This window comes from Fringilla coelebs, assembly GCF_963513975.1.
Source record: "Fringilla coelebs genome assembly, chromosome: 2".
Classification (NCBI taxonomy): Eukaryota; Metazoa; Chordata; class Aves; order Passeriformes; family Fringillidae; genus Fringilla; species Fringilla coelebs.
Window position 1 is genome coordinate 114,837,878 of NC_140029.1, and position 71,205 is coordinate 114,909,082.

The following is a 71,205-nucleotide window of genomic DNA, read 5'->3' on the forward strand; positions in this document are numbered from 1 at the left end:
AGTTTTAGGGCACTCCAAGTGAATTAGACACAAGGAACTGTCCCAGGTAACTCCATGCAATTGAAACACGGCATAGTTACTAATTAAACTTACACAGTTGTAAAATACTTATGGCTCCCAGGATATGAGAAACCATAGCTGACATCATGCAAGCAAGAGGCAGGACACTTGTGCTCAGCAGCTTCCCACATGTGGAGTCTCAAGTTCCAGAAACACATTTTAGGATAAGCAGACACTTTTACCTCTTCCCAGGTCCTGAGGAGGACAGGGTGGGTGGTCTTTTCCAAAGGGCTGCAGAGCTGTCTCCTTGTGTCACAGGACCACTGGAAGGGCTCATCCACACACCAGCTTCTCCCCAAGGAGCCCACAGTCAGATATTTTCCATGGCAGGGTTTAAAAAAAATCCTATCCATCATGCTTAGCAGTGTCAGCCTGCTGCCAAAGTTTGTCAGCTATAGCCTGGAAGCATCCAACTTTTTTAGGTTGGAATCCAACCCCTCTGTTCCATATGTAAAAGCTTTAGGGCAAACACAGAGTTCACACCCACAGCACAAAATGTCTTGTGGGTGGTTTTCTCCCAGATACAAAAACGATTAACAGTGTTTGAATTAGAATGTTTTTAACATGTTCATTTATGATCTAGTGGTTTTATTGTCACCACTGACACTGCTCATGCTTCCCAGCCAGCTGTAAAGGGGTGGCATCCTGGGCTGAAGCAGGAGCTGCCTTGGCAGTGACAAACTAGTCCTCCTGGGCTCCCACAAACCCTGGCAGATCCACAACACAATCCCAGTCTGGGTCAATAACATGGAAAACCAACCAGCACTGAAATCTGCCCTTCTGATGCTCTGAAAGCCTTTATCCTTGCTGTTAACCCCTCACTGAGCTCAAAGTAAATTGTGTGATGTCCTCCTGCCTCCAGCAGAGTCCTTGCCTGTTATATCTGGGGAAAGCAGCTGCTGGAGACAGCTGGAAGGAGACTTTTATGATTATTACAGTAGCTGCAAAGTCATCTGTGCCGTGGTTAGCACTCAGATGTTTAGAAGTTTCTGTCACCAACACAAATTTTAATGTAGAATTGAGTCTGCAGGCAGCCAGGGGAACCCACAGCACCACAGCACCCCAGCCCAGCCATGTTTCGAGAGAGGGGCAGCTGCAAGGGGCTGGCAACCCCCTGGAAGACGCAGGAGACATTGCTGGGAGCTCATGGTTTGGTCACTGTCAAGATGGCACAGATATGACAGAATGGAAAATTGAATTGCAAACTGAAAATACTGAGATACTTTTACTGTCATGAGATGTATTTCTAATGGCAGCATTTAAAGAGTTTGTGTCTCATAAGATGATGTTTCTAATTTCAGAGAAAAAAAATGACTGCTCATCTGAGCCTTTCAGATGCACATCAGCCAGCAAGTAATTGAAGACAAAGTGTTTTTCCGTAATAAACCTTCATAATGAAGCACCAGAGGAAAATCCTAAAGTTCAACTCAATAAATCACACTAATCTGCAGAATGGGATTTTCCTGCCACTAATCTTGTTAGAGCTGGGACACTGTGCAAATACATCCAAACACATAATTACTGAAGAGATATTAAACGGATCGATTTATTTCAATAAAAAATGCAAACTTTGAGGAGAATTCATTAATACTCAAAATCCAGCCAGGCAATAAATAACACTAATGAACTGAGAAAAAGGAATAGATGAACAAGTACTGACATGATGTCTTATGCTTATTGCTGTTAAAGAGGAGCTGACAACTACTCCATTTGAAATATAAATCCTGCAAGGGAAATGCTAGAAAGTGAGTGAAAGACTTGTTAAAAATATGTATGTACATATATATACACACATTTTAAGAAAGCATTAGGATGAAAACTAATTTAATTTCATCCTAAGGAGGCCACATTACCATTTTCATCACCCTTAAGCTGTGTTTACATTAGCAAACAGTGCTGTGCAACAGGAGCATGAAACAGCTGTTGCTGAGATGCTGCCAGCACAGCATCTTGACATGTGTTGGTGGTTTGTTGCCAGCCAGCTCCAGGGTGGTCCTGCAGCCTGAGTGCCTCACAGAGAGCGGGGTACCATGGCCACAGGGCTGCAGGAGCTCCCTGGTCCATTTTGTCCCAAGGGAACTCCAGGGCGAATGCTCTGAAATGTGAATCAGATGACGGGGATTGTGGGTGTGGCAGCAAACACAGCATTTTCCTCAAAAGCAGCCTCCTGACTGGCACTGAAATGTTTCCTGCAGCAGAAGCACTCAGGGCACTGTAAAGGGCTCACAGTAGGACAGCAGAATGCAACACTCACCCACACAACCCAAATGACCCAGTGACAACCAGGGGTATCTAAAAGAGCCTTTTCAGTAAGGGCTGAGAGAGCTTGTCAAGACAGAACCCAACAACATGTTTTTCCTTGTGCTTGGGAGGTTCCACATTTTGCCAAGAGGAAGAATCAAAACATTTGGTTTGGTATTTTGGAATTATAACATGGTATTCAAACAGCACACTTGGAGTTACGCAGGCTGCTTCAGAGAACACTTGCAAGTGATTTTCTAGAGGCTCCTGAAAAAGAAGGAAGACATTGAAGGGTTGAGGTGTGTCCAGAGAAGGGAACAGAGCTGGGTAAGGGTCTGGGACGCAAGTCTGATGTGGACCAGCTGAGGGAGCTGGGGTTTTTTAGCCAGAAGAAGGCTCAGGGGACATTATCATTCTTTACAGCTACCTTAAAGGAGGGTGTTGTGAGGTTCTCTTTTCCCAGGGAACAAAAGAGAAAGAGAGGAAATGGTCTCAAGTTGTGCCAGGGGAGGCTTAGACTAGATATTATTGAGAATTTCCTCACTGCAAGGGTGGTCAGGCTTTAGAACAGGCTGCTCAGTGAAGTGATGGAATTGCCAGCCCTAGAAGTGTGAAACAAGGAGTGGATGTGGCACCTGCAAGTTTTACTCAATCCCACGGTTCTTACGGCAAAGGAGATGCTGCCACCTCTCCTGGTGGAAGATCCCCAGATTATTCACTCATTTCTTACCTGAAAGCTGCTCCTGTTCATTATTTGGGACAACAGACTTCAGCAGCTGACGAGGAAGAAAGCTCAGATATCAAAGATAAGCCTGTTTCATTAAATCACAGTCAAGTTATTAAAAATCACCATTTCCTTTCAATAGCCTTAAGTGGGAAAATGCTGGCAAGGCACCCAAACCTCATTGAGATGAGCAGCTCAGGCTTTTACTGGTTATAAAACAAGTGATTTATGGTAGCATGTACAACATTATGTTATTTCCCTTGCAATTTATGCTCTCAAGAGGGCAGAGAAGGGGTGGCTGTGCAGGAATTACACATCCCCTGCTCCTTCCAGCAGATGCCTCTTTACACAAATACCACTTCCACAAAAATCTCTGCTTTGTTCTAACCCACTAACTCTTTCCTAACCCTAAAGAGTTTCTGTAAGGACAACTACTATTGGCAACAAGCCCAATAAATGTTGTATTTTTGTCATTTCTTTAGGTTTATCCCAGAAATATAAGAGGTTTCTTAGCTGTCATTCTGCTGAGGGATTCCCTTCAAGATTTCCTTTGGATCAAGGCAAGGGGGAACCTGGCAATTTCAGGGCATTTTGTTGCCAGCAAGGAGTGGGATAAAGCAGCCTGTCCTGCACAGTCTCCCCGGGACTGCAGCTCTGGGCAAGTGATCAATCTGCCACCAGATGTCACCCAGAGGCCACTCCTCTCCCCTGCTGAGACTCCAGCAAGCTTCTCGATTTCCTGCAGGCAGCAGGGATGGTCACAGCACTCATCACTCCTGCACTTACACCCACATTTAACTTCGGATTTCTACTTCGTGCCCTTAAAAAAGAAAAGAAACTAAACTTTCAAGCTGCAAGCATCTTCAAAATGCTTTGAAAGCTGAAGTACACTACAAGACCTAAAAGCAAAATGCTATGGCTTTTGGTATCTTTACTGGAGGCCTGTTTTTCTCCTTTTACAGAATTTTATCACCCTGCAGAGTTTACCCTTATCCAACTCTTAGGGGAAAAACAAAAGCTACTGAGACAGATAATGGATTGCAAGAAAACAGCAAGCAAGAAGCATCTTGTGACAAGGGAACATAAAAAATGTCCTGTCCAAATGAAGACAATTGCAACAGAAAAAAACAGCAAAATAAAAAAATTATGAAGTCTAAACAGATGAAGACTATTAGACACCTTTTACAAATTCCTGAATACACTTAAAACCTTCATTTCATGGGGAGCATTCAAAGGAAGCACAGAGGGACACAATTTCTCTGCTTAACATTCAGAAAGTTCCACATGCTTTGCTATAAATCAGAATTTTGCTTTTTATCAGATTATTTATCAGAGAAAGACCTAGAAAGCACAAATTTAGCATCTCAGCTTCAGTGGTAGTGATAAGAAACTGTTATTGAAAATATTTGTCGTGGTAAGAAACACAGGAAAATGGATGATAACAGTTTTGAAGAAGTTTTACTTCATTTTTTCAATCTCCTAAATACAACGAAAATGTCCAGTGCTTCCAATAGTAAATCAGCAATTAATTCCTTTAGCTCTGAACAGCAGCATCTAAAAAGAGGGATGAAATCACTCCTGTAAATATTTCAGCTTCTTGAAACTTGTCCAGCTCCATTTAAACAAGTCCAGAAACAATTTCAGCTCCATTCAAGCAAGTCCTAACTTTTCCCTTAAAGTCAAGGTTAAGCTAAAAGTACTTTCTCACATCTGCCACACAGTCAATGTTTTTCTACTCTTAAAACATTCTGTGTCAATGATTTGAAAATTGAATTTAGAACTCTAAGTAAGGATATTTATTCTACACAATAGAAAAATTAGAAGCCACAACTCAGCTGTTTATTGAGAAAGAACATTCCAACACAGTATCTGAACTTTTGCTTAAAAAAGAAATTACTTTAAGGAGAAGGCAAGATTCAGACTGTTCACAAAGATCAGTTCTGTCCATACCTGAACTTCCTTGTTTCCTCTCACCCAGCCATAGTTCACCAACACAAATCTGGGAACAGTTCTTCTGGTTCTGCTAAGTTATGGGGAATGTTTATGTTTTCAAAACTTTGACAACAGTGAAGCCAGAAAACTAAAACAAAATTCCCAAACAATCAAACAAGATGTGGAAAAAGAAGTTTTCACCTCACTTCATCTCTAATCCCCTATAAATAAATGCAGTAAAAAAAATCAAGTTTTACACTGGCAATTATTTCAATAATTTCCTATTATTAAGTAGTAATTGGATATTTTTCTTAGCATGACCTATCAATGTAACCACCCAGTGGTAACAAATGGACTTTGAGTACCTGTAATAAAACAGCTCAGAGTAAAAAAAATACTTATTTTGAGAAAGCAAACAAAAATCCCAACTATTATATTAAAAACGCTGTTGCAATTCTATTCAAAATAACTATCAGAGCATTTGGTTCTTACAGTGTTGCTACAAGTTTTGAAATCAAGTTCTTGATCCAAAACAGTCAGTGCTAGAAATGGGCATCCATCTCAAGCCTGTCTGCCTGGGGACACAGACAGAAAAGTTTGTTTGCATTCATGACAAAACTGGAACCATAAGGTAAAAGGACAGGAAGCAACCAGTGCAAAGAAGCTAAAAAAAAAGACTTCACCAATGCCAAGTTCCCTGCACTGTCCCATTAAAACACATTTAGAACATCCACAGCAGCTGCCTCCATTCACAGTGTTTTGTTTTGGATTTTCTATTGCTTTTCTCGGGACTCAGATGTCCATTTAAACACTTAGCCCTCCCAAATTTCCAAAGCCAGATGCAATGACTTCCTGCTACAGCTCAGGTGAGAGTTTCAAATGGTGTCTTGAAGAGAATTTGCAGTTTGTGAACCTCTCATTACACATGGCTGCCAATCCATATTTAAATGCAACCATGAATAACCAAACTCCACTCTAATGAAAGTGCAAACCTGAAGGAATACCAATGAAATATTTGTTAGCTCTTGGAAAGTGCCCGCATGCATCACTTGTGTTAGTACCCTGTATCTCAGCCTGCAGGAAATCTTATTCAGAGAAGAGAAACTGCATGGCAGCAACAACCCAGCCCCTCACCCAACTGTGACAAAATGCTCAGAATTTCTGAGGTTCAAACACAGTCAGTTCATTCCCATCATAGAACTCTCTCAGTTGGTTTGACTCATATTTTATGGAAGGTTCTTCCATTTGCATCCCAGGCTCCAGAGTGTTCTGCCCTACTATTTTAAGGTTCACCAGTTTTATTTTCCAGGTGTTATTCCTCATGGGGCAGCTGATGAGCCCGAAGATTTGCTCAAAGACACCCAAACAAGTGTTGTCTCTGTGAACTGTGCCAGCCACTGCCACCAGCACCAATCCATGTGGGGACATGGCACATTTCAGGCCACTGGAATGCAAATTTGGGTTGAAGAGGAGACATTCTTCTTTAACCAAGGACAGCAGGCGCAGGCTCACCATGTCTGCACCCACATATTCTTCCACATTTTTTTCCAAAGTGTTGTAACAGAATTTCAGTTTGGCATCCTCCCAAAAATGCTGTGGTCCCCATGTTGCTTCAGATTTTACTCCCAAAGGGTGCTGAGAGTTCAGGAGTTCAAAGTACCACTGGCAGAATTCTCCTCCTAGACCACCAATGTCATCTTCTGGTGACTTCTGTCCATTTCCATGACTCTGCAGTGGAGCAAATTTTTTCCTTAGAACTGTTCAGCAAGATTATCACTTAGAAAAACACCAAATCATGCACATACTTATATTAAATCTTTTAAGTGCTCTGAGCCAGAGTGCCTGAAGAGAAACACCAAAGTAAAATATCACTTATTTTTACTAACATGATTATCTAATGTAAAGAACCAGGACAGGTTCTTTGAATTACACCTAGAAAGTGCTTCACTGTCTTGGGCTCTTTACAAACAAAGAGGAAAATCCTGTTTCTACTAAAAAAGGGCAGGGGAAGAATGTAAAGTAACATTTTTTGTGCAATTACTTTGAAGGACTTCTCAGTATTTCTGACTTAACAGCAAGACATTTTTAGATGTAAACAAAATATCAAGTTTGCTAACAGCAAAATCTAGTAAGTATCAAATTGTGTTATAAGCATTAATAAGTAATTAAGCACGAAAAGTCTGGAGAATTCTGTACAGAAATGCTGTATTTGCTACACCACAAGCTGAAATCATCTCCAATTCTGTTACATAGGTTCAAGTTTCCCATTTCTTCGAAGCGGTGAAGAAAGAAGGGACGAGAATTCAGAGAAAACAAATGCAAAGAAAGATGTATGTGATAAATAAATGAACTGACTTTCTTTTAAATTTATGAATGTGTTTTAAGTATTTCATTGATGTACCATCAACCAAAGAATTTTGTTAAGAGAAACCTTTCTTTTTTCTCTAATATGCACGCAGAAAATTGTTTTGAAAACAATTCTCAGCTAAATGCTAACTGTCATCAGTTAAACCCTGAGTGAAAGCTCAGTGCAAGAGGTACTCAACAGGGACAGAGCTCTCACAGCCCAGGAGGTGGGGCTGCTGCCCACGAGGGCTCTGAACTACAGCAAGGGGGCCAACTAGAACCACAAATAAACCCTTTCAAGTTCATTACACCACGAGGATTCGCTAAATAGCAAAGATTTTTAACTTCAAAATAACCTATTATTGCCAAAACACATTTCCTTATGCTGTATTAAGTGTTACAAATTCATGGGCAAATTTTGTTCAGCTGTTGCTGGCTCATATGGAATTCATTGCTGCAACTCAAGAGAACAGCTCTTACTCAGCTGAAGGTGTGTTGCTTTTCCTTCTGATCAACCTGGGACATCTGCATGGACATTTTTTAGATCTCAAAGAGGCAACAATCATCTCAAACACAGGTATAAGGAATGTGTCCTCTGTTCCCACCAGTGTTCTGTTGTAGGTTTACCAGATCTTGGGGGCAGGCATTCCTCACTACAGCTCTGAAGAGAGCCCACCACAATGATGAGTTCAGTTGTTTGGAAAAAAGGGAAAACAAATGGCACTGACCTGTCACTGTTGGGAACTGCACATTTTATCAATATATAAAGTCACTAAAATCACAAGGGCCTCTGCAGAATTTCTGTGCCATTCTTACTGTTTTCAGTTGTCCCTGAACCCACAAAACTATTTGTGAATATCTTCTATTTTAGCCTATAGGACAATCTAAAAATTCAAAGCATGGAGAAGACCCTGCACATTAGAGCTCAAATACTGTGAAAAACAGAGCAGACACCTTCAGATGTTGTAATTTAAAAACCAACCAAACCAAACCCAACTAACACCAAACCAAGAGTTAAAAAGGTTTGGGACCTTCCTACAGGTGCACAGCCACATCTATACTGTGGAAACAGCGCGGAGCAGCTTGGGGATTTCCAGCAGCAGCAGCAGCACTCACCTGCGCAGGTTTTCTGTGCCCAGGCTCCGGGGCTCGAGCCGTGGGCTGCCCGCTCCAGAGCTGCCTCGCACGCTCGATCAGGACGTGTTTCTCCGAGGAAGGAGGCGCCGTGACTCCCTGCGCTGCCAAATACTTGAAGATGATTTCTCTGTAGACTTTCCTGCGCCTCAGAAGTTCCTCCACATTTTGGCTGTACACCAGAATGGCATGAATGGCCTCTGCAAAGAAAGAAATTGAAGTTAGAGTTATCTTCTTTCACAACAAAACCCCAAACCTAAACCATTTCTTACACTCCTGAGCTCCAAACACAGTACAAGACAAGGTGGCAGGACATGAAGAGACCAAAAGTTTGTCTGTAAACTGAAATCTGGCCTCATCATATCAGACACAGAATACACCACCCAAAGGCTTGCAAATGTGCTTCTTGGACAGGAATTCTAGTGAAGTGTTTCAGCAATGCACAGTAGTTTGAGAAAGTGAGGTCCCATCTCCTTCCTCCTTCCTGAAGCCTGCTGGAAACGGAACTAAATCTGTTTCATTTCTACACGAATGTGATTACAACTCTCGTGTCCATAAGAATATGCATGCTAGCACTGTGCATTGAATGGTAACAATAAACAAAATTCAGCTACAAGGCTCTGTGGCAGAAGGAAGAAACATAACAAATTTAAATTCTCTTTTAAAGCAGTGGTAGCAGACAGTTCCCATCTGAACTGAGTCTAGCACTTAAAAACCCTAAATCTAACCAGAAAGAAATAGCTAAAGTAAAACACAAAAATATTTTCATGCAACCTACAACCACTGCAAAAAGTAGGGGAAAACACGTAAGCAAAAAAAAAACCTACAGGCAAAAGACCTTTTAAAGAAATGTGTTGGCCAAATCTTACAGGTTTTAGTTACATCACATGAAATATACTCAAGGCTGAGTAGGGGCACATAAATATATACATATAGATACTCATCATGTGTGTGCATAGATATACATGAGTGATATGAGTGTGTATATATATCTGTGCATGTATTTACCCCCTCATACATACATATATATATATAAGTGTGTATGTGTGTATATACATGTATATATACACAAACACACACATATATATAACTCACAAAAAAAATGAATTCTTAGGAAACAAATCTCAATAAAGTGATGGGGAATGGTCACAACTGGAAGTGTCCTGCAAAAAAAGTAAGTTCCATGCAGATTCGTATTTTACTCTTCCAAAACCCAAAAACAAATGTGACTGACGCCAACAGCGAAAGACTCTTGAGCTTGCAGCACTTTTAACCACTAAGGGCACAGCCGTGCTCGCAGCTCACTGCAGGGGTCGGAGCCCGCGGAGCTGAAGGTTCGCTAGGAGCGCGTCCTCGGCCTGAACACCCCAAGGTCCGAGCAGCCAACCCCCGGAGCTGCCGGGCCGTGCAGGACAAGGCTCCCGGCAGCGACCCTGAGCCCTGCGAGCCCCGGCCCCCCGGGGAGCCGCAGCCGCCGGGCCCGGGGATGCGAAGGCAGGGCCCGGCCCCGCTCGGCAGGCTCCGGCGCTGCCCGCGCACCTTGGCGGCTCTCCGGGTGCACCTGGCGATTGGTGACGGTGTCGGTGAGCGCCAGCAGCTCCTCGGTGTGCAGGAGCTCCAGCAGGTCCCGGCACCCCGCCCGCTCCCGCTCGCTCAGCCCCGGGCCCGCCATGGCCGCGCCTGGTGCAGCGCCGAGCGCCGGCCGGAAAGAGCGGCCGGCACCGAGGTTCCGCTCGGAGAAACGGCCCGGGGGGGAGCCAAGCGGCAGGGAGGCGGGCTGAAATGTACAGATTGTGTGTTACACGTATGGAGAGTTTATTTCTGACTCTGTCCTTCCCTCCCGGCCCGCCCTGAAGTCGTGCTGAGCTCCGGGGAGATGCTGGAGGGCAGCAGCATGGAAAGGGATGTCTGGGCGCTGGTCCATGGCCAGGAGATGGGAGCCAGCCCTGGAGCCAGGGGCGACATCCCGGTCCTGGGGACATCAGGAACAGCATGGCAGCCAGGGGATTGTCCCGCTCTGCTCTGGGCTGGGACAGCCTTACCTCCAGTCCTGGGACACCTCTGGGCACCACACTGTCAGAAGGTTATAAAGCCATTAAAGAGTGTCCATGGTGAAGGGCCTTGAGGAAAATCTGTATGAGGAGGGCTTGGTCTCTACAGCTGGACAAGAGGAAGACTTGCTACAGTCACAACATCCGGGAAGACGAGGGACAAACTGAGCTCTCTGTGGTGATAGTGACAGGGCGCGAGGGAATGACCTGAAGTGTCAGGGAAGGTTTAGGCTGGATATTAGAAAAAGGTTCTTTTCCCCAGCACCAGCCTGGCAGAGCCCAAAAGAGTCTTGCTGGTACTCTTAGCACAGGGAGTGACTCTTGGGGTCCTGTGCAGGGCCAGGAGTTGGACGCGGTGGTCCTTGGGGTCCCATCCAGATTAGGATATTCTCTGATGCCATCCTATGATTCCTACCACTGGCACCTCATCTGGACCAAGCCAGAGTCATCCACTTGTGTCTGAGGCAAGAACTGCATGTGCCCAAATGATGCATGGCCCCAGAACTGGGAAATCCAACAGCACAGCACCTGTTTAAGGAAACAAAGTCCTACAAGCTAAAGATGCTTTTTCTTACTAAATGCAAGCTCTCAACCTCGTATTTCTCTTCCACTTAGCATTATTTTCTCTGTCAGGGGCAGACAACCAGTGATGGACACTTCATAAAAGAGGAAAGATGGACAAAAAAAAGGAATAGAAAATAGCAGAAGCTTCCGCTGAGCTAAACATCATCAGCTACATGCTTATGAAGAAAAATAGAAGTGCAAAGAGTGCTTGACCTCTCTGTGGCAGAAAAAGCAAACACTCTCCTCCACCCCATGCTTTAATAGGGATGTGTAAGGCGACCACCTTTTTGTGCTAAAGCTGCCTGCGATTTCAAACCCAGGAACACCCAGATCCTGTAAAGACATGAAAGAACCACGTTTGAATTACTGATGAGGCTTTTGCACAAACAACTGAACTCATCATTATGGTGGGCTCTTTTCAGAGCTGTGGTAAAGAATGCCTGCCCCCAAGATCAGTGTTCCATAACAGAACATGGATGAGAACAAAAAACACATTCCTTATGCCTGTATTTGAGATGATGGTTTCCTCTTTGAGATCTAAAAAATGTCCATGCAGATGTCCCAGGTTGATCAGAAGGAAAAGCAACACACATTCAGCTGAGTAAGAGCTGTTCTCTTGAGCTGCAGCAATGAATTCCATATGAGCCAGAAACAGCTGAACAAAATTTGCCCATGAATTTTAAATTCAACATTCAGATAAAAATTCAATCTGGAAGCATCTGGAAAGCTTTAACATAATAATGCTTATTGTCTGCTGTTCCAAACTTCCCCTCATGTGCACAATGATTTAATATTCTTGATTAGTATCAATCCTGGAAACTACAAATTAGACAACGCATCTGAGAAATATAAATTACCTTTGCTTCATTTTGCTTATGTTTCAATAAACCTTTATTTGGATTTGCAGCCTTCAAGGAGTAATACCTATCCAATTCTTCTGGAATTCGGGGGGAAAAAAAACAACCATCAAGATACCGTTTTAAAAATTAGATTGAGATGTTTGCTGTGTTTTGAGTAAGAAATCAGGGGGTGGGAGAAGGGAGGGAGAAGGTCCTCAGAACAGTCACATTCCCATTAATCCTTAGAGAGGAAAAGTGCACTGGCATCAGAGAGATTGGAGAGACTTTTAAATATTCAGGATTGATGTCTCCCCACAGCCCCTTTCCTGTTCTAAACTAAGACCATCCCTTTGAGAAGGATTATTTATAATATATTTACATATTATCTTACTTTGTAAATCTTTCCCCTTTGGAGGCAATGGGGTGGAAAAGGGATAATCTCAGAAGTAGGGCTTTAGGTTTTTTTCTCTTGCATAACTCAAAATTCCCTTTAGAGTTTTTATTCAAACTTTTAATTGACTTGAGCATTGAGCAGGAACTGGCATTCCCAAAGGGAAAGAAACACGAAAATTATTATCCTATATAAACCAAAAGGTGAACAGTACTCTTGTAACAATAAATTCCTGTCGTTATTCAAGGAGTTACTATAAGGACTGTCATTGTATTTTCTCCCTCCTGTCCATCTGAGGAGAGGCAAAGTTTATATTTGGAGTTAACATATTTAACAATTTATTTATTAAATGGCTTATGTACAGATTGCCATTTTGAAAAATATCTTTGCTGGCAAAATGTACCTGAGGTCCCTTACCTTTATACTCAGACTTAACTTCCTCAGGCAAGGACCTTGTCAGAATTATCCACAGTAGAAAAAAAAGGTAAGTTTGAAGTTACACACACACAAAGTCACCATCCAAAATTTTCCAGAAGACAGTCAAAAATCTGCAGTCAAATAAACCTAGGAATTTACAGGGCTGTGAATAATAAATCTAAATTATCCAGTAATTTCAGGGGGCAGTATTGAACTTTCTGAAACAAAAGAAAAAAGCAGTTACACTGTCTGTCTGAACTTGGCAACCAACCAGAAGCAGAGCTACCTTAAAACAGCTGCACCCTGACTTGTCTGTAGCCCCAAATTTGGATTTTGAGCCCTAGGAATTAACTGCTGCCCCCATTTTGAAGCTTGGTCTGTTCAAATCCAAATATCCACGCACCTGGAACATCAAGACCTGGCATCTTCACACAGGTGCCACGCAACCATCACGTACCAAACATAACACAGTAGCTCTGAACATCACAGCAGCATTTCCAGAGTGATTCTCCAAAAGACAAGATCACTTTCTATCAACAACAAAGACAATGTTTTATTGAACAAATCTATGTACAGTACAAAAGGTCTTTAAAATGAAACACTACTGTAGATTTATTGCAGTTTGATGGCTCAGTTTTAATTTGTACTCTTATATAAAATGCAAAGTAAAATAATTTAACATTCAACAAGGAAGCACAAATTTCCTTTCTTGCTGAACCTGTAACAGCTTTTACAAATTAAGAGTCCCAAAATGCATACACTGCATTTAATCAGAAAGGTGTTATACAGTACCAAATAAATTAAGAAAATAGTAACACTACCACCCCCTTTGGGTCTTTTGTCCATAGCACTGGTGTTAAACAATAAAAGAAATGAGTACAGCTGAACCTTCCATGTGATATTAAAATCACAAAATTTAATGTTATAAATTATCCAAACTATACAATTCATATAATTTTTATGAATATGGCTAAATAACCAAAGTACCAGTGACCTTGTCCCACAGATATGACCACTTGCAACCTACTTTCAGTATTCCTTCTTTTTTTTGTGAAAGGTGCCTACACCAAGCGGCAGCTTTTTGAAATTAGAATTTCCATGACCTTTACAGTGAAACATGATTGGGTTAGAGGAAACACTCTTAAAAGGAAAGTCCAAATCCAACTGAAGGAATGTTATTAATTGAACCAACTTTGATCCAACAAGGCCCCTAAGCTCATGGACAACTTCAGGAAGCTTTAGGGTAGCTGGAGGCTTACATTACACATGTACTTCAGGATCTATTGAATCAAAGTGATACATCTTCAAGGACTTCCAATGACATCACACAATGCTTAATGTCTGGGGAAAAAAAATCAGTCAAAAACCTCCAATTTTTAAGACCTGTAACCTGTTTTCAGCCTTAGAAGTTGCAGGCTTGGTATGGGGTAATACTCAAAATAAAAGAATCCTTAAAAAGCATGGAGAATTATTCCACACATGATCCAAGTATCTTTTTGCCTCTGATTAAAGTTGCTTAATTCTGCGACTATCTGAGAATACCAACAGGTATCAGAGAGTAGCTTAAAGAAACTGCAATGTCTTTTGAAGTGAAAATAATTATTTTAAAACATTACCACCCACTTGCTACTTTAAGTCAATTTAACAGATTCCTGATAATTGTTAGATGATGCTCATCTTCACCTATGTAAGAATTCATATTTCCTATTCTCCAGAGTGTACACACTGAATACATGAGAGAAACACATGGTGGTGTCTCAGAAAAGCATCTTGGAACAAAAATTACTTAAATGCAGGTACAAAAAATTATGGTCACAGTTTATGCATGTACACAGATGCATTTATCTACACACTTAAACCAAAGGTAATACAAGTCTCAGTCATGTTTTTAAAGCATCTTCAAACATAGGGAACTTCAGGGAAAAGGCAAAAAAGCACCAAAGATTAAAAGGTACATTAAAAATATTTTACACAAACATCTTTGTTGTATCTTTGTTGACTCACTTTTTAGATTTTCAGAACTGTAAACTTTAAAATGAACAATTTTTTTTTCCTCCCAAATATATTTAAGCAATGTCAAGCAAAGAAGGGGGAGCCTGGGAACATTCAACACAGTACCAGAGTCCTTAAAAATTAGTCGGTATCTTAAAGTAAAAAATGTCAAAGTGCATTTGTCTGATAAGGACCCCATTAACTTTATGTTAAAAAATTGTAATGCATTTATACATGTAAATATATAGTGTGTATATATGTATATATAATGAATGATGCATTTAAATCAGGTTTTTTGCAACTGCAAAAAAAATTCTTTGGTGCTTCAAACATCATACAAATCTCTGGAAGTGGGCCATAACTGGGATTCATGTAATGCACACATACCTGTGATCATAATTTTAGAACCTTTTATGTTAATCCAACTCAAAGTTAAGGCAAAACTCTTCTAGAACTCAAGAGCATGATTTTGAATTTGCATTCTTTTTACCTTGCAGGAAGGGGAAAGAAAGCAAGAATTAATGCAAATATCTGTTTAGTTCCACAGAGGATTATCAGCAGAGGCATTACTGAACTACTGAGTTTATGTTAAAGAACTACATCACAGCCAATCTTACAGAGAAACCCTTGGGTTTGCAAGAGTGAGCCATTGCTGACATGATCAAGGGGTTATATGCACCCCCTGATTTTTTACTCATTAATTTTCACCCACCTGTTGTTTTAAGCCCTGCACACACTGTGATGAACTCTTCAGTGACAGCTGAGCAGGAACAGATGCTCTGTGCTGTCCTGCATTTCTGGAATGACTCTAAACATTAGTTTTCACCCCTGTGTCTCCTCTGCCTGCAATCCCACTACAACTTCCATAGAACAGGATCCCAAATAAAAAAAGTATTATGTGGCAAGACAGTGTGAGATAAATTAGAGGATAAATTTGAACAGTAACTGGACAATGTACATGTTTGCCACACCTCTGCCTTAGGGTAGGAAGACCAAAAATTACAACGGCATCTTTTTGGTTTCAAAATCTTCTGTATTTCAGTTTTCCATATAAAATTTAAGAACTCCTATTTCCTGTCTTCACATTGTGATTTTTTCTATGAACAGTGAATTGTGAATAAAGTGCTTAACATTTAAGTAACTCCTTCACCAGCCTCTGGGAAAGGCTCTCCTTTCAAGGGATGCTACTAAATAGGATTGCAATGTGTCTCGAGGATTGAGAGGATGCCTGTTTTCTCCCTTCTAGACAATGAATAATTAGTGACAGTACTGAGTTGTGGCCCACCACCATTAAGCAACATAACAGATGTGAAACAGGTTTTTCCTGACCTTTTTGTTCACCCCAACCCGATGTGCTCCACTTCTGTTTGCCTTCTCAAGTTCTTGTCTGTCCTACCAACAGCTGAGGGACCTCTGCACTTGCAGAATATTACTTTAACTCTGCAAGCTTAGCCCTCCCAACATTCCAGATTTGCTTCCATCAGCTGCTGTTGATACCCACACAATCTATCACTTGTGTTGGTCTTCCCACACCTACAGCAGATGATTTACAGGAGTCACTTTTACCTCAGCTTTGCAAAGGGCTTCTCTTGCACGCATCTGATTTCCACTGTGTGCAAGTCTTACAAAATAGCACATCAACTCATTTTTTCCTGCTTGTTCTGTACTTCACGTTTTTGGCTATTCCAGCATCCCATCTACCTCAAGATTTCCTTCCACATGCCTCTTTGGATTCTGAGTAGAAGTTTATGAAACAAGCTCCATCCTTTTGAGCAGATAATGGACTCACATATTCAGATTTTAAAAAAAAAAAAAAAAAATGCATGGTTTCTTTACGCATTTATCCACAAGGTAAGAATGTAACACCTCCTTGGATGATTCCTTCTCAGCTGTGTGGACAGATACCCATTAACCACACAAACTAAAGCAGCTTTCAGAATTGGCTGGTTGGATTTCAATAAGGCAATGAACACACCTCTGCTTCCTCTGCCTGCTCACCTCTATGCCTCATTGTCCTTCAACCTTCATGCTAGAAAAGCTGTGCCATTAAGCTTCAACCATACATTTGGAATGAACATGGCTTTTTTGGATAACTGGTACTTTGGGGGTTTTGTAGCAACTTTTCTGGACTCGAGACCTGCAGAGCTCCTATTACTCCTTTGTGAGTTTTGTCTAGAAAATGTGCTTTGTCTTTATCAAGGTCATGTTTTTCTATAGGAATTTGAGACTGCTTCATGATTAAGGCCAACTGGGAAACAAACTGATGCTTCTTCACGTAGTGTTTCCTTACACCACTCCTCATCTGATACTTTTCTCCACAACATTGAATCAGGCACCTGCGAAACACAAAAGACCAGAATGTAAATCATTCCTTAATCTAGAACACTGCTGATGTTTTTCACCATATTGAGTTTCAAACATGCAAGGAAAGACAGATTGATTAAATTACCCCATTCTGTTTTATCAGAAGTCTTTTCCATTAGTTTGCCTACAAATCTACAAATTGTCACCACCTCTTTCTTATTCTGAACAGCATGTCCAATTTCAACTTCCAATTTAGCAGGGTACTGTGATTTAGTTCGTGTGTGTCTTATCTATTCCTGTTTGCAAAGACCATTTTCTGATTGCTATTGACTGCCAAAGAAACCAGCATGGAAGGACTGCAGGACTTACTTTCATCATCTGAATCGAATCCAAAGAGCGTCTGACACTTCTTTTGTGCAAGGTGAGCCTCAAGTGCTTCTGAATTACAGTAGATGGTCAAGCAGTTGCCACATCTAAATCTTTCTGTTGATTTGCTACAAATTTTGTCTTGTTCAGAGTAAGCATCTACCTCATCAGCCAAAATTTTTCTCCGTTTTGGCATGCTAATGTAACGTTCATCAAGGTAACTAGGAGGCAGTGGTCTGACATAGGGTTTTGTTAAGATGACACCATATGAAGTAGTCTCTGTTGTCTGATTTGGTTTAGAAGGTACTTGTGAGGCTGCAGGAGCATTATTTTGTGGTGCATCGTGACAATTCTGTAAAACTGGTAACACTGACCCATTTTCTGTCCTTGTTTCATCTGCTACTCTGTCCAAAGGTACCTGGGCTGCCTTGGATGATGTCTGATCTGGGTCACTGTGCCCATTGACCAGTTGGTCACTAACAACATTACAGTTTTCAGGATTTAGCTGTAACACAGGTGTCTTTTGGTCTATCAAACTTAAAAGTGGAGCACTACCCTCAGATGAGCTCTCATTTCCATTTTGAATTACATTATTTGCTTTCTTCTCCACACTTTGAATATATGTCTTTGGTTCTGCAGAATCTTTCCTTGACTTCCAGGTTGGAATTGGTAAATCTACAGTTTCTTTTTCATTAATGGATTCATCATCATCTTGGTAACTACAAAGTTCTGAAGGATCATCTGAAGAATCTTTTTCACTTGCATCTTCTGAACATTCTGGGGTTTTATTTAAATAATGCTGAGCTTCATGTTCATACAGCAATGGGAGCTCCTCAAATAGCTCACAGCAGTTTGAGAAATTGCACTGAGCTTTAAACACACTGTGACTTTTTGTATGTTCTGCAAGCTCAGTTGACAGCTTAAATCTCTGATTACAATTAAAGTGTAAACAAAAGTAAACATTTGGATACACATGTCTCTTCAGGTGATCTATAAAATGTTGGGAATCGGCGAATTTCCTCTGGCAGAAGCGGCATTTTCCTTTATTCCATTTCATTATATGCTGCTGCACCTTCAGATCAGTTGGGTGAGTTTTTCTGGCATGTTTGTTGAGGAATCTTATTTTTTTAAACACTCTAGCACAACCATTAGCAGGGCACTTAAAGGTTCCTTCCTCATCCAAAGCATCAATATCTTTTTGAGGGCAAAACACTCCATTCACTTTATGCAGAATGGGTGACTCTTTACTGGAGCTCTCATCATCCTCAGGCAAGCTCTCTGTACTTAGAGCATCAGGAACATTATTAAAACAGCTGTCACTACTGTTTTCAGTAGCATCATCTTGATCACTTAGATGGTTTTCCACTGCCTCAAAAACCTGTTCGGCATTCTCAGCCTCCTCCTGGACCTGATCAGAACTCTGAGCTACTGGAGCTACTGTAGCCTCTGGTTCAGTATCTTTGGAACCCTCAGAATTCCCATTTTCAAGAGACACAGAAGCACCAGAACATTGCACTTCATGAGGAGCAGGAACCTCCTGACCAGCCTCAAGAGCAGCAGCAAGATGTTGCCTTTCTATCTTCCTGACGTGATTCCTTAAGTGCTTCAGCATGAGTCCTTTCTGCCTGAACTTCCTGGTGCAAAGCACACAGGAGAAGCTGCCCTTTTTTTGGTGAGCTTGTGCGTGTTTCACTATGTGATCCCCAAGGAACTCCTTGTTGCAGATCACACAGCGGTGCCTTGGTTCAGTCTGATCCAACATTCTGGATGCCTCAAGAGCTTGGTGGTTCTTCCTGGCATTCCCTTTGGAGCGGGCTCCGGAGCAGTTTCCAGGGTCAAGCTCCCCATTGCTGACATCTGTTAAACAGCCACGTTCCTCACCCAGAGCCCTGTACTCTGCTGTTTTCTCTGTGTTTGTAGGAGAGTTTTCCAGTGTACTTTCACTCAAGCCATCCAAGGCTTTATCCCCCAACAAGGCTAAACAATTCTGCTTGATCATCAAGAAATTCCAGAACTCGGGATCGAAAAACAATCCTTTCTTCAAGATGGGCAGCAGCTCGAACCGCACACGGTTCTGAACAGAACTAGTGCACTCATTGTATTCTTCATCTGCACATTTGTACAAGTGCTCAACAGTGTAGTAAGATTCCAAGGTGCGCTCCAGGAAAAAGATGGAGAGAGCACAAATTCTGAGGATCTCCAAGTCATTTGGCAGAAAATGAGCAATTGCTTTATAAATAAGACTTTTCATGTTGGGATCTTCACGAAGGTCCAGCTGTAGGGCACATCCACATATCTCAACACAGATCTGAAGACCATCTTCACCAACCTGCAGGAAGGAAATCATAGTCTGCATAAACAATTCCCAAATATCCCACCTATTTATATTCATCTATTGCAGAACAGGAGTTCAGAAAGCATTCCGCTACTTAACTTCCCCCAAGGGCATGAACACTTTTAAATATTGCTCAAACAAAGCTATAAATACAGATACAAAAATGGTTTGCACTGAAAGCTGTATAGCTACAAAGCTTCAGCTCTGCCCCATGCAGCTCTGTAGGTAAAGACTATTATTTGGGGATATAAACCAGAACTGCAAGAGATCATATCTGATCTATCAGTATCTTCTACCAGCCTTTTCATTACCTAGGCTGCTTCACACTATAATTGGACAGTTCCTCTATATCTTGGCTGTTGTAACTTTTTTTGCTTGAATTAGATTAAAACCATGGTAATATTGCTCACAGTTTTGAACAACCCATGGCCAAGAAGTCTAAAATGCTTCATTTTCCAAAACTGATGACCCATCTTTCTGACGAGCAGAATTCCTATTCCACACTTGAAGCTGGGGGCCCTGTCATGAACATGGAACTTAGAGGAATGATCAGAAATACTCTGCCCAACAGGCAGCAGATTAAAGGCAAAAGAGGTACAGAAAATTTAGAAATAATTAATACCTCCTGTATTTGGGCTTTATCAAATACAGACAATGCTCCATTAGTAGGTGATTACAAAAATAAGAGTATTCAGATGCAAATAGAATTATTAATATCACCACAAGCATTTTAGAATACATACTCTTGAACAGCAACAAATTATTGCATTTAGCTCTGACAAAGTAATTTAGAATTCATTTAGGGCATAAAATATGAAGGAGGTCTGTTAGGTCAATGATAAATAACGTTTGTTGAGAAAAAACTCTCAGGCCTGTGTGCAAAGCACTGCACGTGACATATTTTGCAGACGGGGCAGAACAAGACTGAGATCTGAAGCATAAAATACAGCACAATTTTCTGAAGCAAAATAATGTCTTCTCCTATTTTGTCCTGCCTTTTCCTTTATGTTATATTAAGCCATTTTTTCCAGTTTTGAGTAGCATTGGTAAAAGGATTTAGAATTTAACAAGGATGAAGGGTATGTATAATTACACAGGTCCTATTTCCTTAAGACATAAGGCTGAAAAAAAAACCCCAACCCAAATCATCCACATTTATTCCATGGACTTATTCCTCAAACTTGGTGCAGAAACAGAAAAACTCAGAATTCAGTAAAAACAAACAAAAAAAATTTTAAAACCACACAAGCAATCATAATATTGAAGCCCATTCTGGAACTTGACAAAAATTTCAAGATATTATTGTGTCCTTCCCTAACCCCTCTTTTTTAACTTTCCACCAAAAATGGTCATTACACAATATAAACATCACTTCAACTGGTTACCAAAAGAGTGGTGGATGAGGTAAAAATAAACATAACTTACTTCATCCTTAATGACTTTCATGAAAGGGAAAATTACTCTGACATTTGTAGCAATTCTTAAAAGCTGGTAGCACTGGTCCACAAATACTTGTTTGGATGGGTTAGATTTGAGCTGCAGTTTACTCCAAATGAAGATCAGGTCCCTATTAGGTAGAGAATAAAATATTCCAATTACATTGAGTTTTAGAACTCTCTCATTACACACAAGGCATTACTAAAGACAATTATTTGCATATTCTGTGATTAAAACCATATTTGAGGGCATAATACTGACCTAATTAACACCAAGATGTGCACAACGGAAAATGCAACTTAATTATTTTGTTAAAGCATTCAGGGCATCGCCTATCACCAAGCAATTAAATATTCAACAAAACATTCATGTATTCAGCTCAGTTTCAGAGAAGTGCAAAATAAAATCAGATAGAACAGCACCTAGCCCTCAACACCACAGGCAATAAACATCTGTGTGCTCTTGGGATTAAGGCACTTCCAGTACAAGGATGAAGAGTCCTTCAGGAAAAGAAGCTTTTGAATGTGAAAAGTGAAAGCAGCATAGGAAGCTCCTGATGTGGCAGGAAATAGTGATGTTCTCCAGTTATTACAGCACGATTTTCTGCCTAGAGCAGTTAGACCAAACTTTCAGGCTCTATAGCTATGCTACATCTCTATGATCTGCAGTTAAATAACATTCCTGCCTGAGAAAAGGAAATGTAAGAACAGATTAATGCTAAACTCTGCACAAGTGATGTATTAGCCTATAAAATAGAGCTAATTGAAGTTTACGGAATTAAAGTTCTGTGCACTTTAATTCAGAAATCTAGGAAGGCAACTGGGCTAACTTTTAGTCACGAGAAGATTTTCCAGCACTAAGATCTCACACAGGGGTAGCTCTAGTTAGGACTCAGGAGAAATCCCACCACAGTGTTACAATGAAAGCAGGACCTACAAACTTTTATTTTCTGAAGGAAGACACTTTTCTACTCCAGCAATCTCCTCCCTCAGAAAACAAACCTGGCTACTAACAAAATATTTGGTTGATTTCCAGAGTCAGACAAACCTTTTGAGGTTAAGCAGAGCTTGAAAGAAGGGAACTGACAGAACTGCCTACGACAAAACCAACTTCACTTTTAAGTTCAGGACAGCTCTAGAATTCTGCTTGACATTGAGACCTTGACTGGTTTCTTTCACTCAGAAGTCAAGAGAATTAAAGCTGAAAGAAAGATCAAGCTTATGGGGGAAACTGAAACGGGAGACCTCTAAGCAGCTCTACACACAAAAAAACTAAACTTTCTGGCTTCCTAAAGATACAAACTGCTCACCTCTGCGTTTACCAGGCTGGAAACCTGAATTCTACATATTTGCAAACTTCATATGCAAGTTTGAAACTAGTGTCTTCATGCACAAAACCATTCTTAACTCAGTAGAAGTCTCATCCTGAAGTACAGAAGTAAGAACTGAGTAGTTTTGCTGTTATATGTTATAATTCAATAATCCATCTCATTCTCTGCTTTGCCTCACACGATTTCAGAGAATTTCAATACTACTCCCAGGGATTGTGAGAAAAATCAAATTAAGGCTTGCTCTATGTTCAGACAAGTGCTAGGCTGGCACAAGGCAAGAGCTGAAAAAGGAGAGCAGAAAACTGCAAGTAGAAGGAAGAGCTGCATGGCTGAAGAACAAGACGTCTACCACCATTTACCTAGACCCTGACATGAAAGAGTATTTTAGTCTTAGTTTTATTTTTCTATGTCAATATGATAGCTTCTCCTTTTCAAGTCCATTTCTGACTTTGTTGCGACAATTAAAATTGTTACTGAGAGATCACAGAACTCAGCACCTCTTTACCAGAGGCAACCATGCATTCCAGCCTCTTAACTACCTACAAAATACAAAATCCACTGTGTACCACATGAAGTGATGGTTAAATGGTTAAATGATGATTAGCTGGATCTAAACCCTTTGCTGCTCTTAGTAAGTAGTGAACATGCTTTGCCAAAAGACTGATCAAACCCGTGGTAAAAATTCTTTGACTTACTGAATTTACTGCATGTCACCTGAAAACAGCCAAAATAGCATTTTAAAATCATCTGTCAGAGAAGGAAGGCCATCTATGCCTGCTCCATCAAAATATTGTGTGTCTTCAGAAGATACAACACTTTGATACAAAGTATTAAGTATTGATTTCTAACCATTACTTCCCACAAAAATATTTTTGTATGACCAAGCACAGCTTGCTTGATGATTTCACTTCAGAAAAATAATTTGTTCATCTGAATCTAGAATTTATTCTTAACATCAGTGAAAATTTGAGTCTTGTGACCAAGCTCCTTAAAGTTCATCTTCCTCCAAGATGACAGCTGATGGTTTCAGCTAGAAGACTTCATTTAGGCTATAGCAAATATCTGCTATTTACAGCTTTCTAATCTGTTCTTTTATCTTATCTTCTGTTGCTTGTAGTGCTAACAGCTAGATCTCTGTTAGATCTGAAAGGCCCTCAGTTCCAGACAAGATGAGATGATTTCTACTGTGCTGGAGACACTAAAATCTTCCCGGGGGGAAAAATAGACTCTGTAGGTTAATTTAACCTGGCTCCTGCTTCTTCAAAAGACTGGACTACAATATAGTCATACCTTCACAAGCTTTGCTGCAGTTTCCACAAACTATTAAGTATTACACAGAGTTCTTGTTAGGAACACAATTATTAAGGCTCAGCATCTGTGAAGAATGAAACATCTGTTCAAGCTGCACAAACAGAACTGCTCTGAACTCTCTTCCAAAGATGCTCAAGTTCTGTATTCTGAATAAATTAAAGTACTGAGATGGCAAGATTATTTCCCTGAAATCTAGGTATCAAGCAGTACTTGAGCCTCTAGTAGAATTTTATCTTTGACATCCGATTTGCCAGAACAAAATGAGATACATCTTGCTTTGAACAGCAATGTCAAAAATAGATGACGCAAAACTCAATAATCAGCTGGGTAAGAGCAAGGTCAACATGTTACTACAGCAAAAGGAGTTTTAACTACAGTATTGAAAATGCATTTCTTCAGAGACTGACTCCCCCAATCAGAAAGCATTAATTCATGGAGGCTAGACTTATAATTTCCTAGTAAGAAATAGGGAGATGCAGCTTTTGGGCTGAAATCAGCAACCATGGATTCAATTCCCACTCAGCTCACACAAACTCTACCTTTTTGGCTGAACAGTCCTGTCCATCTTTTCCTGGAAAGACTGGATGAAAAATATCAGTATCTACTACCAACACATTGTACTATAATGGATGTCATTATCATAATCCCAATGGTTTTGATTGAGCAATTACTCCACCTACAGTCCAGCAGTTAAGGAAAAATATTAATATCAAAGTAAACATTATCATATCTAACTTTCATTAGTTTCTCAAGACAACAAAGCTTTTTGATTTCTTGGAATGTGTGAACACAGAAATCCAAGGTAGCTTCTGAACTCAATATTAAAATTAGATAGATTGATAATTTAATCTCTATCAAATCCTTTCTAGGATGTTTTGCTTTAACTACATAAACACAGAAAGCATATTTTATCAAGGAATGCAGATGTTCCTTTAGGTACAGGACTTATACAGGCTCAACAGAATCATTAGCCATCTTTCAGTCCTCAGAATGATGAGATTTGTTGACAGCACTCTAGAAAACACTTCTTAGCCGTAAAAACAAGATAATTGAATGTGTGTGAAGACATCTTCCATGTTTTCTAGAGAACTCCATCTAGGTGATACCTCTGTTCATGACATCCAAGTTTCCATAATTAACAGCACATTTTCAGCACCACACATTCTCTTTTTAGGCACATTGGTGACACACTACAATTACAGAGCAAAATATCTACATGGTTAAGCCTACAGACTGCATTTTGCTAATAATAAATGCTACATTTCTAGGTAGGGTATGTAAAGTTTCACTTTTCTGTTACTTGGAAATAGTAAATAAAGAGTTATGAACTATTAGGCTACCCTGTATATGACTGTGTGTAAAAGGGCAAACAGGCACAACAGAAGCACCACAAACATTTAAAAATCATTTTTATCTGGTATTTTTAAGTTAGGTGAGTTTCATTTTGGCAATAAGCATGTATTTTCTGCTCAGCTGCTTCCCCAGAAATAAAGTATTTACCATATACAATACATGTCCCCATTTTGGAGCTGTGGGACTAGGAAGGATTCACAAAGCTGTAAGGCTAAGGTAGTCTTCCCTTCTTTTTCAGTGTTGCAGATGATCTCAATTCCACTCTTGCAATCAGTCCTCAACAAGTGCTATACAATTAAAATAAAATCAATTTAGATCAATTTGCTGACATTAAATCAAAACCAATCAGATCTTGCTCTACTAAAAACTTCAGGAATTACTATTAACACAGGATGTCTTTGGAATGGCTTCTGTGTACATCTATAAGTAAAGATTTTGGAGGGATTTTGAGCTCTTTCATATTCTGATGGTCATTACTCTAAGAAATAATTGTCTGAGAAATTAAAATACAACACAAAAGCACTTGTTCTTGCCACTTTTGGGTGGCTTGTTCTTAAAACAAGGTTAAGGAAAGTACTGTTATCTACTAAGTGCTATCAGTGATAAAATAGCTCAAATCAAATCAGCTCAAATGTCATTTTACATATTGGGGCATCATTAAAAAACTTTAACAAAACTATATAATGTATGATTAACGTTAATTAGGCTCAAGTGCTTTTACTAAAATTGTAAATAGCAAAATAGTCAATACACTGAAGTTACAAAATATTTAGGGGCTGTATCTACAAGAATACTTGACCAAGAAATTGCATTTAGGTCAACAAGATTTGTAGGTACTTCACATTCCACTTTTCCAAGCTTAAGTCAGCACTAAGTTGAGCAACACCAGTGTGGCTGCCTGATTTTATGACATTTGGTTCCACGAAATCAGAGTTCCACATGCTCCTCTTGACAACTTGTACACAGCAAGTATAAAGCACCACTTCATTTTAAAAAAGAAATGTATACTGACAAACAATACCTCCTGGAATAGCTGATCTTCTAATGGTGACATATAAAGACAGGTGAAAAGAGCTTGATGGAAATACAGATCTTTACTGATATCTGGATGATTTATGCAAGATTTGATAAGAGCCATTGCCTCAGGGATGCGTTCACAGGCAATAAGGTATCTGGCACGGAGTTCAAAGAACAGTGGATTTTCAGAGCTTAAATATTTGTTAACTGCACAGAAAAGAAAGATGTAAAGGCAATTAGAATATTAAGTCCAAACAACAAATATATCTAAATGTAATGCTGTCTTTAATAACAAATAATATTAAGAAAAAATAAAGGCTATGCCAAAAAAACCTCTATTAAATATTAAATTAAATACCATAAGGAATCTGTCCTGCTTGGAAACAAATTGTTATTTTTCTTAAACCAGTAATCTAATTCAGTATTTCGTTTCTAACAAGTTAACACAAGGTGCTGCAACGGATTGGCAAAATTTATATTATATAGAAGCAGATGTGAGCATTTTCAAGAAAGAAAATTCTCTCCTTTCTCAGCAGGAATTTGTGTGACTGTCAGAAGCACAAGATTGACATCACCTCCAAAGCTATAATTATAAATATTTTTTAAAACCTCAAGATACTCATTATCCATTAAAATGTAAGACAAAGTGATGAAAAAAGTTAATTACAATTCACATTCTATTGCCTTAAGAAACTTTGAATGCCTTGATTTTGCTTGCTTGAAAAATATATATTCCTCTGAAAGTGCTACTGGGCACAATTCCTATCTAAATACCTTTAAATTCTGGTTCCTAATTTTTGGAAATCTGTTTTTTTAGCTCTAAAAGATAATATTAACACTAATATTTGAATGAAAAAAATTCAAGTGAGATACTGAAAATACTCAACATTGAAGTAACTGGAAATTCAGAAATACCTACAAGACATGCTTTGCATCTTTTTTTATAAAAGATCATACAGATTTAAGTATCTCTGTGGATTTAAACTTAAAATATCACTAGCTACAAGGCTACAACTTTAGTACTTCAGTGTTTCATGTTTTAAAGAAAGAAAGAATGAGATTGTCAATTTAAAGTCAGTGAAGGCCGCAAAGTTCATCCTTTAGAAGGAATCTGTATTAATTACAAACAACTTAAAAGTGATACTTAAGAAATGGTTACTAAAAACTACAATCAGAACAAAGAACAGTTCTTCCCCCTAAAATGAAGAGATTACTTGTACAATAACCTTTCAGATAAACCTTTTTTTTTTTTAAGGACTGAAATCATTCCTTACACTCAAACCCAAGATTTGTCTAGCATCTTTATTTTTATGGAAGCTAGCAGTGTTCCCTGCTAATGAACATTTAAGCAGTATAATCCAAGGTGTCAGGTTTCAATTTGATTTGTTAACAGATGCACTGTAAGAAAGAAACATCTCATTCCCATTATCCATCAGCGCTTTAGAGAACAAACTCAGAAAACAAGAGGACTAAAAGGAAAGCCAGTGTCTAATGGGGGTGATCAACTGCAAGAAAAAGTCAATATATGGAAAAGTCCTTAGAATCAAGTAAAGGCCTCTCCTTTTCTGAATTACCACCCTAAGGAAAATAACTACATCCTCTGTTTTGTATGCAAGCATTACTGAAAAATAAGGCTGGAAATACTCAGCTTTGGTGAGTGCCAATGGTAAGGAAATCTAACTGCCCATCTAACAAGTGGCTGTAACATCCTTTTCCCTCAAAGGAGGGAGTACTGCACTGCACAGCTCACCCTGTTCTTATTCCTGTTTGGTGTGGGGAACTCTAAGGTCCCTTCTGCTCCAGAAATGAGACTCTGACAGCCTTCTCTCCCAGGGAAAGGCATCTCCACACCCTACACCACTGCCAGCAGGAGCTCCCCAAGGATCGGGGTTCCTACAGCCTCCTCTGTTTCCAAAGTTTCACTGATGCTGTTGACAGGGCAGTGCTCCCTCCCTGTCCTGGACTGTCCTATTTTCCCAGGACAGCACACAGAGCTCTTCCAAGCCCCCAAACCAAAGACAACTGCCAGCTACAGTAGTGTTTGGCCTAGCCTGAGATATGCTTTGCTTTAGAGCAACAGACATCAACCAGCACCTCAGAAACTCATTAACTGCTCCCTCTGACTGCACATCTGCCATGTTCTCTTCCAGATGCCCACCTTATTCTCCCTAGTCCATTAGAAGTTGATTGTTCCTATGTTTCAAGCCTACTGTTTTCTTTCAACTCAATGACTACTTTGTTTCCAGCGATCTCCAAAGAGATTGTGACATTCTCAAAGTTTACTACAACTCCTGTAAAGACAGGCACTGCGAGGTGTGTCTTGGCCTAAGCTTCTCCATGGAATTAATGAATCCAGGGCAGGATTATCTAGTTCACACAAACTGATTTTTGAGAGGAATGGTTGGTGATTCAGCAATAATAGGCAGTTTTTTTCCTATTTTAATAACCCCTGAGGGAGCTACATGGCCAAGTTTCAAAAGACACACTAAACACTGCTAGCCCATAAAGCAGCACAGGATGTTTGCTTTGTGTAAGACTTCACAAGAATCAAATTTTAGAGGAAGTGACAGGAAGAAAGAACAAGCTCTCAAAATACAAATTATCTAAAATAAAATGTTTGTCAGCACAGATGAGATGTGTCAAGGGTGTGTGTGAGGATATCAAAGGAGAGAAAATCTCTCAGCAGAGGGAAAGGAGATGCAGCCTGAAACAAAAAGGAACAAAGTGGTCATCTAGTGATAACAGGTTTCATTCCTGCTCTGCCAGGTTAAAAACAAACCAACATTCTCAAACTGTTACCCATCATAGAGAGAATTCATGATGACCAAGATACTCATTATAGCAAAGGACTAAACTAATTCTTTGCTGGAGCAATGGAGAGCAAGACCTAATTCCCCATCATAATCACCAAAATCATGTGATGCAGAACAAAAACAAGGTTCATCTTGGTTTTCATTTTGTTTCTGTACTTATTTTACTAGAACTTTATGAGATATATAATAAAAATCAAGGGTAAATCTGTTGCTCAAGCAGTTGCTTCACAAAAGAGACAGAAGAACAAAGGCATCATGATGTTAATTTGCTATCAAAACCCTTGTTCTGGTTAAGGAGGCAGTTCACTGAGCTGTCCTGACTTTAGTGCTCTTCCTCTCTCAGTGAACACAGTCACAAACAGTGATGAGTTTCTACCAGGCACTACAACATAATAACTAGAGCAGAGCTGGCATTTTCCATCACTATCAAACTGAAAACAACTTTTAAGAGTTCCCCTGAGGAGCACTGTTGCTTGATATGTTAGTAAAGACTTTACTGTAGCTTGGGTATTTTTCCTCTTAGGAACTTTCATTAACATTCCAGTGATTTTGTTCCCATGCACTGCACCTTTCCCAGCTCCAGGAATTACATATCCATAAACAGAAAGCAGCTGTCACACGTAGCCATGGGCATCATTGGAAACAGAACCAAGAAAAGCCACAAGACCAAGTATTTACAAGCGAAGAGAAAAATTAAATGAGTCAGAGTGCCAGGAGACAAATACACATCAGATTCTCTTCAATCATGTTATTTCAGGAGTCTAAATGAAGTCAAGTTGGTCTCCAAACTTTAAGTGTACACTTATATTTGGGAAATCCACCCTGTGAATTTTTTGAACTACTCCATAGCTGCCAGCGATACAAAATTACAAATATGACTTGTACATTATAAAAGCAGACTTAAATTAGCAAAGAAATTCGCCTTTCTTTCTAACAAAAAAGAGACCAGCACATTTTACTACAGAAAAATAGTTACAACACTGCGCAATACCAGCTGATAATACGTGACCCCACATATTTTTAAAAAGCATAGCTGAACACATTTTTCAGTACTCTAGAAAATGACTGTGATAAGTGAAGTACCTAATTCCTGTGACACAGGCTTTGCTTTAAGAATTGCTTGTAATACTGGATCCTCCCATGGTCCACCATCTCGAATGATTCGAGTCACTAGCTCCAGGTTCAGATTCCTGTATTTATTTAGAAGGTTCTGACATTCCTAAGTGTTAAAAGAGAAACAATTAGAAAGAATAAAAAAAGACGTTGTCTAAAACAGTTAGATTATCCCAAAGATACAACCCAAGAAACCCCATGCATGGCTGAGTACTTTCTCAATAAGTAATTTGAGCTACAAAGTCTTTCCTGGCCATACAGAAAGCCCTAAAGGAACAACTGATATTAGCTACAAATAGCAATACAGAACTGCTGAAGGTCAAATTCATGGCTTCTACAGCCCTCAGAAAGAGCCTTCCATTTGTATAACAATGCAAAAACCAACTTGGATTGGAGATATTACTGGCACACACTGAGACAAGCCTTCACCTCATGGTATCCTGCACAGACTTGGACATGTTGAGCTGGATTTGTGATTTCTGAGGGAAAAAGTGATTTAAGCCATGAGTCACCAGCCCTCAAGCAACCATTTTTCTCCAGATCTCTGCATAACAGGAATTATGTTTGCCTGTAATATCATGGAATGCTTTAGCCAGCCATTATTTTCACATGTCAAGTTCCCTCTCATCCCCATGCATTATTTGCTGTAAAAGTGTAAACAACACTATTAATCAACAGAAAATTTTAGTAATGAGTTATCTAATATTGAAACAAAAAATGCAGCAGAAGAATGGCCTCCATCCACATACAATTACCTACTTTTCACTGCCAGTTTGATTACATAACTGATGCTGAAACAGTGCTGGCACATTAATTTGGAGAAGCAGTAATAGACAGGTATCAACATAAAAACAGCAAAGGAAGAGCTTCTTCTCAAACTGCAGTTCCATGAGCAGTATTAATAGAGACACAACCCAGCTTTTCATCCTTTCTTTCCCTACAAAGCTCTCATGGTGGCACAACCCTAAAAATCCATTCAGGTATAAAAAAAATCCCCAAACAAACCAAACCCCACACTTACCTGGCAAAACAAGTTCTTAATCTAGGGTCATTTCATCTTATGCAGTTTTACAGAGACATAGAAAACTCTGTCCCAGTCTACCCAAGAATAGAACAATTTAAACTATCCATGTTTATGCTGTCTTGAAGACTTCATTGAGATGAAGCTTCAATTTCAAATTTACTGTTTAAAACCAGAGGGGAAATGTGATATTTCATGTCATGAACTGAATGACATTAAGCTCCAAATAGAAATAAACAAGCAAAGTTTTTTTCACTATAATGGCATATTTCCTCCAGGTCATACAGTCACAAAAACTGTCTTTACATCTACTAAAATAATATTAAAAGTTTATATGAAAGTAGGCAACACTACCTGGATTGAACCTAAAATATCTTTCAAAGGATCTTCATAGAACTCATCCTTTCCAAAGAACAGCAGCAATTCAAAAAAACTCCTAAAAAACAGAAGTAGTGACAAGTTAAACTAAAGACATTGATTCAAAAAATGAAACTACTCTTAAGTCTCTTACTTTTAACAGCATTCAAATCAAAATCAGGAATTCTGTGAATTCTAGACTTGTGCCATGTAGAGTCACTCAAAGGTTTCTGGTGGCCAACAATTTCTGTTTTCAGGCACTTACTACAAACACACTTTATTTCATTTCAGCCCATCCCACCATAACTGAAGTCTCTCTATTAAGATGTTGGTTTAAAGGTATTATTTTATCTTTAAAAAAAAAAAAAGCTTTTGAAAATTATTTAGACAGGCACAGCTTTTATGCAAATATTAAAAAAAAATATGTTCTCCTTCTGTGTGGAATTCAAATTCATACAATTGGAATTTTACCAACACCAAGTTTTTAATCAGATCAGGTCTCTGTCCAGCAAGATGAATTCAGAAGTGTTACCCCAAAAAGAGGTGGCAGGAATAGATGAAGAAAGGACTAATACTTTCAACAGCTGCTTGGATTCAAACTGATTTGTGGCCTCCATGGTTTTTATCATCTTAAAACACTGGTCTAGCATTTTATTTCTTTTAAATCCTGTTACAGAATCAGAGAGGTTGGTAAAAAGCAGCTTTCCAGATCTCCTTTCAATTCAGGTTTTTGTTTATAAAAGCCTCCTTCCAGATAATGCAGTTGAGCGAATTCAATCAAAAACTTGGCAGTTGCGGATCTGCAGTGCAACTGTTACTGTTCTGCCTGAAGATTCTGAGAAATTTCATTTCTACTTGGAAAAAGTACCAGGCAGGCACTGCACTAATGAGCTGAAATTGCTGATTGAGACAGTCAAGAGCAGCAGACAAGAACTGAGCAACTCTCAGAGGAACAGGCAGGACTTCAAAAATATTGTGCAAATTAAAGGCATTTTTTTCTCCTCAGTAACATTTTCATTAAACATGTGCATTAAAATAAGTTTTAATACTCACAGACAAAATTAAGATAATAATGGAAAAGTAGCATAAAATTAGATTTCCAAGAGATTACACGGAAGTTTTTTTTTTTCCTAACCAATGATTAACTACGCCAAAAACAGGCTTAAGAGAAATAGATACAAACTTATTATGTTCAGTGACAGAATTTCTCTCAAGGCTAAGTCTGTGAATCTCAATTCAAATATGCAATGAAAAAACAATCCCTACCCAAATGTGGATGTGGTTCTGAAAAAAACATTAGCTCATTTCATGTTAAACAAAATTTTGCAGCATACTTGACTCTCAGGAAAGGTCAGCCATGAGTCACATCGTGATCTGGCAAGCAACCAAACTAGAACTTAAATAATAAGACAAAACTAATTAGAGCAAGTGATGCATGCTTGCATTTAAATTTGTTTTGATGGATTTAAAAACAGGAAGATCTTGGAAAAAAAAATCTGGAAATCAATAGTGAACAAGTGTAAACTACCATTTTCTGCTTTATCAGTGTATTTGCTCACATTCTAATAAAGGAAGCCATCAAAATATTTTTATTTCCTCATCACTAGTCTCCAGTTAAAATTACTACAGTCAGTTCCAACTTTGTTTATTTCAAAACTGTCTGCAGCACTGCATATCCACATTTATATCCATCTAGATTGATCACATCACTGCTTTGGCATCAGAAGATTGCCTCAAAACACCAGTGTGGCACCATTATAAAACCCCCTGATATTAATGCAGATGCTGCTTTATTTGATATGAATAGCAAGGTTATTAAGTATAGGAAATAAACCAGTTGCTCCTGTTAACAGTTTATTGTCTGGTTGCCAAGGAAATCTTACTCAAGGATGACAATACAGGCAGGCAGAGTTTTGCTCTCCAAGAACTAAGACCTAATATACACTGAATTTTCAAAAGACATTCGAGCAAGGTTGCCCAGGTAACTGCAGCTACTAAGCCCTGGGATCCCTTTATATCACATCACATGCAAAACTGTGCCAGCCAGGCAGAAGAATAAATAATCTTACATCCCAGAATGGATGCAAATCTCATGGAGTAAACCCAATCTCAAAAATCATAACAGACAAGGGTGACAGGAACTCAGTGACCAATTTACTTCTTGAATATCACAATGGAGCCATCCAAAAAAATACCTGAATTTCCACCTTTTTACCTTTCAAGTTTAGCTATTTAAAAGTACATAGAAACATGGTTTGAACTCTGTAGGCTTTTTCCTTAAAACTAGTGAAAAAAACCACCGCAACAGATGTCACCATGTTTTGATGTAAGTTTGAAAATAGTGGTCTTATGATGCCATAAATAGTCCTCAGTCAAAGTTTCACACACACAAAACAGGAAATGTCCACAGTGAAGCTTCAACAACATTTAAAGACAGCATTTATTTTTCATTATGTACTTATTACCCTGACACCTTTAGTCTTCATGTGGGAAAATAACCAATGCATCAAGAAAATTGAAATTAGAGCAAAATTTATGAAACAACATCCTGCAATTCTTGAAGCTGAATGTGACTTTGGGTCAGTTAACTGCATGACAAGGAATTCCCAGGAACACTTTGATGACTCAAACATAAAAATCCATACAATTTCAAAGTAATTAACTTCTTTTTAAAGACATTTATCTTAAGAAGTTCTTAGCTTATTACATCACTTTAAGTACAGAAGTAAAAATCTGAGATAAATTATTTTAAATTATCTACTGGCAAAGGCTGGTCTTCAAATACTCCAAAATAAGGTTACGATGATCACTTATGTCTTAGATTATTCATTTTGCCAAACATCCCTTATGACAAAACACTGTCATAGCTAACTTGAATATTTAACAAGGATGCAAAAAAGATGAAAATAAATTCTAATAAGCAATTTTTGGTTCTGTGTAGCTACATCACCTGTAAAACCCCTCTGGGGAGCTCTGAGGATCTGAAACCCTTTTGCCCTGCTATTGTAAAGGAAGGAATAACAAAAAAGAAGAAGTACTCACAAAGCAAGGCTACTCAGTACATACTGCACGTGCTCACATTCGGCTGGGAAGGACACACAGGCAGACGTGAAGCAGCACAGCGCCGTCTGCAGCACCTGCAGCTGAGGCAGAGGGACCTGCCACCTCCCAGCATAGTCTTCAACAACCTAGGCAAAACCATGGAAATATACATTATCCAAGACATTCTCCTTGGTCAGAAAGAAGAAGCACTTAACACTATACCTGCTTTAGCTTCCCACCTTCCCCCTCAGGAGCAGAGTTTGTAACCTAAAAAATGTGACTGTTTTCTGGTTTATGACCTAGATCATGAAAGGAATATCACAAGGGACCTTCAGCTATTCTTTTCAGAGGATAAGACAAGAAATACTTTCTTCTTATGCTGTGCCACAGTAGATATTGCACCCTGCATTTAAACACAAGGTTTTATTTTGCAAGGGGATGCAAATTAGAGAGTCTGTAACAACATCCAGACATTCTAGTCTAAAAACTTTCCAAGAGGGGAAAGAGTAACCTGCACTCTTCCAGGCTTTATGTCAGCAGAGTCACAAACATTCCAGCCCTTCTTCCTTATCTGATCAAATGAGTAAATTTGGCTTTATTTAGACCTAGGATGGATCTAAGGCAACAGCCGCTGAGATGGACTCATACTTGTATGTGGATTCTATGTTTTCCAAACTTATTTTAATAATTTGTTTGAAAAACTGTTAGGTTAAGGCAGCAAATATTGAAGTCAACTGAAGAATTAGCAGACTTGTATATAAATACTGTTCCTCCTAAGAAGACTAAACATTTTTGAAGATAGTCCTGCCTCATAGATCTTCGAAGAGTTCCCTGAAATAGTTTTAGCCAAGTCCCTTTTATAGAAAACCACAAAAGCCTTAGAAAAACAAAGCAGACAGAAACAAAAAACATCCTTTAGAAGTGTGAGCCTCCAAAAGGTCAAACAAAGGTGGAAATAAAGCATCACTTCCCACCAGGATGTTTCACAATGCTTGTACCTGATGGGTACAGTATAGATATGTTCATAAATTATTTCAAGCAATAAAACAACATCTTGTGTTCTACTGTACATCCCTCACTGCACCTCCAGCACTCATCTGAACTCAAAGTAGGCTCAATTAGGAATTAATGGGCAGAGAACAGCCTTTCCCCAAAAAAAGCCATCAGTCCCAGTCTGCACCGGCTCCTCTGCCACACAAATACCAGAGCCAGCAGAGAAAGGAACACAGCAGCAACACCACCTTGGCCTGGCAGTTGGTCTGCAACTCAAATGTACCAAAACAGATTCATAGAAACAGCCCCCACATCCCAAACTGCTCAGGAAAAACAGGAATAGCAAACTTTTCCTGAATGCAGATAATGTGAAACCATGAATTTTTCAGTCCCAAGAAAAAAGAAATCTAAGTGGTGAAGTCTCAGAAGATTTGCAACAATCAGGAAAAGATGGGGGTGTGGGGAGTGTGTGGACAAAACCCGAAATTAAGTATAAAATAATAAATTCCAAACCACACTTCACACTTCCAAACCACAATTCTATACAGAAGGAGGGGCAGAGAATAATGTGTGTACTTCAATGTCTGTTTTTCAGTAATCTCATTGAGTAACTTTTTCTGTAATAGAAACCAAGCTCTTTTTTTGTACAAAACACTCAAGATGCCGTACTTTGAAAGAGGACTGCAAAGCAGAACATAAGTAAAAGTTTCTCAGCACATTTTGAACAGGCACACCAATTTCAATACAATGAAGTCAACCAAGAAAAAAAAAAAAGAACATAATATTGTCAAAGCACAGTAGCCTTGTTCAATACACAGGAGAGAAAACCAGACCCTTTTCATGCGAATTTCGGCAACAGGTGCTTTCTAAGTCTCTGCTAGAGACTTTGTGCAATTTTTACTATCCTTAAAGCATCACCTCCTAGTCTGTCTGTACCTGGCATTGCCAATAACCATGAAGGGACTGGGCATTTTTGCTTTCCCTCTCTCATTTAGAGCAGATAAAGGTACTGAAAGTAGGCTGAAGCACTTTTCCTGACACCAAAACCCCCGTTCAGCTCCATCTTTCTCCCACACCAACACACTGCTTCCCCTCCTTTAATAGGTTTGAGTAACTTAGAGGAAAATTTAAGACTCAGATGTGTCCCATTAAAAAAATCAAAACCAGACTCATCAAAAATTTCTGAGCACACAGCTAAGACAGCTAACCCCAAAAGTAACAAGGTAGTTAGTAAAAACTCGGATTACAGCAGTGAAACAATAGCTTTTCTTGGAATATTATGTTTTAACTGATTAATTATACACATATAAGTGATTAAATATGCACATATGAAATTATGTTATAACTGATTAATTCTATACATATATTTTAAGTGATTAAATATGCACATATAAAGTTATTTGGCTGTCTTTCAAAGACTTAAGAGAAACAGCATTGCAAATAATTAGATTTGCAAATACACAGGACACAAACCCCAAATGTTTTATACAGTGCTAGGCTGGAGGTTGCTACAGCTTTTCCTATTCCTCCACACAAGAAAAAAAATACCACCAATTTTAAAAGTTTATCATTATTAGGATTTCAAACAAAGTTGCTCCCATATTTTCTTGTGAGATTTAACAGTAAAGTCACCACAGGATTAAACCCACAACAATTCTGTGAGTTTTTCTCTTCATAGCTTTCAGACACAGATAGCTTCTTGACAAATATAATGGTTGCAATGCATTGTAATAAGCATATATCAGGGTTGTCACATGAGAGGACAAACCCAAAAAGGGCAAGCTTAGAAAAACTGAAGTTTGCTGAAAATTAAAATCCAAAATTAAGGGCACCCACCACAGGTGCCCGATCAGCAGAAATACCGGAGTAGCTCAGATACCAAAGTTCAGCTCTAGAACTTGAGTAATACTACATTTACTCTTCCTGCAAACATCACAAGAAATCATCACAGCTTTTTAACTGTCTTTTGAACCTGCTCAGTGGATAAAAAGCATTTTGTTTTGTTTCCAAATACAAACAAGCCAACCATGTCCTTATAAATAAGGATTTTACTGTCCAAATAGAGAGTAGGAAAAGCCTTATGATTTTAGGGTAATATGAAATATTACTTGACATGTAAAAGTTGAAAATGGCTATATACTAAAATATGTAAGCAATGCCTTTTCTGCAATTCCCATGTGAATATTATATAAGGAGTAACCAAACATAATCACACTTCTGGCAAAAGAAAACACATCACCCAGCAACAGCATGATGCATCCTATGAGACAAGTTTCTACCCTTAAAGCTAAATGCTTTCCCTCTAGTCTTAAACACCAAAATCTCATCCATCTCCTCAGCCTGATTCAGGCAAGAACAATTCCCAAGATTGGCTTGCTAAATATAGTGGGTATATGGGAGCCAAAAAGTCATGTATGTTTATAGTCTGTCACTTGCACAACAGTGAAAACTATACATTAATTCTAGAAAAGCAGTTTGGGCTGATTGGAGCAGTGATTCATAGCTAAGAGATAAATATATATACTGAAAAGTAGAAATATTCCTCCTCATCTTTTGATTAGCACCTCACCCCCCCAAATGAAAAAGTCGACTAATGAAAGGAATTGTTTTGCTCACATATGGAAGGGAGAACTGCCAATCTTGTGAACACACAAATGCTCACATCCACAGGTAACCAGTAAAATTCAATTTATTAGGTTATTCAGTGAAGAAGTACAATTACTTCTTTTCCTCATCTAAACAAAAGGACAAAACTTCTGGATTTTTGCATTAGCTCCTCCACCACGTGTGCCTTCTCTAACTTGAACAAGCCCATGTAGCAAAGCCAGACAGAAGCATCACTCACTGGAGAGCCTCCCTTTAGGTATAAAAACCTGTAACTCCTTTCTAAATTATAATCCTGATACATTTTTCCAAGGAAAAAACCGAGATTTTTTCCATGCAAAAGCTATACATTTTAATGAAAAGTCATTAAAACCTGGAGAAGTAGCAATACCCAAAAGTTTGAAGTGTCAACGAGGAAAGTTTCAGAGAAGTAAAAAGATGTTACAAAGATCAGGAAAAGCCTACAATGCATTGCACAAATGTTTCTTTTGGAAAAGAGTAACTCCTTAATCCTACTTGTAAAACAGGGAGATCATTTCCCAGGGTAAAGCTGAAAGGACAGCAGGCACAAAAGCTGATGAGAATCACCCTGAGTATGTGAATAAGAAAAGATTTTATGATGTTAATGACAAGAGCACTGAAGACTAGAGGCCTGGAGGAGTCAATCTTCAGATAAAGAGCTTGCAAATCAACTGCTATTGTGAATTCTTATGGACTGACTGAGGAGTCAAGTGCACTTCACCCACCAGAGCCCAGCTTTGCATGACAGACCCTTATCAGCCTTCCCATCAAGTGTCAGAGGAAGGAGTGACAACACCTAACCCAAGCCAAGGACACCCTTCTGCACGTACAGGTAAATCCTCACCACAACTGCAAACTCACCTCAGCATCTCACTTGGCAGTGATCTCACGTGGATCTCCTTTAAAACATTAATTCATTTGAAACTCAAGCAGCACAATACTAAACTACCAATAAGTCAACTGAACACACTGGTTTCCACTAGTCCCACATGTAAAAAACACCACGACAGGGTAAATTTTAAGTTTAAATAGTTTCAAGTCGTTATGGTACTCTTTGAAATTTAGTTACTGAAAGTTATGATAGGCCCTTTGAAAGCTTTCATGTAACAAGCAGTACCAACATTCAAAAACATGAAAAAGTCAAATATTACTTACAGCAGTGCTCTTGAAATTTGAGCCATTAACAAGGATAAAGTGTATTTGTTCAGGAAGGTACAAAAACCCCAAAACACCAACACCACAAATTATTACACAAACAATAGGTGGTGAAAAATTAAAGAGCGTGCCTTTTCAGAGAAATAAGCCTCAAGGATGTTGAAGAAATCATTTTTCACTACTAGTATTCATGTGAGCAAGACTTGTGTAGCTGAGCCTTAAAATGGTGTATATAGACCAAATATGGATCCCAAAGGTCCAAAATTTGATCAATTTGATAAAGTCTGGCATAACCTAAAGGTTTGGGGAGGTTTTGCCTGCAGTTGTTTTGGTTTTGTTTTGTTTCTTAATATAAAAACAATTTAACCACTATCAATCTGAAGTCCAGAGTAAGAGACAAAAGCAAATACTTTGAAATTTAGGCACAAGAAGTGTGAAACGACATTAACCTTAAAGTCAGAAGAATAAACATGTAAAATTATATATTTTTTACTTCCATGACCACAAAGCAAGATGAACAAGTTGAGTCACACCCTTCCCTGCCTTTTTTGGCCTGCTAAAATAAATCCAGGAAACAGTATCTTCTCTGGTGTGTTACTATATTTTACTACTTAACTTTTTTATAAGCCAAAGAATTGTTTTTCCACCAATTAATGTAAGCAAAGGAGGTAATCTCTCTTTCAGGAGTGGGATCATGCTGGAAGGCTGTAAGCTGATGCCACAGGAAGAACAGATCAAGGAGTGTTTACCCCTCACAGCATCACCTTGTTACTTGAGATGAACTCACCTGGTGTTTATTCCAGTCAGTAACAACAACATAAAATAACATCTAGTCCAGTTATGCAGCCCTGAGGACAACTACAGAAATGCTGCAGGCAACTTGAAATATTTTGACAGTAAAGTTATGAGAAAATATCCCAAAAAAGAAATTATTTCTTTTTCTAGTTAATAAAACTGTACCCACTTCCACTGCAATGAAGGAAAATACCTCCATTTTCCAGCTCACCATAAAGTTTGTTTTTAAGCCAAATAATATTGGAAATTCATCCTTCCAATTAGAAAAGTATTCCCCTTAACCCTGATACCGAGAAAGTCACAATCTGTGCTGCTTTCACTACCCTTCACCATTTGTATTTCTTTCTCACAGGAACCTCTATGGTTCCTGAGAAACCTTCTGAAAGAATTACAAATTCTGCATCCAAACACAAGCTGAAACTCTTCCAAACATTAAGGCTGAGGGAGTTTCTTCTAGGTACCACCTTTTAAATGTCTTTAACTTACAAAGTAGTTACAGATGCGATGTTGTTTTGCCTGCCAAAGCTGGGAACAGCAGATTTGCTTTTCCCAACATCCAAGTGGGCCTGGAACTCCACAAATAAGAAGAAAAGCCACATCAGCAAATTGTAGAAAGTAACACAGAAACAGCTGGTGAGATGCATAAGCTGGGCACTTGACTCATCTTCCAACTGTCTTTTTTCCCTTCCAGCCACAAAAAGCTTGATTTCTGCTTTGCCCATGTCATCAAACTCAAATAACACTCCAAGAAAACATTTTATTCCATTTTGCCTTGAAAGATTCAGGCTCTAATGACTCTCTATGACCACAAACACCTACAAGATACAGATCCCAAAACTACAAATGGGCTTCAAGATGCCACATTCAAGCTGCATCTTGTATCACTAAATTGCGATTACCCATAAATTTATGGAAAATGCTCTCATAATCCTGAAACCTCATCTTTTTTAACTGGCACTTAATCAATCCAAAACTCAAGTTGACTTACAATACTCCAGGCCTCAAGAGAACTCAATCTGGCTGTTTACAGCAGGTATTTTACCTTTCTAACATCACTTAAGGATAAAAGATGTGCACAGCAATGCATTTCAAGCTCTAAAAGAACAGTAGGATTTTCTTTGTACAGAAAACATATCTACAGACTGAAAAAGGCATTATTTACACCTTGCTTCATTTATCCTGCAGTTCTTACTGGGAGATGCTCAGACTTAATCAGCTTAACTACAAGCAATCTAAACAATATTATTTTCAGGTGACAGCAAGCTCCAGCACCATGTCTGAAGCACAGCCAAGTTTTTTGATAGGTTGTTATCCTGAAAATAACAATGTTTCTTTTGGGGAGTCAAAATTCACTGCACCATCACTAAGCAACTATTTCTACAACTACTGTTCCACTTAGGACACAAAACCAGGAGCACAGGAGGAAAACTAGGACCTGCAGAAGGGCCAAATGAGTATAAAGACAAGCAACACTGTGTTAGCAGTGCAAAGTGGAGTGAGGTGGGAAGGCTCAGTCTGCACAAACACGTTCTTCAGGAGATCTGGATAGAAAAGTACAAATATATATTACATGTACAGCTACACAGTGTCAGTCCCAGGAGGGAAAATGAGCTCATGTGGAGCACATACAACTTCATTTGTTGTCAAGCCATGAATGTCACACAGCTACAGGCTTTTCAAACCAGCACACCCCTTAGGATCTTGTGTTTGTGTAGTAAAATCAGCAGAAAACCCCATTACTAAAAAACATGTTTAAACAAAACACTGATTACCTTGAGCACATGACTGCTGTTCACACCAGGCCAAATTTACACAAAACAAGCAAAAAAAAGAAACCCTGGGGACAAACTGTTAACATATTAACTTACTCTCATCAGGATTATTTTAACTATGCATTGTTGAAAAGAAAGTTTAAGAGAAAAGGAGCAGAGCCCTTTACATACTCAGAACATTGGCTGCTTTTCTGGAGAGTTCATCAACTCAAAGTAGGGGAGAGGGTTTGGCAATCTCCCTACACACACACACAAAAAAAAATCTGCATAAGTCAACACGATATATATAACACATAAAACACTTGTGATACAACTATTTCACAGGAAATTTCTTCCTCTCTCTTGTCCTCTTCTGTTTCCTACTAATTTATACTTTTCCCTGAAATTGGCATTAGTACATGAAGCTATCACCCTGTCTGGACTTCCCCAACACAATGAATTCAACATACAGTAAGCAGAGAGAGAAAAATTTAAGATAAAACCGTCAGGGTCGAGCAAAAGTAAATGTCTTTGCAACCAGCCAACATAATCAAACATGGATGTCATTCCTTACAGTTGTAGAAAATGCCAGACATCCAAAAAATTTGCTTCTCCTTTTACTGGCTCTGCAATTTTTGGGAGATTATAAAACAGAATATATGAAATTATTAACAGCCCCAAGAAGCAACCCATGGGCTTAGTGAGCAGAATGCCCCCCGAGATTATTTTAAGCCCATACTAACAGTAAATTATATTTCGAACAGGGTGTTTCACTGAACGAGGAAACAGGAACAAAGTGACCACACGGCGTCACACTTTTGTAGATGTCGGAAGACAACTGTAGAGGTGAGATAAGTCAAAAAGTTGATAAAATGAAGCAGTTCTGTATAAAATAACCTCTGGCTGTGTCTTGGGCAGCAGCAAGTGGCGTGGCTGGAATACACCAAAGGTAACTAATGTTCCATTTACACCTGCTGATGAAAGCAACCAGGAGAAGCAACCTGTTGGTGCTTGTCACTTTACAAGGCACACCTAAAGGGCTTGCGAGGAGCACAAGAATTCCGGGCCCGCATCGAGAAAACGCTGCTTTTCAAAGGACAAAACCCTAAAAATCATAGAACACCCTGGTCTAAACCGGTCAGCGAGACGAGAACTGCTCCCGAGGCCCTTCTCGCCTCTCGGCCACGCAGGGGAGGGCACCCGGGATCGTTCTGCCCGCAGCACCGGCAGCACCACGCGTGTTCCCGCAGCCGCCCCCGGCTCTCCCTGCCCGCTCCGGCCCCGGGCCGGGACCCGCCCCGCATTTCTCCCCTTCCCCATGGGAGCCTCTCTGCCCGCCCGGCCCGGCCCCCCTCCCCCGGGCCGCGCCCTGCGCCCCGCTCCTCGGCCCGGCAGCGTGAGGGCCCGGCCCGGCTCCCTCAGCCGCTGCCCCCGGCGCTTCCCCCCGCGCCGCGGCGCTCACCTGGCAGAAGCGGCGGCAGTAGTACTGGCTGCGGAGTAGAGCGGGCAGCCCAGCCGGGAGCCCCGGCGCCGCCAGCGCCTCCAGCTCCTCGCTGAGCCGCTCCGACTCCTGGTCGCTCTCGTCTTCCGCCATGGCGGCCCCGCCGCCCCGCGCGTACCGAGCGCCCCCGCCCCGCCCCGCCGGAAGAGCCGCCCCCGCCGCGCCGCCAAGTGTCCGGTTACGCCCCCGCCGCGCAGCGCTCCCATTGGTCCTCACGCTCTGCCAATCAACGCACCGTTTCATTCTGGCTCCGCCTCTTCGCAGGAGCGGGCTGCGATTGGTGGAAAAGTCTAGTCGTTACTTCAGTCCCGCCTTTCCACTGGCTGCTCCCCCCGTCTGTCACGCCCCAAGCCGCAACCGCCCTCCCGATGCCCCGTCTGCTGCGCGCCACCGCCCGCGCTCTGACTGGCCGACATAAGCCTCCATCAGCGCTCTCCCGCCCGCCCCCCATTCCTAATTGGGCTCAAGACTTGCCCATCTCCGCGGCGAACCAATCAGCGAGTGACTTCCGGCGGCGGGGGCGGGCCGGCGGGGTGGGCGGGGCCGTGCGGCTGCGGCGGAGCGGCGCGTCCGGCCCGGCCCGGCCCGGCGGGGCCCAGCGCGGAGAGGCGGCGGCGGAGCAGCCCCGGGCGGGCGGTGCGGCCGCTGCGGGTAATGGGGCCCGGCACGGGGCCGGCGCGGATCCGCGTGTGGGGAGGAGGCTGCGGGGTCTCCCGGGGAAACACCCGCCCCGCGGGGAAGGGCCACGGCCGCGGGGCCTGGGCTGTGCCGGGCCGGGCTCCGCGCGCTTCACCCGCGCGGGGCACACGGCGCCGGGAGCTTGGGGGACAAACCCGGGCAAGGAACGCACTGAGTAATGGTCTCGGCCCTCGGGCGGAACCCGCCCGGCACTTGGAGACGCAGACTCGCTGTGCTCCTCACCCAGCGGCTCCGGTGCGGTGACAGCGGTCACAGCCGAGAGCCCGGAGCCGCCGCCTCGCCCGGAGGGTCCCGGAGAGCGGATCCGTGGGCACGCCGAGGTGGGGAGGCAGTAGCCCTCTGCAAGGAAACCACGCCAAAACTTGACACCCCCCCACCCCGCCCCCCAAAAAAAAAAAAAAAATAGGCCGACCAAGAATCCTGTGTTCCGCTGATCTCAGAATCCCGAGAGATTTTTGCTAATTTGCTGCAGTAGAACTACAAGCGCCTGGTTTGGTGGAGGAATTTTTTTTTGGCCTTTCAGAAGCCAAAGCAACAAGTTTGTGTGGTATTAGGACTTGTTTTCTGCTTGATTTCAGGAAATGATTGCTTAGGAAACTCATGTACAAAGGAAGAAAAAGAATGAAGAAGGTTACATTGATGCTGGATAAAGATTGTTTATCTTTCTGTAGTCTAAGACTTATGGGTCTGTGAAGCCCCAGTGAGAGCAAAACAAATTCACTAGCAAAGTAGCTAATACCAAGATCTTTGTTTCCTTTTTTTTGCAGAAGCTTCTAATCTCTTCATGTAGAGAAAAAAGACAGTGTTGAAGACAGAATTCTCTATTCCTTTAGTTCCAGGGTGGGGAAAAGCCATTCTGGACAGCAGAAACTGTATTCAACCTTTTTTTTTTTTTTTAATGTCGCTACAGCAAGCTGGGTAACAAAAAAAAAACAAGTACAGAGAAGTTCATCCCGAGGTCTCAGGATACTTAGAAGAAACATTGTTGCCTTTTGGGTTTTTTTTGTTTAAGTTTTTTCTTTTAAGGAAATGGGTAGCTAATGTGGTGTCCATTAATTTTGCTCAGAAAACCTCAAACCTGAAAAGAGCTGTTACTTGACTTCAACTTTACTTTAAAAGGAAGTGAAATTATTTTTAGTTGAGATTTGCAGTAGCTACTCCACACCTCAACAACAAAAGGACACTGTTCGATTTCAGAGCACTTAACTGTGTTATTGCCTGCTTTGGTGACATGGTCTAGTTTGGAGTGATGTTAAACCTCCTTGAAAATACAGTTTCTTATTTTGCATGGCAATAGATTCAATGTTCCCATTAGGCTGTTCCAGCAGTAATTGCAGAGACAAAATTATTTGCTCTAAGCTCCAGGTTTAATCTAATAGCCATGGTTTAAAAAGCATGGCTGTTTCCAAACAAGTGCTGGCAAAGCTTTGGTTTGGTTTGGGTTTGGGGTTGTTTTTTGTTAGGGGTTACTGACTTTTAAAAGTTAGAGTAATGGTTTTCTTGCTTGATGTGGAAAACATACACAGAAAAACACTGATTCAACATAATTAAGATACTGTCAAATATGTTGAAAATGCTAAGAAGAAAGCACCCTTTGTCCTAATGTGTAAAGGATAAAAAAAGGCTCTTCAAGAAAAGCAAAAAGTGGTTTTGTTTGACTTTAAGTGATTAACAGATTGAGTTTTGAGGGTTCTGTTGAGTCACCACAATATTAGTGGTGTGAGGATAACTTCAATTATTAAAAACCACTTTCTATAATTACAATCTAATACCTTATAACTACACGTATCTATCCACCACATTCACAATAAATACTATAAAAAAATCAATAGAAAAAACTCTCACCACATTAATAAAATCTTATACTAAAAGTCCAGATAGACTCTTACAGTAACCTCTTGTCATCTTATCGCTGGGGTTCCATACAGTTGTCTCCTTACTGCAAAAGTTTCACACCTTGTTGGTGTTTCTCATGAGCAGCTCTCAGAGCACTGACTCTCTTCTTCACAAAGGAGCCAACTGACTGCAGTGCCCCTCTCAACCAGCCAACCCACTCTTTTATAGCCCTCTTCTTATTAGTTACAGCTATGGCCTGTTAAAGTCAGGCCTATTCCTTCCTAATCTTTGATAATTGGCCCAGCTGCAACTCCTTAGGGGTAAGATTGCTTTCTACACTATCTTTATTTTCTTATATTCTATCCCCCTACAGTAGCCCAAATAACAAAAACCACTCCTCCTAATAAATCTAAAAACCAAACCAAAAAAGTGTTTTACTCTGACCCACAAGGAACTTCGTTCTCCCATGTAACTGGACTTGCAGATGAAAATCCTTTCAACAGCAGTGTCACAAACGTGTCTTACGTGTAACTAATGACATTTTAGGTGTCAGCAGGTGCCAGGCTGGACACTGAATGAGCTCTTGTTTGGTTCCCCAGCTTTGCGGGCCGGAGGCAGCGATGGAGCGCTTCGGGGTGAAGTCGGCGCCGTCGCGGAACCGCTCCAAGACCGCTCTGTACGTGACCCCCCAGGACCGCGTGACGGAGTTCGGCAGCGAGCTGCACGAGGACGGGGGGAAGCTCTTCTGCACCTCCTGCAACGTGGTGCTGAACCACGTCCGCAAGTCTGCCATCAACGACCACCTCAAGTCCAAAACGCACACCAAGAGGAAGGCGGAGTTCGAGGAGCAGAACGTCAGGAAGAAGCAAAGGACTCTGACTGCCTCCCTGCAGTGCAACAGCGCTGCCCAGACAGAGAAAAGCAGTGTGATCCAGGACTTTGTGAAAATGTGCCTGGAGGCCAATATCCCCCTGGAAAAGGCCGATCACCCCTCTGTGCGAGCCTTCCTGTCCCGCTACGTTAAGAACGGCAGCTCCATACCCAAGTCGGAGCAGCTAAGGAAAGCCTATCTGCCCGATGGCTATGACAATGAGAACCAGCTCATCAACACTGAAGACCGTTGAGAAGAGAACTGTTTTCATCCTTGTTGTGAAGTTTTACATATTGATGGTGTGGTTTATTTTTATATTCATGCATATATACAGTGTTACATATTGATTTTACAAGCTATTTTGTATTCTTGTAGAAATGACAATCTACTCCTGAACTTAGCGGTGTGCCACAGATTGTTGCTAACCCTGCTGTGGACTTCAGAGCTACACTGATGTAGAGCTCGTGAGGAATGTAGGGAGCATCCCTGGCATACACCTGATCTCTGTTCAGTCCAGCTGTAACTGAGGCTGAGAAAAAGGCACTTGAATGGAGGACCCCAGTTCGCAGTGCATCTAAGAAGACAGTGTGGTAGGGATTGCTGCTCTTGGCAGTGGATTGCTGTGTCCAGTATCCTGTCCCTGAGTGACCAAGAAGAGGTGCTACACCTTTGAAATGCAAGAAGCTCTAGGATGGTTAGTAAAAATATCACTGCTCTGTTGGGGGAGGACTATTGCAACTTTCTATTCAAGCTTGGTTTACGTTTTGAAACAGGAAACATTTTTCTTCTAGAACTCTCTCTTGTGCTGTTTGATGCAACTGTGGATGTATTCATTATCCAGCTTAACTAGCCAGTCTCTTGTACTCACCTCTGAACCCCACCATTCTCATAAGGCTGGGAGTTCTGCAGGTTTGCCATGTCTGCTTTTCTAAAATCGCCATTCCTTTGTCTTGGTTTCACATGCCCCCTTCCACTTCAGTGCCAATATTTGAAAGCTGAGTAGACAAACAGTAACTGAGTGTGGTTTGCAGTGCAGCTGCTGTCAAGTGAAACCTATGCTGGACCAAGTTCTTAGCAGAGATTACTGCCTTTTTCCTACTAGCAGGACAAAGCTAAAGCTAAACTGGGGATGGCAGAGGCACTAAACTGAGGAGTTGGGAAGGTTTTTTCATTGTGCACAGGAGAAGAGGCTGCTCCATCTTCCCCTGAAGGTCCTTTACAGATCTAACCTTATCATCAGCCTTTCAGTCAAGGGAGGTGAAGTGATTAAAATAGTTTTTAAAGCAGTTACTGCAAAGGTTCTTCAGCACTCTTAAACACAAGTAGGAAGGCAGATACATTTTGAACTTAAAATGGAATTACAGACCTGAGCTGTATTTCTTACCCTGTGCCACGGCCACATCTATTGGACTGGCAGAAAGCAAAATGGGAAATTAAAGAATTTCAATAATGCTACTCTCTCCAAAATCTAGTTACTAGTTACTAAGCTATTCCAAATGATGATGCCAAATATTTCACTAACACCAATGTTCCATAAAGGTTTGGAATGAAATGAGGGAGTACTGTACAAAGTGCTGGAATACGACTGACCTCTGCCTGCTCTAGGTCTCCTGAGATGTTCTGGGTTCAGACAGGTGCCAAGCATCTCCTGGGAGCACAGGAATCCTCCCTCTCCATGGGTACAATGGCATAAGGATGCTTTATCTCCTGCGTGTGGAGGCAGTTATCCAGCTTCCTTTCCCCAGCAGAGTTTCATGGGAGTTTATTTACAGCAATACCAAGGAATTGCTGAAAAGAGACAAACTAACCAGATTATTTTGGATTTAGAGCTATTTCCCACCTGTATCCAGCGCAGTCTCCTTTGCTGGGCTGAGAGAGATTTACATACTTAGTAACTATTTTTTTGTGCAATTAGTCTGCAGAAATGCACTTGTGTTCCATGTCCTGCTATGAAACCTGCTAGAATAAATGGACAAATCTAAAAAGCTAAAAAGCAGCTTTCTTACCCATATGCCTCAATCCACTGCTGGTCTAGGACTTCAGACAGAAATAACAGTAGCAACTTTTTAATCTAATCCTAGATATCAAGATATGCCTTCCTAAATATCATTTTTTAATGCACAAGCTTGGGTTTACCTTAAAATCCTTAACTGCCTTGGGCTAGAACTGTTTAATAAATCTTCTGAAGCCAAGTGAAAGGTAAACTGCCAATAGCCTTTTCTGTCCTGACAAGAACTGAAAGTATTTTTCTCATGATAGTTTCAGCTTGCATGTTCTTGAAAATACAGGAGCAAGCTTCAGAATTTTTAATCATTTTGAAGCCTTTAAGTTGGCAGGTCCCATGGGAAGGTGGAGCATTCAGCATAATAAAAGGGAATCGTTTTTCAGTGCAGAGAGAAACTTGTTCTGCACTGTATGGGATATTCTCATGATAGAAAGGCTGGTTTTAGCCAGAGCCCCTTTTTGCAATTTTGTTGAACTGAAGAGTGAGATCATCCCTGTTACGTTTTGCAGCATAATGAGCTGATTTTCAGGAAAAAGGAAAAAAAAAACCTGGAAGTTTGGCAAGGATAATAATCTCTATTTATATTTACATATAAAAAGAGGCAAGGCTCACTGTTGTTGCATTCACATTGTACTCACTGCTACTTACTCTGTGTAATTTGAGTGCTTGTTGTCTTTGTACAATTTTAAAGTCGTGTCTAACTTTCAAAATATTTTTATTTTAACAAAGTTTTTTACTGTAATAGTGCTGTTAGAGTTTGGTCTCTTTTGGTCTGATGAAGATGCTTTATTTTTATTTTGGTGGTAGGGATGTTCTGTTGATGGTGAGTGGCCACAGAAATGGTTTTATTTAAAAAAATAAGTCATGAACTTATGATTAGATACTAGAGTGAGGCTGAAGATACCTGGGTCCTGCGGTGCCACAAGACTTCCTGTAGGAACAGTAAGACCAGAGTAAGTGATTTAAGTTTTTATATTAAAACAATATTGGAGAGAAATACTTTACATTGTGAAGTTTTCACTTGGTAATGAAATAACAGTCTCTTAAAAAAAAATAAAGGTATTCCTTTTTTGTAGAATTTATGCATAATCTCTTATTTTACCGATCAAGTGGATTAAGAATATGTGGTAGTTCACATAGAGTGATGTAATATAAGACACAAGAAATGGATGGGGACAGGAAAATTTAAGGAGCTGCTGCTGTAGCCTAAGGTAACATCAGATACTGAAGCATTTGGTTGATTTACCTGTGCAACAACACTGAAGTCTGTTTCAGGACTGGTTATACAAAACCTCTGCTTCCTGTCAATTCCTGATGGTGACAGAAGTTCCCTAATGATGCCTTCTGCTCCAAGTGAATACCAGGTGGAATGATTTTTGTATGTTTTTACACTGCAGTAAACCATTTGTAGTACAGGATCTTGCAGCTACCCAAGGCCTCAGATCTTTTCAGGAAGGGCTTCTGCAATATGGAAGAATCCAAAAAGGTCGCAGTTTGATCCCTCTCCCTTGGAGACTTCATGAAAATTGAGCAAATAACATCAACCCATCAAAAATTATCATCAAGCGTGGGGTTGATTGTTTACATATTTCTTTTCCTGAATTCTGACCTGTCTTGACATCTCAGGATAGATCAATGATAAATTCAGGCAACTTCTTGACTGATGAATTTATGAACCATAATTTTCTCATTTTCAGTCATTTCCAGGTCACAGCACATTAAGATCAAGTGCTTTTTGTTGTGAAATGGAAAATCAGAATAGAAATAAACATACCCTTTGTAAAATTTTCTTGTGTGGACAATTTGTGTATGAAACAGCACATGCACACTTGCAAAATCAATATTATCAGTCTGTGGAAGCTGATGCAGAACCAGGTGAAGTAAATATTTAAAGTTCAGTAATTAGGCCATGCTAAATTCTGATGGTATCATTTTACCTTTTTAACTGAATCAAGGCAGTTCAATCCATATCCAGGATGCAGTAGGTTCAAGTACACACAGCTTTCAGGGCACAGTGATATTGATAATTAGGTCTGACATTTGTTATTTCCGTAGGCTGAAGGAGAGACAATCTTTGACAGTTTTTGGGTTTTTTCCCTCGTCCCACCACTTTTTTTACAAGGGGTTTGGAATTTGTAGCTTGTGTGACCACCTCTTTCATATCTACAAGCACATCTCAGGTTGAAGCAGAAAGTGCAGAATGAGAGTTGGAATACAGAGCTACTGCTGCTCAGCTGAAAATACTGTTCAGTAGTTCTGTTCAGAGATGGAAAAAAAGTATTTAGGGACTTTGGAGGTTCTTTGTAGGGGTTTATATATTGGTTTACCTCAAGTGGTTTTTTAATCTGTCCTCCAGTGTACAAAATAGCTCCAATTCAGCATTCAATTACACTGCAGTAACTGACACCTTCTCACCTCAATTCTTCTAAAATTAGCTTTAAATTGCTTCCTCCGTCCCCTTACTTCTGAAGCCTGTCATTACTCCAAGACAAATCCAACAGCTACAATACCCATGGCTGCACTTAGCAAAGTGCTTTACAGACAACAAACCCCCAACTGGAGCTTTAACCAGCTCTGGACAGAATGAACTGAGCCCCCTCATGAGAGCACCCAAGCTGAGCCTACAATACAGAACCTGGCTCAAGGAGGTGTGCTTTGGCTTCACAAGGCTCAGTTCATCTCCTGATACTGAAACTGCTGAGGGAAAAGTGGGGAGATGCAAAGAATCTCACGTTGTGAAGGACTTGTATCAAAATGAAGGAGCTGACCCCTCCTCTAACAGGGAATTAGAGGAGTAAAACTGCAGGGGCTACCTTGGCTGGTGCAGCAGTAAATCCTGAGCTCTGTGATCACCAGTGACAGGCAAGGAGCTGATGGGACACTGGAACATGGCTGTTCCTTTAAGGCACTATAACCTCTTCACACAGCGTTAAAAGGTAATTTTAAGCAGATTTCCTGCAGCCCACTCTCAGAACGCTGTGTCTCACTCAGTGGTTTCCTGCAAACAGGAAAAATGCAGCCCCAAAATAGAAGATTGGTCTTGTCAGAAGAAAAACTGAGGTGGGACAGAAAGAACATTGCATAAATTATGGTCGGGTTTTTCTTTTCACTTGCCTTCAGTAAAGCAGCAAGAGCAGTGACAAAGGGGACTGAATCAGGTAAAGAGCGCTTCTGTTTATAGCAATCCTCAGGTCTGAACTTCACCCCATGTTTTTGGAGCCCTTTCCTCCAAAATAATCATATCTAATACAGAGAACTGTGCTAGTTGTGTTTAAATGGAATAAGTTCTTTAAATTCAATTACACTGAATGAGGGTTTTTAAATACCTGACATTTCTTAGGATTCAGCAAAAAAGTTATGAGTTACTACAGACAGTGAAAATTAGTGCTCGTCTGGTGACATCTTATTCTGCCATCTCCCTTTCCTAATGATACAGTTCAGGATCAGGACTCTTATTCCTTACTTTGACAAATACTTATTTTGTATTTTTAGCATTTACTATCCCTTGAAACATGCTTTTAAAACAAAACTATACTCTTGCAGTGTCTCAAATCCATGGACTGAGTTAGAAAACAAAATTTAAAAATGTAAATTATGGTTTAGAGATTGAAAAGATCTCATTTGTATCTTAATGATATCATAAAAATAGAATGGCTCAAGGTGGTAATTAAGTCTCAACAAGAGAAAAACTGCCCTGAATAACCAATTTTTCTTTCCGAGGTGGCTGTGGATGCAGCCACCAGGTGTCTTCAGTGCACAAAAATGCAACTTGTGGTAGGAGTGTTTTGGCTCAAGTGGAGCCCTGCTGTGTGTGCAGTTACACTCAAGGAATTATCTTCCATAAATATTTTTCCATTTAGGCTGGACTGGAGTTTTTGTCAAGCTTTTTCAGCTCCTCATAAACATCATTAGGATTCTCCTGATCACACACTCCATCCAAACACAAAATTTTGTAAAAAATTTTGATAGTACTTTTTTGATAGAAAAAAGTAATCCAAACATAACATTTCAGAAAGTGATTCCATTATTTTTTCCAAAATATTACTCTGTAAAAAAAAATCCTGATAATTTAGACTTTGGTAAGCATTTCCATCATAAGCAGAGGTGGCTATTGCTATATACAAATTTCCTGTCTGCTTTCAATTTGGTTCTAACTTTATGAAGAAACTTTGCACGGGCAAAAGGTTTTGGGAAGGTTCAGCAAAGTGCTTCAATATCTTAAAAATACTTAGAGAAAAAAACAATCTTAGACATGCTGAGAAAGGAACACACAAAATCCAAATTACTCGTCCATATGAAGATGCTGAGAACAAGCAACAGAAACAATCATCCCTTACAGCACAGAATGCTGTGTTAATAATAAATTTTTTCAACTTCTTAATTGACTGATGTTGAATTAGACTCATGCAGAAGCACTGAATACATTTAAAATCCTGCTTTGCATCCCTCCTCTCTGCTATCTTGCTTCTTGTAAAATCAAAACCTCATGTGCAGGAGGATCTTTAAAAAAACAAAAAAACCCTGCAGCTTTGTTCATTACTCTGTGAGAGGTGGCAGGAGCCAGAGAAGAGGAGATATTTTTTAAACCCTCAGGATTACCTTCTCTTTCCAATGCCCAGACAATAAAGGTTACTCCAGTCAAGTTGATAAAAAGGATATTCCTGTAGATTCTTCAGGTTACACTGGCTCAGAGCCATTATTAAATTTACAATAAGATGTGGCCTCATAATTAAACCAGTCTGTAGCTATTAAACATTACAGGTGGAGAACAGAAACCAAAGCAGTGCTCAGTGCACCCTGCAGATAATGGGTCTTATTTTATTACCATAGCAGAGCCTCCTAATTTAACTGAAGAGGATGATAATGATAATAACTGAGAAATATTCAGTAACTGGCCCAGGTAAGAACTCCAGCACCTGAGGACAAAGTACTTTTGAACCACAGCCAAAGGTTTTGGTAGCATTCAACCCTGAGCTTGATATCTGGAAATCCTACAAGCTCTCTAGGTCCAGTCTGCAGTCAAATTAATTTGACAGTGTATCTGCAATTATATAGCTTAATCACATATAATTATCATCCCACTTTCAACTCTAAAAGTTTTTGAGTAAGAGGCTCTGCTAATTTGGACTCATGTGAGGACTACTGTGCCCAGTACCCTCCTGTGATAAAGCACTGCTAAAATGACACAAATTACTACAAATATCAAAATAATGTTTATAGGAGCATTACACAGACAAAAGTCTTGCAAGTCAGTCTCTACAGAACCATGATGGAATTTTTTTTTTAATGCACTTCCATCTTACCCCTTCTAAACTTGTTTAGTTTTTATTTTGGTCAAAAGTAAGCTGGGAGTTGAAGCCAACTTATTTAAGCTTTGTATCCACAGACAAAACAATGAGAGACCCAGAAAACCCTCCAGGGTACACCAGAAAATCTACATTAGTGCTTCTTTAGAATGGGGGGAAAAAAGTGAAAAGTACTAAAATCCAATTTCTATTTGCAAAATTGCATTCCTCAAAAAATCCCAATGGCAATATAAATACGTACAATTACTAAAATAAAATTTTCCATCATTCCTTGAGAAGCCATCTCTGAAGTTCGGGAAAGGTGTCCAATGAGTTGCCGAACTGTTGTGCTCATTACAAGGGATTGAAGAATTGGAGAATCCTCCTTGTCTGCTGCTGGAACATATGTTGGAAGAGATGAGAAGTTCAGTACCCTGAGTAGTAAAAATATCTGACAGCTTTTCTGACAGCTATGTGAGAACATGTGAAACAATTCCTAACAATGCCTTCACATTTTGCATTGTATAAAGTGCCACTGCATTTCCATCTGTGCACTGATCCAAACTTCCTCCAAATGCTTTTTGTGCTTCTGAGCATCTGTGTATTTTAACCAGGCTCTTTCTTCTTCTCTGAAGGTCAGAGGGATGTGGAAGACTTTGGTCCTTAATCCTGGCCAAAGGGATCCATGCTGAGAATGCTGATCCTGGGAGAGGAAAGAACTTTTTAAGCCAACAGAAGGATACCTTAACACTGCTGCTTGTAAACTTGGAGTTTGTGGTGAATGCTGATGGAGTAAAATGATCCTGGTTCTGACCAATGACAACTGAAGACTACAAATTAAAAGTGATACATGTGCATGGCTTGTAGAAGTGAAACTCTCTGGTGTGTGGCATTGCTCATGTCAGAGGATATTAGATCATTATCAACCCATTGATATTTTGTTCCCTAGTTCAGTTTTTGGGTTCATTTCTTTCTTGCTGTTTTGCTTGAATGGGTAAGTTCCTGCTATTAACAAAGGGCAGGTTGCATTCACTTCAGTGTTTACCAACTGACAACTCTGTGTTCAATTTTCTTCATGCCTACTACCTGGCAGGTGAAGAGAAGTTATCAAGATTTCTTAAATCTGAGGATTGTCAGCATCTCTTGTCCTGCTTGCCTGGAAAGTACTTGTGTGCCTTTTAAGCCACTTTTCTTCATTGTTTTCAGAATTTCATCTGCAATGGAAAGTGCAGTGTTTACAAATGAGATGAAATTGGTTACAGAAGATAGTTCTAAAATATTTGTCAAGCTGCAAAGCAAAGTTTATAAACTCTGTCCTCCTACTCTTTCAGATAGGAACTTTTATGCAAAATAATCTCTCACCAATTACAAATAAAGTTCAGTTTACAAACTGAAGTTCAATATTTTGCTAGCATTCTGTTTGAAGCTAAACTGTAGGAGAAAATTTGTAGTACCTTCTCACAAAAGCTGCTTAATAAATCAGGTGTGAAGAATAATCTTGTCATTACATGATCATTTGTGGCATTAAGCATTAAATGAGAAGGAACAATTCCAAACCTTTTCTCTACACCTATAAAGTGAAAGACATCACATTTCCCACTAAGCCTTTTCAGTTAACACCACCATTCTCTTCCATAAGAAAGAACTGGCCTGGCATCATTAATTAATTCAGACTTAATTAATCTACCTTCCAGACTTCGAACTGAACTCCTGCAAAGCTGCTGGGGTCCCACACACTTTCACTTTCCAAACTAGCTTTGGGAGTTCTTAGTTTTGATAAATTTGCTTGCATTTTTGGTCTAGCTGTGATCAACATTTTGATTTATACCATATAAAACCTGGTTTGGCCCATTTGAATTTCAAGGACAGTGATCACCTGGATTATTTTCTTTAATTGTGACCAAGTAGAATAATCCTCCTGGAGAAAGCAGGTCTGGTACTAATGGGAAAACCCTATCCATTACTTCTCTGCCCTGTTTGCCCCCAGCCCAAGATGCCTCTATTCCTTGGCTTTTCACCTAGGAAGAAGGAAAGGAAAGATTGTCAGAAAACAAAATGACAGAATTGTCACAACAACAGACAGTAGCAATACTATTTTTAATGTGTATTACAAAATTTTCCTACCTCTTCAGAAGGTGTTACCACATATGGTGGGTTAAACAGCAGTAGATCAACCTTCCCATTTAATCTTGGAGATAATCCTTTGACCTGTAGGTGAAGTTGATGATTGTGTGGGGTTTCTTTTCGGGAACATGAAGAATGCAAATGTTTTGTAAAAGTACAGTTACATAGTGCAGTTGTTCAGCTATTTTAAATCCCATTTATTGTGGCCTACCTACATCCTCTTTTATAAATATATAAAAGGGTTAAAGAGAAAAATTAGCTTATCTCCTAATCAATTTTTTTAAGAAACTAAAGGTAACAACAGACAAAAGTTCTAATTAAACCAGAAAAGGCTGAGAACCAAGAACTGCATAACTTTAGACAAAGGGCTATGATAATGTCAGGCCACTATAGAATTCCTCATCCAGCACTTTCCAAACTAAATCTACAGATTTATTTAATTAATACAATGAATTTTTAGAGCTTAATTTTGAATTTTAGAGCTTGAGTAGCTGGTTGGGGTTTTTTGACGGGGGGTGATGTCCAGAGGTCTCTTCCAACCCTAAATATTTTGTGACTCCATGATATCCGATAAGTATTAAAAAATTACACAAACTATGAAGGAGACACTATTGAAACCTCTCTCTTACCAAGTCAGTGATGACAGGCTGCAGGTGAACATTGTTAAGCAGAGCTGTCTCTTGAGTACAGTAAGCTGCCATGGGATTGATATCTGTGCATCTAAAAGGGAAATATTACAAAGTGTAAGTAATAGGCTACTGTACCTGGAAGTTTAACCCTGTGAACCATAAGCTAGTTTACAGAATTACAAAATATTCTGAGTTAAAAGGATTAAACCCAGCAAACACAAATGTAGGCCTAATAATTTTTCTGAGAAATGGGAAAATGGATTTCTAGTCACAGCACTAGTAATTTGTTACAGAACCTGAAGTAAATAATTCAGGCTGCACCATAAGCTCAGAAATGCTCAACAGGCTCTCTCTGCTTTGATTTACGTATCTATAAAATTGAGAAAGTAATTTTTAAAATGTGAAAATGATAAATATGTATGAGAGGGCAAAGCATCCTGGGCTAGGCATCCTTTATTATTGCATGCAACAGTTTAGGTGCTGTTATACTTACATGTACAGTGCACTGGGTCCAAGGATAGAAGAAGCCAGAAATGTTGAAACCACACCAGATCCAGATCCTATTTCAAGGCAGATCTCGACTCTAAAGAGAAAACACTCTGGATTACTGTCGTTTGTAACAGACACGGGATTGGTCAAGAGAACATTATAAAACATGCTGTCCTCCCAAACATGTTGAACTACAGACCCACAGAATATCCTGAGCTGGAAGGGAGCCCCAGGGATCATCCAATTCAACCCCTGGCCCTGCACAGACACCCCAACAATCCCACCCTGTGCATCCCTGGGAGCGCTGTCCAAAGACCCTCTGAGCTCTCTCAGGATGGTGCTGTCACCATTCCCTGGGGAGCTTTTTCCAGCACCCCACCAGCCTCTGGAAGAAGAACCTTTTCCTGATATCCCCCCTAACCCTTCCTGACACAACTTCGGGACATAACCTCAGCTCACACAGAGCAGGACCAGCGCTGCCTCCTCTCCTGCCTCTCAGGAAAATCTGCAGACAGGGACGACGATTCCTCTTCTCCGGGCTGAGGAAGCCGAGTGCCCTCAGCCCCTTCCTTCCCCATCTCCGCAGCCCCTCTGGACCTCCCTCATGGCTTTAACACCCCTGTGCCAGCAATGCCCATCTGAGGAGCCCCTCAGCTCGCTCCTCCCGGCCCTTCCCCATCTCCGCAGCCCCTCTGGAGCTCTTTAATGGCTTTAACACCTCTGTGCCAGCAATCCCCCCTCAGCTCACCGTTCCCGGCCTTTCCCCATGCCCGCAGCCCCTCTGGAGCCCTCTCATGGCCCCTGTGCCGCAATCCCCCCTCAGCTCGCTCCTCCCGGCCCTTCCCCATGCCCGCCCCGCCGCACCCAGCCTCCCGCAGGCTGTCCGCGTCCCGCTCCAGCGCATCGAGCAGCAGGAAGGTGTCCTCGGCCGGCTCGTACACGTCCCGAAAGGGCCCCCGCGGGCCCAGGTGCTCGTAGCGCGGGGTGGGCAGCGCCATCCCGGCCCGCATCCGGGGGAAGGGGCGGGACGAGGGCAGGAACGGGCGGGAGGCGCCCTCGGCGTCGCTCGGCGGCGGTGGGATGCGGTGGGATGCGGTCGGCAGGAATTGGCAGCGGGTGAGGTGGCATCTGATGGCCCCGATCCAAGACTGAACGCCCTCGGGGTGTTTTATGTGCGATCTCCGCCGCCGGTGCCCCTGAGGGCGGAGAGAGAGGGGCGGTGCTGCTGCTGCTCCTGGTTTCGGTGCTTCCATCACGGGAACGACCACAGGGAGTCAGCACAAACCCGAGGGAAAGAGCTGCTGAGGGAGTTTCTGAAACGCCCGGGGGAAACCCTTATATTGGTATCCAAAAAAGGCTCTGTTTTCGAATAATAAAAGGACTATATTTCTGTGATTCTTAGCCAGCGACACTAGGCAGCATCCTAATGTGCCAAGCATCTGAACTTAAGAGTCACGGAAACACTGATTGGTTTGGGTTGGGAGAGACCTTAAAGCTCATCTCATTCCATCCCTGCCGTGATCAGTCACCTCCCACTGTCCCAGGCTGCTCCAAGCCCTGTCCAGCCTGGCCTTGGACACTTCCAGGGACCCAGGGGCAGCTGCAGCTTCTCGGGGCACCTTGTGCCAGGGCCTGCCCACCCTCACTCAGTAAAATAATTTCTTCCTAATATTCACTCTAAAGCTACTCTCTATACATTTGAAGACGTTCCTCACTGTCCTGTCACTCCTGCCCCTTGTTAGTAGTCTCTCTCCATCTCCATCTCTCTCCATCATCTCCATCTCCATCTTCCTTGCAGGCTCCCTTCAGTTACTGGAAGGCTGCAATTAGGTCATCCTGAAGCCCTTTCTTTTCCAGGCTGAATAATCCCAATTCTTTCAGACTTTCCCTCCAGCAGAGCTGCTCCATCGCTCTGGTCATCCTAGTGCCTCCTCTGTGCTCTCTCCAACAGCTCCCGGTCTTTCCCGTGCTGAGACCCCAGAGCTGGAGGCAGTAATTAAGGATTGAGGAGAAATTTCAGACCACAGATTGGATAAATTATTTTCTCAGTGAGACCCAAAGACATCCTGATCAAAAGCAGAAGAAAGAGCTGAACAGATTCTAATTCCCATTAAATGTCCCTGTTGGATTATCAATGCCCCAAACACTCAAATTCTGAGTGAGGTAACTCTATGTCAGTGAAGGAAAAAGGTGATGTTAGCAAAGTCAGTGACATCAGATATCCAGAGATTAAAATTCACAGATCCAAAGATGAGGTTTTGACCCAAGAAATGTTTTTGTCCTACCATGGAAATGAAACCGCCCAGCTTTATCTTATAATAGGCTTCTTGCTCCACTGTCTAAAATAAGCAATTGTAGAAACTCAGGAGTTCAGAAAATTTCAGTTTCCAGAGTAAGTTTATTCATGGGCCTGATCTTGTACTAATATTACCTTTTAATTTAAAATGTTACTTTCTCTTCAGGAGACAATACTGGCATTTTTTGGCTCCAAGGAAATGTAGTAGATGCTCCTTCATTTCATCTGCCTTCCCAAAGGTTTGCTGCTGTGCCAGAGAAACAAGTACTTATAAAACATATTAAGCTTCCATGAAATTCCATTCCTTTGGCCAAATGAAGTCATGTTAAGAGACAGAATTTTGCACCGTGCCCATATTAGGAAAATTAATTCTTTGGATATATTTTTTTAATCTCTCCAGGTGGTCAAGCTTTGGAGTGCAGTAGGAGAAATGACTTCACCTCCTTCAGCTGTAGAGCTTATTATTTTTGGCTATTTCATACTTCATGAAATCTGGTTAATTATTATTGGGGGCTTTTTTTAATACTTCTAAGTCCTTGTGGGTGCATTTTATAAAACATTTATTTTTACTGCTTACATAACTACCTACCTAAAATGTTTTTCTTGGTAGACAACTGTACTGTTTTTGCCAAAACAGATTCTCTTTCAATTTTGGGAAATTGTTGGAAAGCTGATATTCCCGTTTTTCAGCGGTGCCTGTGCCATGTTATTAAACTGGGCTTCATGGAGATGAAAAATTGATCTTGACAGGAATCATAACCATTTGTTTACACTAAGCTGTATGGCTTCATCCCATCTGGAATTCAGTGCTATGCCTCTTATACAGAATCCTTAACCCATGATTTCCTGTCAGCCCTCAAAGGCTTCCTCTGTAAAAATCTCAAACATTTCAGAGATGCATCTCCTGGAAGAGACCTAGGCCTGTGATGGACCTGGGAATTCTCCTGTTTTGCTGTATTGGAGGAAGTAGAGCCATCAGGATAACTACAAGGAGCAGAACTGCTAAGAGAAGGCTGGAAGAAACCGCATAATTTCTTTCTTCAACTGAGCAAGTGTCTTCCTAAAAGTAGATCATTTCCTTGCCATCAGAATTTCTAATTAAAAGATAACACTTCAGTGCTCTAATAATTAGAAACCTTGTAGATCCTGGCATAAATACAGAGAGGATAGGTTTTACACTCAGTCTTCTGGCAAGTATGTAAACTTAAGCAATTCTTTTCACAGTTTTTCTTGGTGGATTTGTAGGCAAAGAGAAGTTTTCATCAGCCCTTGTTCTGCTTGACTAAATAAAACATGCTCTTAAAATTTTCCTGTCACAAGACATTATTTTCATTTCTCTTACCAGACTTCTAGACTTTCTGCATGTGGATTCAAGTCTGACTTCACCCTGAATGCGACTGGCACAAAATATTACAGTTAATACCTTACGGATTCTTTGAATAATTTACATGCTTCATTATCTCTTGTGGAACTTTCATGGTTCATGCCAGGCTCATGGCTGCACTTGCTTTGCAGAAATGTTTTTTGCCCTTTTGTGATCAGCTGGTTTTCCTTAATTTTCCTCAATAATTTCCAAATAATACAAAGTGAGAATTCTGTAGCATTTTATTGGTTTTAATAGTTCCCTTTTTGCATGCCTATTGCTCATATTCTGATAATTTCATTTTAAATTGATGTCTCCTGATTTCTTGTCATCCCACTGTTGGCAAGGATTCTGATAAAAACACTAAGCACAATCAGCCCCAGGACTGAAATTTCAGGAGTCACCAGTAGTGACTGAATCTGTCACTATTCCTTTTCAGTGTAGTATATGACTAACTTATATTCAGTTTCCTGTTCACTTCATGCTCCTGCTGTGAATTCCAGCTTAGTTCATGCTTTTCCACATAACATCACCTCTCAAGATGCATGGGAGCCGAAGCAGATTAATTTTTGGTGTTTAAAAATGGAGACAGACACTGCAGTAATGTAGCAAGGTGACCTGCCTCTACCACATGGCCAAAATCATCACTCAGCTGTTATTTTTAATTGTTATCCCAGGTCAGTGGTACAGAGGACCTGCTGTTTTCCTTCTTGTCCTCTTGGACACGTGTCCAGACTTTTTTATTCTAGTATTTAATATCTTCAATAGAGATATAGAATCATAAAATTGCTTGGGTTAGAAGGGAATTTAAAGATCATCTCATTCCATGCCTGCCATGGGCAGGGACACCTTCCATTAGACCAGGTAACTCCAAGTTCTGTCCAACATGGCCTTGAATGCCCATTTTACATTATATATTTTGGCATCTAAGACATAGCTTTTTTAGTAATCGGTCTTTTACCCTATTTCTTTTCCACACTATCTCATGCTTGAGATGGTTGTTTAACCAATAAGCTTTGAAAACTATTCCTGCTCTCATTCATTCCCTCTTAGCTCAATCGAATGCTTTCATCCCTTTCTGACCTTGGCATCCTTGAATAACATGCTCATCACTTTGCCAAGGCCAAAATAATATCATCTTTTTACTGCTTTCCTGGCTATTAAGTGAAGAACTACTGCTGCTGTTGATGTGAAAACCACTTGGATGTTACTCATTTCTAGTCTTGGGATAATTCACTTCTTTTTCCAAGTGTCACATTTCCCAATGACCCCTTCTAATCATACCTGAGTTCCCTAACCTACCAAACAACAAACCTTGGGGTTTATCTTCCAATAAAACTCCCCATTCTCCAAAGATACTGTCAGATGAGTCAAATCTGGGTTTATATACAGTTCTGTTATATTTCTAAGGTGAATAGCTCAAATCTCTTACCACTTCCCTGCTTCCCTCCTGACTGATGAAAATCCTTGCCCTTACATCATTCTCCAGTACATCATGGCCCGGCTGTGGGATTTTTAGACCTGCTAAGGAATGGTCCAGGGATGACAATTAGAGAGCAGGAATGCTGGATGCTTGTTTACAGCCCTTCCTGAAAAGATCCTGGAGTGCATATTAGGCTTTAAAAACCAATTGCAAGCTCTTGAAGGAATTATTACATCACTCCAACACTGAAATGCAGCTGCCCCAGGGGAAAGGCAGGGAATTTTAACAGTGCATAGAAGTATTTCAGCACTCCAGGAGAGAAAGTGAATAATGCCATAATCAACTGAGCAGAAAGGGAATGTTTAATAAGTAGTCATATATAGTTGTTTTAACTGGATTTAGGCCAGAAACTTGGGAAAAACCTGCTGTTAATGGCAGAAATGGAATTGGGGGTTTTAAGTCACCAAAGACCAAGTCCTTTGGTTTCCATTTGCATATTAAGCCACAGCATCTAAAGCCAGCAGAGTTGTGCTGGAGTTTTCTTTTATAACAAGTTACCAACATTTCCTCCTTCAGTGAGCAGGAATGATGTCTGATTTCCCCAGGAACTCAGAAGAAATTAAGTCCTATTCAGGCCTGTACAGAGAAGCAGCAATACCACAGTCAGTTGGTTATTTCAGTTAGTCAGTGCTAGAGAAAACAATAATTAACACCAATTTTGTCTCCTCATAGGCATCTGAGTGGGTTTAAATGCACCACACCAGGTATTTACCTATTTTAATTTATCATTTTATTGGCTTCATCAGAGCTATAACCACTCTAGTGTTCATAAGCAGAAGATAGAAAACCTAGAAAACACAGGTATTATTGTCCAATACATTTCAGGATAAATTTATTATCATCAGTCAGAAAATAAATCAATATCATGGAAAAACAGCAAAAATCTGTTTGAGATACCATAGACATACCTTAGGTTAGAAGGAGAGGAAATAAAATTGGAAATATTATTTTATTATTATATATATTTCTGTTGACATATATAAGCATGAATATATTTATAATGGCAATTTTTAATGGTATTTTATGTTATGTATGTTACCTGATGATGTATATATTTTTTTTTATATCATATTTTTTGTGTCCTGGTTCTGTAATGGTCATTAATGGGGGATGGGAAGCTGTTGAAGACAGGAAAAGACTTGGACCTTCTGGAGAATAGATTAGGATGGAGACAAGGGAAGAATAAGAATAAAATGTGATTGGAGTTTTTAAAATAGTGAATGTTAAAACTACATCATATGAAAGGAAGAAATTGAAACTATGAGTGAATTCTCAGGAACTCAAAGAATTAAAGACAAGAAAGATTTTTCCTGTCTGTATTATAGAGTGAAAACCTAATAAGGAGATATTAAAAAAAGGTTTTTTGCTTCAAAACAACCCTTGAAATGTTGTTCAAAAATGACATTTTGAAACTATACATTGTTCAGTCAAAACTAGAATAGCAAAATTTGGGCCATAATGAAGGATTTTATGGCAGTACAAGACAGGAGCAAACTGCCACCAACACGACCTGAGTGCCAGGGACTATGAATGAGAGGCCATGTTCCCTATGGCTTTCCATAACTTTATATCAAGACTTTAATTACCTTTCTTAGCTTTTTTAAAGGAAGAGTAAAAGAAAATACATGAAAAAGCATGACTGAAAGAAGAAACAATATATTGTGGGAAGGAACCTGAAGATTAGCATATTCCTGGCTGAGTTAGCCTGATCTACAATCAGAATGTGAGATTTGTCAAACTTTTTTATTTTTGGCTTGTAACATTTTCATTGGACTACGCCCAAATGGAATCTTTGTCCAGTAACAACAACCTCCTTAAGTTGTCTGTTCTTCACACTCACACCTGTTAATATATTTTAAAGGAAATACTAAAAATATGTTACAAGTAGAGACATAACATATGTCAGGAAGAATGAATGAGGTGATTTAGAATTAAAACTTTCAAGGTGCCTCGTTGGTGAGCCATGCTCCAAAGCACTGCAGGTTGACCTCAGCTGGATCCAAGAAAATTGCTGAGATGGATCCTTGTCAGTCCTTCTCCCTCACTTTGGTCTCTTAGTGTGGGACTCAAGTTTGTAAGAAAAGTTGGAAAATATTTTGTGATGTGGTGGTGAGTTGAGACAAAGCTCTGGAGATCTGCATCTGCTGTGTATAAACTTGGAGGGCTGAACTCAAAGATTTTTGTCCCTTTCAGCAGCAAATCCCCACCGAGAGGTATTTAAATTACAAAGGCTGAGAAGTTGAGGAGCGCCTCACAGGGAGCAATTTCCTAGCAAAAAGAAACACAGAAAAAACAAAGAAAACAAAAAAAAAAGCTCTTTGTTTTAGAAAGATTTCTTGGATTGTCGAAGATGAAATGCGTTTTTTCCTGCATTTGCTGACTACGTAAAGGTTTTCACCAGCTGTCACCTGTATCAATGCTACTTTGGAATATGTCAGAAGATTTGGGGGATATTTGAGCTCCTTGGTATCTTTGGTGCCTAAACACAAGGGCTGCCAGCATCCTGGGGGTTTTTGGGACTTATTTCAGGAAAGGGAGCACTAAAGTGGAGTACTGCTTCTAAAGGGAGTAAATCTGTAGTATCCTAACTGTGCAAAGAACAGCCTTTTGAAACACCACTTTGAAATGTAATACCCTGAATAGATGTTCCATCAAACAAATATTTAGAGAGAGATGTAAGTAAGCTCTAGGAGTTAGAATTTGGGAAGGGAATAGAAACCTGTAAATAGATACACAAATAAGGTCACTCTTTAATAGGTCCACAGCAATTGCACGTGGAAAAAAATTGTTATAAATCCTTTCTAAAATTACATATGTTAAAGAAGGCAAAACTAATCAATCACTGGTGGACTGATTAATTAATGTAATTCTCCCAAGTAATTTTTTTTTAATATGCTAGGTATTACCATGAAACCTATAAAATAAAAATTCCTACAGCCATGTTTGTTTTTTTTTTAATTTCCAGCCTAAACTAATAGTACTGACCTTGCCATGAAATAATTTCTTGAGATTAATGACCAGTTTGGGTTAGCAATCCTTGGCTGTGCTGCTGACCTTCATCCCGTCGCAGCCAGGCTTTTTTTTTTTTTTTAATTAATCCTCAAGAAATTTACTGCACCTTGATTGTTGTTGCTCACACATATACAAGCCTCAGGAGTTGGGGCAAACATTTATGTTGTACATTGCATCAAGAATTCTTACAGCAAAAATCAAAGCAAGAACAACTTGGAACCTCTGAAAAATCAGAAAGGCAAATCATCTGATTTTGATCAAATAATTAGTAACAGCCTTCACTGTGCACTGTTCTCTCTGTATGAGTCTTGGAGCAATTATTGAGGAGTATTACAGAACACAAAAAATGTAGCCCTTGGCATTGACTATCAGGGTCAGGCATTTCTGAAACTGCTATCAACTTTGAATTTAAATGCCAAATACAATATTTTTCCTTGATGCAATTCTTCCGAGTACCATCCATCCTCCTTTCGCTGGAAATGGTGCAAATCAGAACAATGCTTTTATGAAGGTATGAAATGAATGGAAGGTTTTGGCTTCCATTTTTCACTGCCCACGGGTCACATAATTCTTGCACTTAGCTACAGCTTGCAGAGGGAGATGATGAGGCAGAGGGTTTGCACAAGACCTTACAAAAAGCCATATGCAGAGTTATAATTTGAAAATGAGATGTTTCTTTTTAATAATTTTGCTGGTATTCATTCCTGAAGACTTTTTCTCTTCTCTGTGGTAAGGATGTGATGTTTATATACCTGGTGATGGTGTACAGGACAGAGTAACCTTTTCTAGCACCATCAGAGCTCCAGATACAGAAACAAATAGGAATGAAAATGTGATATGATCCTCCCTTCTACAGTTGTTTGAACTGGCTGTTTTGGGGAAAAAAATTACACAAACTCCATGTCTGAAATTGGACATAAATATTTCACTGTATCAGAGGTCTTACTGTTAAATTTGGATCTAACTAAACTTCTTCTTCCTTCTGAAAATGAACAAACAAGCAGTTTGAGTAGGAAGACATCCTAGAATTCTTTAGCCATGTCAGTTAATGCCTGTAGAATTTATTTAAGCAAAGACAGTTTTCCTTGAAAATTAATGGCTTTAAAGGCCTTGGCAGATCCATCTTCTTCTATTTTCTGTGACTTTCTTGTCCTAGTTCTTTACCAGCTTAAGCTCTGCATTGCCTCCCAGCAGTGTTCTGGCTAAGGGAAAACCTTGGAAGTGCTGTGTTTTAACCACCTGTGTAGATAACCCATGAAAAATGTCAGGGATTTATTTCCCCCGCAAACAATTCATCACAATGTCTTCCCAGCATTCCCACGTCTGCCAGTCTGAGAGGCAAAATACCTGAGAAGCAGGAATAAAACTCCTCCAAAATGTTTTATTTCCAGGGCAATTTCTGACTGTGCAGATGTGGATGGAGCAAATGAAAGAGTGGTTTTCCCAAGAGAAGAAAAATAATCAAAATGCATTTTAAAGACTTCATGAAGACTGTTGGGCATTTTATTTTAAATGACAATAAATAGAGTAATTTTTCTTCCCACACTATATATAACTTTGTAAACCTTCCATCAGAGCTCTTTGCATGTAATATAAGCTCCATACAAAAACCTAGTGAAGTCTTTACAAAGTGAACATTTTATGAATAGCTTCCCCTGGTACATTTTGATAATACAAAAGTACAAGCCTCTCTCTAGTTCTAAGAGGATTTTGCTAAAATAAAATGAGAAATTCAGCGGTTGTTCAAAATTCTAGTTTTAGTGTAAATTTACTATCTTGCAGTGCAGAGGAGGTAGAAGGAAGATTTTCAGGGAGATTGAAAGAACTTCATATTAAAATCACAGAACTTTATTGTTTTCATCAATCCTGAAATGAACTCAAATGTTTTGTTCTTCAAATCTCATTTGACTTTATGGCATTTCACTAACATGAAGTTTATCTAATTTCCAAATATTTTTTCTAGTATCACACTGACATTAGAATATTTTAGAAATAACAGTGCAGGTAATAAACATTAACGATTTCACCAAGAGTAAAACATTATGGATGGCTCATCACTCAATGCTATTCCAGCTCTATCTCAATATCCCATACCTGAGGCAAGAATCTTCAAATATTTAGCAATTGATTAATAACAGCCAGCTTTAAAAGATTTTGAGAAATGGAGAGCTATTGATAATGAGGACAAGAGAACCAGAACAGGACAAGAACATCAGAACGGGGCAGGAGTGGGAGGATATTCCCGATACAGTCCTTTGTCCTACAGTATGCATAAGGTGTGGAAGATTTTCTGATCTCCCAAACTTACCAAGCAACATCCATCAAGGGCAGATGCTCCAGCCTCCCCTCCTGGTGGTGGGAGAGCAGCTCTGTCACTGCTGTGGCACAAGGAAGGACAGCTTTGGGCTCCCTCTGATTCTCAGCCTGCAAATTTTGGGGTCACAGAGGGTGAGGGGAATGGTGAGGACAGGCTGCACACACTGCTGGCCTGATTCAAAGCTCACCTGGCACAGCTGAGTCTTGGGCAGGCCTCCAGAGGGGTTTTCCCTGACCTGGTTTTTGTGAGGAAGTAGAGGAAATGCTCAATTCTGCCATTACACCCACTTCCATCCACCTGAGGGGTTTAGACTGTCCCTTCTCCCAGGCAAGGAAGAACCAGAAAGCCACTGTGGTCATTCCTGACATGTCCTTAAAGATATCCAGGCTCCAAAGTTTTCTAGGCACTCTATTGCATATTGACACTTTTCTTGAAATTAGAAAGGACTTTTCAAAATGCCTGTCCCAAACAGTTCTCTTTTCAGGTCAAGCCTGGGACTGCTTGTTTCCACCAAAGAAATAAGATAACTCCTTGCAGTGTGTCCTGCAGTGAAAGATTGTTGTCATGACTGCCACTTTGGGCACTGTGGTGTTTAACACCAGCTGGAAATTCGACTCCAAATAAGCTCCTGCCTTTCCTCCCTGCTCCTTTCAGTTAGAGAGGGACAAAGGCAGAGACTGAGGGTTGAAATAATTTACTGAAAGCAAACAGCAAATTGTGAGGAAACTCACAGTGGCAGCAGCAACCTGTTTGAATAGGTCAAGATTAAACACAATCACACCTGATTCACTCTGTATGTGCCAGATCAAGAGGAAAACAATGAGTCCTTCTCTCTATTCACATCACATTTACTGCAGAGAAAAAGTTCCTTTCTTCATGCAGGACCTTTTTTTTTTAAGGGTTTCTTTTCTCTCTCTAGCCCTGCCAACATTCCTTTCACATGAAGAAACTTGAACAGATTTAAGCCCTTGTTCAGGGCACAGTTTGTAGTACAAACATGCTACAGTTATCAACTCACAATGCCCAAACACATGGGGGCAAAACCAGACTGAGCTCCCACAATTTTAGAAAATGGTACAAAAAGTAGGTGTTCTAAAAGCAGATCACTGTTTTGTCATCTATTCATGAAAAGTGGCAAAACTAGTGTGGTTTATAAGATTTAAGATATATACTCAAAAATTAAAATGTTCAATATAAATATAAAAATATAAATTGTACAAAAGAAAATACAAATTACCTCATGTCTTGGTTTTGGAAAGACAGGTGCCTGCTAAAGGAGACAGGAGCCGCCCCAGAAATGGAGAATGCAAACCCTCCCCACCCCTCCAAATTGCTATGAATTTTAAATAAGGGGCTCTCAGGCAAAAATCTGGGAGCAGGAAATAACAGTTCTTTAAGAGGGAAGGGAAAAAAAATAAAAGGATAAAATAAAACAATGCAATACACTAGAACAACACTGTCAGAGTCAGAACTCAACCTGACACCCTGTTGGTCAGGGTGTTGGTAGCAGTCCAGTTGGAAAAGGGGCTGCAGTCCTCCCGGAGTGTCAGGCGTGGCTCTGTTGGAGCAGGGGAGTCCTGTAGAAAAGAGTGTATTCTTCCTCTACAAATCCATGGAAGTAGAAGCAGCTGCTGTTCCTCTGGGGAGTCCAGTGTAGAAAAGCTGGGCTGGTGTGTCAGAACCTTCCCAGTTATACCTGGGTAGGAATGCCTGGCTCCTCCCTCTGGGCGGAGCATCTCACAATGGGTTGCTATAGTTCTTATCAGTCATGTGGTGACATTCAATAGCCTCTTATCAGCAGATGCCCCCCTGTTGATTATGATCACTCAGGAAGAGCAATAAGGAGAATTGCCCACTTGACACCAGACAACTGTCAAACAGGTGGCAATAGAATACATCTTGCCTTGAAATCTGGAACACCTCAGCACACTCTGCTTTGTCTGCTCGAATTCCACAGGTTAGCTTTATAACACAGCCAGGGAGACAAGGGTTATTATAGAAATTCCACCTGTCCCCACTGGTATGTACCCAAAACTGAGGCCAAGTCTAGCATGATGTCAAAATGGATCCACTCACACAAGAACAGAATTAGCCTAACTGGCAGCACTTTATGTTATCCAGAAGCTCTTAGAAAAAGGAGAAAAGCTAAACTGGGCTGAATTTTTGCTAGCGAAAATATGCAAAAACGAGGTGCTGAGATTTCTGCTGAGTATTCATTTCTGAAAACTACTTTTTTATCCTTTTCATGTAGGGTGGGACACTGCCAAGCAAGGGGATGACAGCAGTGTATGCACATCTTGCATCCTAGTTGAACAATAGGATAAATTCCAAGCTCTTGTGCATGTGGTTAGAGTACAAATTCATGGGAGCCTTATCTTGAGAGATGACAGAATAAACCCACAGTCATTCAGATGTATTGCAGTGCCAGTCCCAAGGGGGTCTTCTAAGACAACAAAAATCTCTTTTTGTTTCCATGTGGCCCCTCATATTAGTCTTTAAGCCGTCTGAGTTTTTGTGGAGACTGATTTTCTGCATAGCATGTCTGAAATAGGAACTGTTTGGAACAGAGTACTAGGTTGGATTTTTCAAGATTGTTTAGATTTATCCTTTAAAAAAAAAAAAAGAGTAGACTATTCACAAATAAACTGGCAGAGAAGGAGATCTGAACCCACAATACACTGGTTTTTTTTGTGGCAATGGTTCTATTAGTTCCATGAGTGGAGAACTAGGTTACTAAGACAAAAAAGATTGTCACCACTAAATGATTTAATGGATGATTTCTATTTCTCTCCATTCAATTGCTGAGTCATCCCTTTTATGTCCATAAGGTTTGTTAAGGTCAGAGCTTCTTTCTGGTGTCATGTTGCAACTGAATCGATTCATGTAACAGTTAACAAGAAACTCATGATTAGCTATTTTTCCCCTGAAAGAGATATTTAAGCGAGGGCACTCAATTTGATTTGGGCAGATTTATTAAGAATACAGGACCAAGAGGGGAAAAAAAAAAGGAGAAGGAAAAAAAGGAAGGAAAAGTTCCAGTATTCCCTGGCAGATAGATCTGTAATGACTAATTGTGTCTGATGGTTGTAGTAGCATTTTGCTAAACAATGTTTGTCGTCCTCTAGTGTATAATTTGGCAGGACACTGTTGTTCCTTGAGAATGTGGAATTCAAATGCCTCGATGTTGGAAACGTATTGTAATTAAAACTGCTGCTTTATTAATGGCTGGTTTGTGAGCTGTGTGATCCTCCACTCCAGCAAAATTGCAAATAGTCTCAACAGTTATGCCTGAACTGAAATAAAACCTAGAAATTCTACATAAGTGCAGGGGAAAAGCAGGGAAAACGTCTGCATGGGTCACGGAGTATAAGCATGGAAATATATGAGATTTTGAATTGAAGCTCAAAGAATAGTTTTAAAAACACAAGTAGTCTGAAATCTGCATAATTTCTTTTGCCAAGCTATACATGAGATCATCCCTGAACA

General features: G+C 40.2%; 4 protein-coding genes across 8 annotated transcripts; 1 reads left to right on the forward strand and 3 right to left on the reverse strand.

Moving 5' to 3' along the window:
• Positions 1-4,973: 4,973 nt before the first annotated feature.
• LOC311166630 (uncharacterized protein C3orf38) lies at positions 4,974-13,231 on the reverse strand. Of its 2 annotated transcripts, none has more exons than XM_084226723.1 (3): positions 13,103-13,231; positions 8,420-8,637; positions 4,974-6,685 (listed from the first exon to the last, which is right to left on the reverse strand). In XM_084226723.1, the coding sequence occupies exons 1-3, from the start codon at positions 13,122-13,124 to the stop codon at positions 6,110-6,112; spliced, it is 816 nt and encodes a 271-aa protein (XP_084082849.1). In that variant the 5' UTR covers positions 13,125-13,231; the 3' UTR covers positions 4,974-6,109. The 2 variants fall into 2 exon arrangements, with proteins under 2 accessions (XP_084082849.1, XP_084082848.1); XM_084226722.1 differs by lacking the exon at positions 13,103-13,231 and adding an exon at positions 9,977-10,125.
• A 91-nt stretch (positions 13,232-13,322) lies between these two features.
• On the reverse strand, positions 13,323-43,430 carry ZNF654 (zinc finger protein 654). Of its 2 annotated transcripts, XR_014617003.1 has the most exons (10): positions 43,272-43,404; positions 34,491-34,636; positions 31,446-31,527; positions 30,041-30,176; positions 26,149-26,351; positions 25,275-25,414; positions 21,122-21,263; positions 17,365-19,690; positions 15,079-17,027; positions 13,323-14,040 (listed from the first exon to the last, which is right to left on the reverse strand). XR_014617003.1 is itself a non-coding variant. In XM_084226261.1 (9 exons), exons 1-9 carry the CDS (start codon positions 43,401-43,403, stop codon positions 17,020-17,022), a joined length of 3,315 nt encoding a protein of 1,104 aa, XP_084082387.1. In that variant the 5' UTR covers positions 43,404-43,430; the 3' UTR covers positions 13,323-17,019. The 2 variants fall into 2 exon arrangements, 1 of the variants encoding a protein (XP_084082387.1); XM_084226261.1 differs by having other exon boundaries at positions 13,323-17,027; positions 43,272-43,430.
• Positions 43,431-43,846: 416 nt separating this feature from the next.
• Positions 43,847-54,747, forward strand: CGGBP1 (CGG triplet repeat binding protein 1). 2 transcript variants are annotated; one of them, XR_014615978.1, is made up of 3 exons: positions 43,847-43,961; positions 46,445-47,410; positions 54,642-54,747. XR_014615978.1 is itself a non-coding variant. In XM_084201367.1 (2 exons), the coding sequence occupies exon 2, from the start codon at positions 46,466-46,468 to the stop codon at positions 46,967-46,969; it is 504 nt and encodes a 167-aa protein (XP_084057493.1). In that variant the 5' UTR covers positions 43,847-43,961; positions 46,445-46,465; the 3' UTR covers positions 46,970-51,200. The 2 variants fall into 2 exon arrangements, 1 of the variants encoding a protein (XP_084057493.1); XM_084201367.1 differs by lacking the exon at positions 54,642-54,747 and having other exon boundaries at positions 46,445-51,200.
• On the reverse strand, positions 51,385-58,258 carry HEMK2 (HemK methyltransferase 2, ETF1 glutamine and histone H4 lysine; the record flags this gene model as incomplete). Of its 2 annotated transcripts, none has more annotated exons than XM_084201366.1 (7): positions 51,385-54,402; positions 55,093-55,220; positions 55,883-56,024; positions 56,131-56,214; positions 56,760-56,850; positions 57,253-57,342; positions 58,113-58,258. In XM_084201366.1, the coding sequence occupies 6 exons, from the start codon at positions 58,256-58,258 to the stop codon at positions 55,114-55,116; spliced, it is 660 nt and encodes a 219-aa protein (XP_084057492.1). In that variant the 3' UTR covers positions 51,385-54,402; positions 55,093-55,113. The 2 variants fall into 2 exon arrangements, with proteins under 2 accessions (XP_084057492.1, XP_084057491.1); XM_084201365.1 differs by having other exon boundaries at positions 51,385-54,709.
• Between the last annotated feature and the right edge of the window lie 12,947 nt (positions 58,259-71,205).

Bases quoted from the DNA above. Each gene is read 5' to 3' on its own strand.
- LOC311166630 (XM_084226722.1), bottom strand. From the start codon at position 10,109: ATGGCGGGCCCGGGGCTGAGCGAGCGGGAGCGGGCGGGGTGCCGGGAC. The intron at 8,638-9,976 runs GTGCGCGGGCAG...CTTTCTTTGCAG, and splicing joins GCACCCGGAGAGCCGCCAAG to AGGCCATTCATGCCATTCTG. The intron at 6,686-8,419 runs GTGAGTGCTGCT...GCTCCACTGCAG, and splicing joins GGCACAGAAAACCTGCGCAG to AGTCATGGAAATGGACAGAA.
- ZNF654 (XM_084226261.1), bottom strand. From the start codon at position 43,403: ATGGCGGAAGACGAGAGCGACCAGGAGTCGGAGCGGCTCAGCGAGGAG. The intron at 26,352-30,040 runs GTACTTCACTTA...TTTTCTGTGCAG, and splicing joins GCCTGTGTCACAGGAATTAG to TTAACAAATATTTAAGCTCT. The intron at 25,415-26,148 runs GTATTGTTTGTC...TTAATTGTATAG, and splicing joins AAGATCAGCTATTCCAGGAG to CACTTGTTGAGGACTGATTG.
- CGGBP1 (XM_084201367.1), top strand. From the start codon at position 46,466: ATGGAGCGCTTCGGGGTGAAGTCGGCGCCGTCGCGGAACCGCTCCAAG.